We start from the raw sequence: 68,420 nt of genomic DNA, 5'->3' as shown, positions 1-68,420 counted from the left end.
CAGCGCTGGTCGCTGTCAGTGTGGACACACTGCAGCGCTGGCCCTACACAGCTGTACGACCACAGCTGTAACTACAAGCGCTACAAAAATGTAAGTGTAGCCATGCCCTGAGTGTGCTTTGGCTGGATTCCCTGTTCACTGTTGACTATAACTATGCACCCACAGGTAAGTGACTCAGTTGACACTGGAGAGGAGTATGTGACAAGCTGGTATCAAAGTGGAATCTGATTCAAGGCGAGGGGAAAAGCGAGTTTCTTTCCTTTACCCTGTCAACTCCTCACCGTTAATGTTTCTGCCTTTGCGTGTGTGGGTTTTGTTTCTTTACATAGACACAAACTGTCCCTATTTAGGAGGGACAGGTTATATTATTATAGGAGATATCCTATCTCCTAGAACTGGAAGGGACCTTGAAAGGTCATTGAGTCTAGCCCCCTGCCTTCACTAGCAGGACCAAGTACTGATTTTGCCCCAGATCCCTAGGTGGCCCCGTCAAGGATTGAACTCACAACCTTGGGTTTAGCAGGCTAATGCTCAAACCACTGAGCTTTATATATTAAGTAATTTGATTAATTCCTTTAATAAAATAAAACACAAAAAACTCCAACATCCGTATTAGAGCTTTTCAATGGTGACTGAACTAATATGCCTTAGATACAAGTATCTGCCTTGAGACCAAAACTAACGTTGCTTGTACTAAAAATAACTACTCCATACATATGTATATAGCTACAGCTATCTATCTATCTATAGAGAGCTGTTGTGCGCACATTGGGAATGTCTGTAACTAATAGTATTTTAAAGATATTCCCTGGTTTGACCCTTGTGACGCCATAAAAGCCTGGTTATTATCCATCTAGCTCAGATCTGTATGTGTGCGCACACATGCATAAAGGACCTTATTGTTTATATGTAGCTAAGTGAATTTTGGATAGTTATGATTCTGTTTTCTGTGTACTGCACCTTTAAATGTAAAAAAGTCCCCCTGCCTGTCTAGCAGGGAAGGTAGTGCTGCAGGTCAGATCAAGATGATTGTGACTGAGGCAGTGACAGTGCTCCTGCGCTCGCTCTCTCATTGAACGTTATTATTTGTTCTTTCTTTGGTGGTTTCCTTAATCTGAAATAAAAGTCATCTAGGACAGAGTTTGCTCTTTGTATGTAGAAAACATAACACATCACCAGGCCTACGTTCCTAATCTCAGATCTTGTTCAGACAAAACTCCCAGAAGGCCTGAGCAGGGGACTGCAGGTTTGAACCCCTGAAGTCCCAGTCCTAAAATCTCTACTCTAGAAAATTGCTGTTGACTTCATTAAGTGTTCCTAAAGACAGAGTGAAAACTGAGTAGAGATCTTGGTATTTAGCTGCTCTCAGGTCCTAAACTCTTGCTCATACATTGTTCAGACATACATCAGTGATCATAGCTGCACATCATTCCGCTCATCGTTGGCCACATGTATCTCTGGGCAGCCCAAAGCTGATTACATTTCTGCACAGCCCACGGCAGCAAGAACCCTTTGTGACGGGTTGGATCACAGAAACCCCCTTGGGAGCTGCGAACCGGTGTGCCAAGACTACTTCTATCCCTGTTTTCCCTGCCAGCTCAGGACTCCAGCACCCTGTCTTGCTGAGCCAGACACTCCAGTCTGCTCCAACAAAGACTCAGGGTCTGAATTACTCGCCCCAAAGCTGCAGATTTATCTGAAAACAGCTCACAGAAGTGTGTTTGTCTTTAGCACTAAGATGTCCAACTCCTAATGGGGTCTAAACCCAAATAAATCTGTTTTACCCTGTATAAAGCTTATGCAGAGTAAACTCAAACTGTTGGCCCTCTATAACACTGATAGAGAGATATGCACAGTTGTTTGCTCCCCCAGGTATTAATACATACTCTGAGTTAATTAATAAGTAAAAAGTGATTTTATTAAATACAGAAAGTAAGATTTAAGTGGTTCCAAGTAGTAACAGAGAGAACAAAGTAAGTCACCAAGCAAAATAAAATAAAACATGTAAATCTATGTCTAATCAAACTGAATACAGATAATCTCACCCTCAGAGATGCTTCAGTAAGTTTTTTCCTCAGATTGGACACCTTCTAGGCCTGGGTACAATTCTTTCCCCGTGGTACAGCTCTTGTTCCCGCTTAGGTGGTAGCTAGGAGATTCTTCATGATGGCTCTTCTCCCTCCTTTGTTCTCTTCCACCCCTTTATATATCTTTTGCATAAGGCAGGAATCCTTTTGTCCCTCTCTGAGGCCATCGCTACACTCACACTTTACAGTGCTGCAACTTTCGCACTCAGGGGTGTGAAAAAACACCCCCCTGAGCGCTGCAAGATACAGCGCTGTAAAGCGTCAATGTAATCAGGGCAGCAGCGCTGGGAGCGCAGCTTGCACACTACACCTGTAAAGGATGTGGTTTACATGCAGCGCTGGGAGAGCTCTCTCCCAGCGCTGCCGCTCCAACCACACTCACACTCATACCCTGAATTCCCACTCCCTCTTTCTCAATGGAAAGACACCAGGTTAAAGATGGATTCCAGTTCAGGTGACATGATCACATGTCACTGCAAGACTTCATTACCCACTTGCCAGCACACATGTGTACAGGAAGACTTACAGGTAAAACACACCCATCTGCAGACAGTGATCCTAGTTAATAGGAATCATCAAGATTCCAAACCACCATTAATGGCCCACACTTTACATAATTACAATAGGCCCTCAGAGTGATATTTCATATTTCTAGTCCCAGATACAAGAGTGGTATATTTATACAAATAGGACGATTACACTCAGTAGATTACAAGCTTTGTAATGATACCTTACACGAGACCTTTTGCATGAAGTATATCTCAGTTACATATATTCAGTTATTATTAATTTTTTATAAAACCATATAGACTGCACTATGTCACACCCTTCTTTAAGGGGGCTTCTTGGGACAGCCACTGTTTGCTGATGTGGGGAGGAGGACAGAAATTCAGAGACACTGATCAGAGGTGCATTTGTAAAAATTTTAAAACAAAAAATATTGAAAAAATGTTAATGAAATTTTTGAGATTTTTTTTTCTAAATGTTAAGTACAAAGGAAAAAAGTTTTGAGAAAATATTTGTAATTTTTTTTTCTATTCTTCCTAACCATCTCAAGTTGTTGCTCTAAAAACACAGAGCATTTAACTGACTCATGTGAAGGGCAACATTTGTTATAAGTTTACAACAAAAGCAGCTGCCACGGTTATAGCTTAGGGTATGGCTACACTTGTCTTCGTACAGCTGAGTAGGGAAAGCGCTGCAATCTAGCCACACTGACAGCTGCCAGTGCACTGTCATGGCCACATTTGCAGTATCTGCAGCAGCATTGAGAGCGGTGCATTATGGGCAGCTATCCCAGCGTTCAAGTGGCTGCAACGTGCTTTTCAAAAGGAGGGGTTGGGGTGGAGTGTGACAAGGAGTGTGAGGGGGAGAGAGAGTGGATTTTTGGAGCCGACACTTTGTCAGCAGCTGCAAGTTCCGACCCTCTTCCCCACCCCTCTCTCGCTCACTGAAAGCAAACAACAGCTGTTTGTCTTTTTTCTCACAGACTAGATAAGCAGCCTCCCCAAAACGGATCCCGCCCCCCCTCCCTCCTGCTTCTCTCCTCAAGCTGTGGGCATTCCAAAGAGAGCTCATTCACAGCAAACAGTAGCCGTGTTTGTTTTTTTGATAAGCAGCTTCGGGAACCCTGGGTTCACAACAAAACAAAAAGCGTAATCTTTACTTAAAAGCATTATGGGAACCTTCCGGAAGTCAGTCACAGCGTAGTAAGATTATTCCCTGTTTACGCTGGCACCCCAGCTCTGCAGCAGCAGCTATACTCTTTATTCTTCTCGTGGAGGTGGAGTACAAGCACCGCTGTAGCCAGAGAGATATAGCGCTGTATGTGCCTTGCCAGTGTGGACGGGGAGTGAGTTACAGCTCTGTAAAGCCACCACCAGTGCTGTAACTCTCAAGTGTAGCCAAGGCCTGAATCTCTGAGACATCCTCTGTTTGGAGGCCATATCCAGGTTCGATAGGATGATGAACCAGTCTTTTTTCAGCTCAGATCTCTGTGAAGCTCCTGTGCTGATGGGTTAAATGATTGCAAGAGAGACATTCCATATTTTTTCCTCTGTATTTTGCTGCCAAGTGAATGGCTGGGTTCTAAAACGGGTTTTGGTATAATTCTGCGGTTAGTTATGGAATCATGAAAGTTACAGACAACACAGGTTGTTGCTTTTCTACTAAAAATAAAATTATGCTCCTGCTTTGTATTTTTCTTTTGCTAGCATCTGTGTTTATTTTTCAAGTCTGTTTATTAGGAAAGAGCTGTAGTAGTGGATTTATAATGCTGTCTGGCTTATGTGGCTGCAGTTTATCCTCCTGAAAGGACAGATGCCCTTTGAGAGTTTCCTTTCCTGCCTTCCCCCCTTCCTTTTTTTTTTTAAGCTCTAGTTCTCCAGTACAGAAAACAAATGGATGCACTTTATCTTAATGTCCAAAATAGTGCGTGTGGCAGAGAGATGGAGAGAACTGGAGAAGAAGGAGGATGGGTGTGACAAGATAAGAAGCATCCCTACCACTGCTTAACATTCCTTTCCTCGGGCAGCAGGGAGGAGTCTCATAACCCATTCTTAGGGCCAGATTCTACACAGGTGTAAATCAGTGTAACCCCCAGACTTCAACAGAGCTGCTCTGCTTTACGCCAACCTATTAAACAACATGGGCCTTGGGATCCCATTTTTTAAATAAGTGCTAATACAGTACTCCCAGATTCTGCAGGTGAGGTGCAACTCAGAGCAAATCATACAGCTCTTCATAATATAATTGTCCCCCTTGTTTTGCGTGCTTTGATATTTAGGAAAATAGTTAACAATGGTTATCATTAAATCACCACTGTCTGACCTAACTCTGAGATGCACAGGAACACCCACTGTTTCTGTCTGGCAGCTGCAGGTACTAGCAGACATCACTGCCTTGGTTTACATTTGATTCACTCTTTGCATGTTATTGTCACAATCATGCAGGCTAGGCTGCTGCAGTTTATGCCAGGGACCAGGCTGATTATACAAGCTGACTCCAGAATCCAGGGCCATCCATGTTGCATTAAGCCCCCACAGCCATAATAGGATTAATACTTCTCTGGAGAAGGGTGATCAGAAGTGCTGGGTTACTATCATCACCAGACGATCACACAAATATATACAATCATGAAGCATTAAAGCCATTGTTCTATACTATGGATGAAGGTGACTGAAGCCACCAGATTCAGAGAGAGGCCTATAAAATTTGTACCTTGAATATCACAAACTGATTGATCTAGGTCAGGGGTTCTCAAACTGGGGGTCGGGACGCCTCCAGGGGTCGCAAGGTTATTACATGGGGGGTCACGAGCTGTCAGCTTCCACCCCAAACCCCGCATTGCCTCCAGCATTTATAATAGTCTGAAATATATTAAAAAGTGTTTTTAATTTATGGGGGGGGGGGGTTCACACTCAGAGGCTTGCTATGTGAAATGGGGCCACCAGTACAAAATGAGAACGACTGAGCTAGGTCATGCATGATGAATCAGCATTGTTTTCCTGCTAGTGCATCTTTGATCAAAATAATTCAACTGAGTACGCGTCCCCCAGACTCTGATTTTGTTCTCTTTGGCCTTGTATTTTGTGGGTTTGTTTTTAGAACACAATTCTTCTTTTTCAAGGCCTCTTCCTTTTCTTCAGCTCTATCCAAAAAAGCATGTAAGGTCTAAAATCTAATGCAAATGACCTTCCTGATCAGTAGGGCCAGCCCACAACATTTTGGCACCTGAGGCGGGGAGCTCAAATGACGCCCCCATGCTCCCTCGCTTGGGCCAAAACTTTGAAAGGTCTCAATTCTGCCTTCTTTCTGTTCTACTCCTCTCATGGTACTGCTCTGCTACCTACCCCAATAGAGGAGAACTAACAACTTAAAATGCCTTGTTCAAAAATTTTAAGTAACACTTAACTTTCAAATGCCTGAACAGCAAATGTAACTCATCTTGGCTGCATAGTAAACACTGGCATTTTTATCTGTATGAATAATCAAAGTGGTGCTTTCCATGCCTTCTTGGTTGCAAAGATTTGAACTGCTTCCTGAAGGTCCACAGTCTGGGCCAGCTCATGCTCTGTTGAGATGGTTGCAAGGCTGACCAGCCTCTCCTGTATCATTGTGGAGCATAGATGTGTTTTTATTAACTTCAGCTTGGAGGAGCCGTATTCTCCACTGGCAACTGTTACAGGAAGTGTTAGAAGTATGTGCAGAACAACGAAAGCAATTGGAAAGGGGGTGGTCATCTTATTTGTGCACATATATACCAGAACCACCTTTGGAGTTGATCCTGCTGAAATGTATCTTGAAAGGGCTTTCAGTTCATCACCTAAATAACTTGCATCAATATTGTGCAAGTCATCAGGTGTCAACACTGTCTCTAGTGCCCTGCATTGCTGGTGTATGTCTTCCTCAAGTATAGTGAGGAGTTTTGGAATATCATACAATCCAAATATACTGCTGTGTCCCTTGAGCTGCATGAAATATTCTTCAACTGACTGTATTGCACAATCTAGCACCTGGTTAAAGAATTCAACTTTGAATTGTTGTTTGGGGTCTCTTATGGGATTATCCTGCTGCCTCGTAATCAAAATGTCTTCGTCTCGGTGACTCTTGTATTCTTTAATGGGTGTGAAAATAGCTTCAGTGTGAAGTTCCTCTGCAACTTCTGTGCACTCTTCAGAACATTTTGAAAATCCCGCATCTGACTGGTAAAGACTGTAGGTATGACTCTGCTTGTCCAGTTGTTCCAGTCGCTCCAGATATCAAGGTCAACACCTTGAAGTCTCATGCTTACAACATTTATATTTCAAACAGTATAGTCAGCCACAACTCTAAGCCACACAGAAATTTGAAGTTAGTTATGTTTAATTATTCCATTTCCCTCTGCTACTGTTCTCCACGAACAGTTCCTGTATAGCATATCCATCCATAATGGCAGCTATGCATCATCTATCTTCCCAATTTGGCATTTAGCTTTATACCTCCACTCGACTTTCCATCATGTGGCACTCAGTGGTTTCAATGTCAGAGAGGATGTTCCCAGATGTTGCTTCAAAATTTTGCCATGGATGATTTGATGCGAGAAAATAAATATGATCTATTAATTACATAAAAATTCAGCAGCCTCACTAGAAGCTGATACTGCATCACTGACCGCCAAGTTTAATGAATGAGAACTGCATGGACAAAAAAGCTTGAGGGTTTAACTCTCGGATCCATGTCTGCACTCTCTGTTCTTTCCTCTATGTTGGCACCCATGTTCATAGCCCTGACCTCTCATGTCAGCCTATCGCAATTCCCATATCTTCCAGATTTTTAAGCACATTGTCACACCAGCTATTGTAGCATCATCAATGTCAATAAATTATAGAAAAGCTCTCTGACAGTCACCATTGCAGGGATATTTTCACTAGGTTCTGTTTATTGTTACAAACGCATCATTATGTATGACTGATCAGGTGTGCAGTCCAGAATATACAGTAGTAATAACTTTGCTGACTTCAAGATCTGCCCACAAGTCTTCTGTTTGACTTTCTGTTGCCAGTAAGGTAATGATCTCATTTGAATTGTTTTTCAAAGGGAAATGGTGTGTGTATCATTTCTGGGTGTGATTCTTCTTTAGATGCTTCTGCAGTACCAGCATCAAACTCAGCTCAGGCTCCACAATTTTAAAGAAGTTTCCATTGTTATGCATATACAGCTGATCTGAAGTGCCACACCAGTACAGGTTTGGATAGTGCAAGCACAATGGCAATGAGCCTTTCAGAACATTTTGCCAAGTAAGAGACTCTGAATCGCCAACTTTCTCTTGATGCTGATCATCTATGGTGGCCTTTAAACCTTAGACTCATCTCACAGCTCTTTCCACCTATGAAATGGTCTCTGGTGATTTGCTACCTTCTCATTGGCATGCCAGATTTCTTAGCCAGATTTTTCCAGTCCTTTCTTCCTGTAGAACCCAATGTGCTTCAACCATTAGACTGGAAGTTTGCAACAAAACAGTATGCAGCATTCTGAGGGTTGTTTTGAGTACATAAGTCAGTGCTTCTCTGCACTTTTCACCATTGGGTGATTCATGCCAGGTGAATTGTGTGGATTGAAAATCTAATTTTCATTGTTCTTTGGGGAACCTGAGTTTTTCACTTCCTGTGGCCCATGCAGTACAAGAAGTCCCTAGGCCTACTGCTCAAGTGGGTCACAGTCCTGGGGATCTCATCTAGACTTAGAGGAAACTAAAAATACAGCAGCAGCTGTTTTAGCCCCTCCAACCACACTCTTCTGTGATCTACACTTTCTTCAGGAATGGTGGCAGGTTACACCATTTGAGATGGATGATATGGATGGTTGCAGTAGCTGCCAGGCACCTGGACTTCTGACTAACTGGAAGATCAGGCATCTCCTCACTAGTCTGTCCTCATGGCCAGAAGGCCACCATGAAACATTTGTGTCTATGTATCTCAGGAGAGCTCCTTCCTGCTCAGATAAAAAAGCTTCCTTTGCTTTCTTTCTTTTTCTGAATGCTGCTCCAGAGGGGCGTTTTCTTCTTTCACTAATGGCTGCTGTTCTGTGCCAGCTATAGTGGCTCTCAACACTCAATTGAAGGGGACAAATAAGCAGGCTGGTAGCTGGGTCTGAGTGAGGGAAGATATCAGCGTGTTAAGGGCCTAACTGGCTCCTACTACTTCAGTTGACTGCCTGTTCTCCTCAAGTGGGTTCAGGGAAGCAGCAGGAACAGGAAGCTCCCTGAGAAGCTGGTGTTAATCAGTCCAGGCTCCTGGGGGTGATGAGATACGTAGGAGGCTCCTCCTCCTCTCTCCCTGCAGCTCCTGCTGCTTTCTGTTATTCCTTCTCGCCTTTTCTCCTGCCTGCCTGTTATGTCTCTTGTGCCCTCCTTCCTCCAGCACAGCACTCCACCAGCTCTGTGCATCTAGAGCAGAGAGAATACATATGCACCAGCAGCAGACACAATTTTCTACACTCTTGGTCCTAGTGGTGCCCTCCCATCCTCCCAGAGTCTGGCACCTGAGGCGACCGCCTCATTTTGCCTCACGGGAAGGCCAGCCCTGCTGACCAATACACATTGTCAAACTGGTGTTGCAAAAAAAAACAACAAAAAAACCTTGTGGCTTTGCCCATTCAAAAAAATTAAAATGTCACTTATTGACAAGCCTTTACTTGCAGATACCAATCCCATGTCTATTAACATTCACATAGATTAAAATCTGCCACTTCCCCCTGCTTTGATCCTTTTCATTTCACAAGTGTGTCAATCTCGTCCATACTGGTATGTACTGTATCACCTATTCCTGCTCTGTAACTACCAGATGCCCTCATAATGTCAATGTTGGCCCTGTCTGAATCTGTTTATTTGGGAATTTTAAAACACAACTCAAAAAGGAAGCAGTTAGCAATAACAAAAGGAAAACACTAAAACCAGACAGCCAAACTCTGTTTAATCACCAAGGCGATCAGGCAGCCTTTGGAGCAAGGGGTACACCATGTGGCCAGACAGGGGAAGTGCGATCTCTTCATTTATTCTCCTTTTCTTTAGCTCATTCTTGTCCTCTCCCTTCAGCTGAGGTGTTGAATGGTGAAAAACTGGAATTTTCCTGCCACTAATTTTTGGTTCTTTTTATTGGGCTTCTAGTTTCTGTGCTTTTAGGATGCACTTTGGATAAAAAGCTTGAAAACATGACCACCAGGAAGGCTAGAATTTTTTTTTTTAAAGGCCAAAAAACAACAAAGAAAGCTGAGATTCCTGCCAATCACTTGACTGTAGGAGCTGGGGGTTTAAGAAAGACACCAAATTGTCATGAGACTCATGATAACCACAAGAACTGGCAACTCTGTCAGTGGGACAATGCCCACCTGCTTGATGTTTACATCCAGCCCATGCAACGTATTGGGATTATGCAGAATTTAAGATTTCATTTGTAAATTCCATTTCTAGATCCTGTGGTTGCAAAGATAGACTTATGAATGTGAACTGATGTAGGGCTGTGTTTTTGACAGATGAACTAAAACAATGGCTCTGAGGGATGTGTGAACTGCTCTTTTTTGTCCACATGGGACTGTTAACTCTGAGGCCTATCAATGATAATTCCAATGGTAAATTATTTCCTGATCAGTTCAGCAGAAGTATCAGGCTGTTAGCTTTGGTGATGATATGGTGATGGAGAAGCTCTCTCTCTCTCTCTCTCTCTCAGATATTTCTTCTAGGGCTCCCATTACTGATGGATGGTGGTAGATCTTGGGGTCATGATGGTCACCCATCATATCCATTTATAAATGTAAGCCATTATAGGTGTTGGAAGCCTGAAGTTCTCTTTTCTCTGACCCCTCAGTGCCTAAGCCCACCTGCTGACTGAAACTGTCAGTGAGAGCCGCGATTGACCAGACCTGCGGACAGGGCAGGTAAACAAACCGGCCTGGCCCACCGGGGGCTTTCCCTACACAAGTGGCGACCCTAGTTTGAGAAACACTGAGGTAGAGGAAAAGACTGGCTAGTGGAGGAGAAGTAAGAGCTCAGGAACAAGTTTACTGAGTTGGAAAATGAAGAAGGATCACAGCAGGCAGTAACTGAATGTGGGAGGGCAAGGAAGAAGAGAAGAGCAGCTAGTCCTGTGAGAAGAGGATAAGAGCCAATGGAGATACCCAGAGTTCAGAAACCCAGGATGATACAGGATGACACTCAGAAGATTGCAAGAGAGAATAAAAGCCAAAAGGACTTGCAGCCAGAAAGAACAGGAGGAAGGCCAGGAAATCACACCATCATCAGGAAAAGGCAGGTCTATGTGCTTTGTGACTCCCTACTCAGAAGAACAGACAGGTCTGTCACCAGAGCTGATCCAGAAAACAGAGGGCATGCTGGGACAGGGACAGGTCGCCTCTTCCAGGGAGCTGCCCGAGGTGAGTGCCGCCCGGATGCGGCACCTCAAAACCAATCCCAACCCCCTGCCCGAGCCCCCTCCTGCACCCAAATTGCCTCCCAGACCCCGCACCCTGCACCCCCTGATGCACTCCAACCCCCCCCCCCTCACACACACACACACTCCAAACTCTTTACGGCCGTTCCTCTGCCTACGAGCAGCAGGGACATGTCGCCACTTCCAGGGAGCCACGTGGAACCAGGTAGGGAGCCTGCCGGCCTTGCACCAACTGGACTTTCTATGAAGATTAGAAATGCCGGTTTGTAGAGCTTTCTGGTTGGTACAGGGCTGGATAACACAACTTTTACTGTACAAGTAATGAGGAATAAAAGTCAGAAATGGTCACAAGAAAAATAAATATAAAGAGCAACTAATGCCTAACTTAACAAACTATGTTAGATTCAAAGCCAAGTTTCTCCCACCATATGCTCACAACAGTCCTATTGGCCAAACTTCTTAGGCCTGGATCCCATCTTCTGTTTAATGGCTGCTTCCTTTGCCCCTTCTCATGCAGTGAATCAATGGCGAGAGACAGGGAGGAGGAGGGGTGCCTTGGGGTGTGTGCCCCTTCTTTTTATAGTCCTGTGCCCCCTTTGAGAAGCATTTCCAGCTGGGAAGGGAATTCCATGCTGCTCCTTTGCTAAGATGTAGGTTGTTTTGCCCCTGCTCCTTTTCCTGCCAAAAAATGGCCCAGCAGCCTTGTTTACACCTGGCTGAGGCATCTGCTTGCCCTTTGTCTGCGAGGAACTGGCTTGGCCACTCCCCAGACTTCTCTGGAAAACATGCTTTTAGTCATGATCTCAGCTTATGTTTATAACTTCATGTATGTGCTTTTTGTCATGATATTATTAATCGGCAAATGATGAGTTTTGAAATGCTCTCTCACAAGGTGTACTTTACAATACAACAGTATGTAGGGTGAGGACATGGTACATTCTGTCACAATTACCCTTTGCCAATCCTTGGAGACCTTACATTCAGGCAGGGCTTGAAGGTGCACCTGTGCTCACTATATCAGAATCCTACGTGTTAGGGCAGTGATTCTCAACCAGGGGTATGGGTACCCTTGGGGGTACACAGAGGTCTTCAGGGGGGTACAGCAACTCATCTAGATATTTGTCTAGTTTTACAATAGGCTACCTAAGGAAGCACTAGCAAAGTCAGTACAAACTTTAAAATTTCAGAGAGACAATGCCTCGTTTATACCGCTCTATATACTATACACTGAAATGCAAGTACAATATTTATATTCCAATTGATTTATTTTATAAATCTATGGTAAAAATGAGAAAGGAAGAAATTTTTCAGTAATAGTCTGGCTGTAACACTTTGATATTTTTGTGTCTGATTCTGTAAGCAGGTAGTTTTTAAGTGAGGTGAAACTTGGGGGTACACAAGACAAGTCAGACTCCTGGAAGGGGTACAATAGTCTGGGAAGGTTGAGAAACTCTGTTTTAGGGCAACATATTGGGCAGCTGAACTCTCTGAAGAGGCACAACAATTTAAAATTTTCAGCAGCACTTTTGGCAAATAAAGAGGGTCAGGTCTAGCTGGTATAAGTCCACTGAAGTCAATATACCAGCTGAAGATCTGGCCCAGCTTATTTTGCCTACCATTGGGTTCCTCTCAGCACAAGATCAATTCCGATGCAAGGCTGATGAGATATGAAACAGTTAATAGAGTTAGAACAATCCTTGAGGAGATCCTAGCGTTTGGTTGAACAGAGGAGGATCAGGATGCAAATCTTCCTGATAGAGGTCACATGACAAAGGAACACAAGAACTCAGCTCAGAAAACTAGGACTGGCAATCCCACAAATAGCTTTCAACAGTTATAGATAAGTTTCGGTATGATTAATTACATGACCACATTTGCACCAACCTTTGAACTTGTCTGAAATCAACACAGTTGCCAAAGCAAGACAATGGATTTCCTGGAGGATAAGCAACAAACTACTGACTTCCAGAATTTCAAGGATTTGTTCACAATGGAAACAGCTCCAGGATTTGCCAGCTTTGATCCTGATATAAAGCTGATTCTAAAAGCAGGCATCGGAGATTAGACATGGTGCTGTGCAGCTCCAGTAAGACTAACCACTATATCATGCATCAAACGAACTCATAGCAACATAGGAATATTATAAAAAATAGAAAAGGAACAATGTGCAATTTTGTTTGACTGTAAATTCTTCCAAGAGCGTGTGTCTGGCTGCAGTGTAACAGTCGACCCACTTGAAGCACTCCTGAAGACCTGCTCACACTACGGAGGGTAATTGTCTAGTTACTGAGATGCAGTGTCAGATCTTCAATGGATGTAAACAGATCTGGCTCCATTGAGGTCAATGAAACAACACCAGTTTACACCAGCTGAGAATCTGGCAAACAATATCCCCATTAACATTATGCTAGAAGAGATGTAGTAGGTACTGATAACATTAGTGAAGAGATGGACACACATTGCATGCTAGTATCTTCCAGCAAGCAATCACAAAACAACAGAAATTAGAGACAACCAAAAAGGATGAACTAAAGAAAGTCTTAAATGAGTAACAGTGCCTGGATGGCCAGACATTAGAAAGACATATCATTGCAGGACATTGGAATCATACTAAGCAACTCTTGCTTTTGGAAACGGTTATTTCACAGGAAGACAGACATGCTATGGTACCAGACACATATAAACACACCGTGTTATCCACAAAGCAATGCTCCTGCTGAGAAGATACCTCAAAGGGGCTGCTAGATGAAGCTAAAGCTGTTGGCAAAGCCCTCTATTTCATTTGTTTGGCATATTGGAACATATTTGCTATTACACAATTTACTCTCCACAATGGACAGGGGGAGAGGTAACTTTAATTTTTCAGTATAATTCACTTCTATGTGTTGTAATCCGGAAGGCACTCACATACCACAGTATTAGGTGTGGGCTAAGAGTCTAGAAAAGAATCTCATCAGAAACTAGGCAGGTTGAGCATATGGATGGGTTAAGGAGGAGGTTGAAGACAGATGGAAGAATGTGGCAGCTAGGAAAAATAAATATGAAAAAGCAGAAAGAAAATACCTTAATGCTAGAACAAACTAAGGCAAGGAATACAATGCTACGTAATTGCTGATTCTCTGGACCTGTTCCTGTGGCTATCCAAAGGAGAGAAAGACAGTTTAGTGTCTGCTAATTACAAAGGAGGAGGAATTGTCACATCTTTAAGATATATGCATGTCAAAGGTTTGGTCTAATAAATTGCTCCCTGCTATGTTTGACTGAATTCTGGTTATTGTTATTTGTTAAACGTTCCTCAACCCAGAAAGCAAGCAGCCATGTGGCTAAAGGGCTACCCTGAGCCTAACCTTAGAGAGCTGTGGCGCTGCAAACTTTTTAGTACGAGCCCAAGGACTCTCAAGTGTCTCTTGCCTTACTCAGGGAAAGGATAGTAAGAGTGGCTGCTTGGGAGAATTCCTTTGGAAAGGTAGGGAGTGCCATGCCCACATGTTGTAAGGCTGGCATGATCCTCAGGGCTTGTCTACACTTTAAATGCTCCAGTGGCACAGTTGTAGCGCTTCAGTGTAGACACTACCCACACCGATGGGAGGGGAGAGACCTAGCGCTGTTTACACTGGGGATTAGATTGGTTTAACTATTTCACTCAGTGCAGTATGGATTTTTCACATGCCTGAGTGACATAGCTGAGTCAACCTAATTTTTTAGGGTAGACCAGGCCTCAGACTGAAGAGTTATGATGTTTATCTTATTCTACTTACTTGTAATAAACACAATGCCTTGAGAAGACGACTTTGCTGACTGTAAAAGATTTATTTTTCCTTGCTGGTTCATTCCTCTAGCTTCTAAAGTTTTGTGTAGAGGCTGGGCTTGGGGGTCAGGGGTATGTCAGAGGTGGGGTTAGTCCAACAAAATTTGTCAGATAAAATATAGGAGTCCCTATATACATTGGGTTTGCATTCTTGAAAAGGGTGATGGATACTGAAATGACATATACCAGGGAATTTTTCCCCATAAGAAATAATGGAATAAGGGGGCGGAGGGAGGAGGGGAATGCATTTACTATTTCACCACACTCACCTATGACAATGCTCTTTTCAGCTAAAACAGTGTACCTTTTTATAATGACAGGTCATACACTACACATTTTACACATGAATAAAATAATATAGACTGCTACTAACACCATTCCAACACATAGAACATTTTGATGCAGTAAATACTGTACAGTACTACAGTATAAAACAGTGTTACGCTAAACTTAGGTAAAGGTGGTGGCTGGATTTTCTTGGGCTGGCTTTTCCGTGGCTGGCTTTTTGGTTGCAGAAGTCTTTTAAAAAGGATTTTATCAACATCTGCTCTCCTGCATGAATCTTTGAATGACAGATCTCCCTGTAGCAAGCCACTACATCATTGAGAGTCCTGGAGACTTTGGCAGACCGTTCACAGAAAGGATCACCGCTCTGTATGATTTCGTCATCTCATCCAACAATTCAAAGAAAGGGGAGAGATTCTTTGTCATCAGACTCCTGGCTTCCTGCCCAACATCATCATCATCGTCCTTGATTTCTTCGGATATCTGTGGTTGGTCCAGCTCAATTAGTTCCTCTTTTGTCAGTAGCTCAAGGTGAGACTCCAACAACTTCTGTTCATCCTCCTCCTCCACCTCCTCAAAGCCGACATCCTTCGCCAACTTGACAATTTCTTGCTTGAGAGCAGGAACGGCATCAAATCCCACGAATCTGTGGAAAGCATCTGGCCATGCACGATGCCAAATGCCATTCATGCATTGCAAAGTGACTTCTTCCCACAACGCGTCAGTGTTTTCCACATCATTCAAGATGTGGTAGGACTCCTAAAACTCCTTTACACTGGGCTTTCCTTCACCTGCTGTCTGCTCAATCAGCATGGAGAATATCCTCCATAGGTAATAAGCCTTGAACATGGCCGACAGATGCAAGTATAGCACAATACTGTTCAATAGTGGAATGTGTTACAATTCACGTTGGTCCCGATCCATGCAAACAATGGCTATTCGGATTAGGACTAACATAAATTTGAACATGTTCCCCTAATGATGAGCGACAGATATCTGAAACAACGGATAAGGGGGAGATGAATACCGGGGACTCCCTCTAGCCAAATTGTAGGCAATTACAATGTGTCACCTTGTGGACTGGATGAATGGCCCAGTCCCATTACAGAGGAGGTTAAATATCACCCAGTCATGAAGATCTATTACAGGAAAACACGCTTTTAATTTTTGGACTTGGCAGTTGACTATTTCACTTGGTATGTGCTGCTCAAACTGAGATGTCTAAAAAAAATTCACTCCTCAGCTAAGTGACCTTGCAGTCCTCAGAGAAACATATGCCCACTGGCCAAGATATAAAAATCCATGCCAAAAATACAGCTGCTAGAATTTTAATTTCCTGGGAAGAAAATCTTATTTCTTCATCAGATATTAACACATGGCTAGTTGTCCATATTTAAGGGCAACCAGAATCTTCTAATCTGTCACGCAGTATCATTAGTGGTATCCCAGATTTAGTCATACAGTTATCATTTTCCCATGCACACAGTGAATCATCTGTATCAAAAGTACTGAACCATGAGGCTATAGAAAATATTTATGCTAAGCATAATTCTATGAGCTCTCAATGAAGTTGAATCAGTGAGATTTGTTAAGTCTGGACTTAATTGGGTTCACAGCTCTGCGGTCCATGTACATCTTTCCTCCCACACCCTAGAGCAGAGGTGGGAAAACTATGGCCTGTGGGCCGGATGTGGCCCACGGGCCCCTCCTGCCCGGCCCCTGAACTCCGGGCCCAGGAGGCTAGCCCCCGGTGCCCGCTGTTCCCCCTCCCCGCAGGCTCAGCTCATTGAGCCATCAGAGCAATGCTCTGTGAGGTGGGGCTGTGAGCTCTTGGGGCAGCACAGCTGCATAGCCACAGCCTGACCCGGTGCTCTGTGCTGCGTGGTGGCGTGGCTTGCTCTAACCGGGCAGTGCAGCTGCCTGTCCTGGTGCTCTGGGCAGCACTGCTGTAGTGCCGCCAGCCACTGATGCTCCAAGCAGTGCGGTAAGGGGGCAGGGAGCAGGGGAGGAGGGTTGGATAGAGGGCAGGGGATTTCGGGGTGGTGATCAGGGGGTGGGGGTGTGGATTGGGTCGGGATGGTCAGAGGGCAGGGAACATAGGGCACAGGTCCTGGGGGGCAGTCAGGGAGAAGAGGTGGTTGGATGGGGCAGGGTCAGGGAGCAGTCAGGAAGGAAAGGAGGGGTTGGATGGGGCAGCGGGGGGCAGTCAGGGGTGGGGGTTCTGGGAGCGGTCAGGGGACAGGGAGTGGAGGAAGGGGGTTGGATAGAGGGCAGGGGATTTCGGGATGGTGGTCAGGGGGTTGGGGTGTGGATGGGGTCAGGGCGGTCAGAGGACAGGGAACATGGGGGCAGGGACCTGGGGGGGGCAGTCAGGAAGGAGAGGAGGAGTTGGATGGGGCGGCAGGGGGCAGTCAGGGAGAAGGGGTGGTTGGATGGGGCAGAGGTCCTGGGGGTCAGTCAGGAATGAGAGGAGTGGCTGAATGGGGCAGCAGGGGGTAATCAGGGGTGGAGGGTCTGGAGATGGTCAGGGGACAGGGAGTGGGGGGTGGTGGATGGGGCAGGAGTCCTGAGGGGCCATCAGGGGGCAAGAAGCAAGGGGGAGAGGGGCAGATAAGGGGCGGGGGCAGGGCCTGGGCCATGCCTGGCTGTTTGGGGAGGCACAGCCTCCCCTAACCGACCCTCCATACAATTTTGGAAGCCTAATGTGGCCCTCAGGCCGAAAAGTTTGCCCTTGACATTTCACAAAAAAATCAATTAAAAAAGTTAATCAGCGAGGCACTTACATGTACAAGTAACTGCTCATTTGTGGTATGCAAACGTGTTTTTCATGTGCAATTAGTCATCTGCTTGCACGTGCACCTGCCCATTTTGCTGGCACAGCTGAAGAACAGCCCTTGGGAAACGTAAAACCTCTACAGCCTGGAGATTTCCAGGCACCCTGTAGTTTGGGAACGGATGGGTGTGGGAGGGAGGGGGTTAGATGAGCCACCTCATGCATGCCAATTTCAACAGTAATAAGAACGAGGAGTCCTTGCGGCACCTTAAAGACTAACAAATTTCTTTAAGCAGAAACTGTGGGTTTTAGCCCACAAAAGCTCATGCTCAAATAAATTTGTTAATCTCTAAGGTGCCGCAAGGCCTCCTGGTTCTTTTTGCAGCTCCAGACTAACAGGCTGCCCCTTTGAAATGTCAACAATGTAAATCCACCCTGGAAAGCGGAGGCCACAGTAACCCTGAGAAAAGGCCCCTGATCTGCCCCTTCCCGGAGTCCAGGCGCATTCGGCTCTGGGATGGGGCTAGGCCAGCACGTTACAGGGCTGCCCCGATCAGACCCAGCCCTGAACAGCTTCCGCGGCTTTCGCAGCTGCGGTTTGTGCTTCAGGCTCGTCTCTGGTTACAACTTCTCTGCGCGGCCGCTGCGAGCAAAGAACTCCCGGCCCAGCAACCCCACGCACCCGGCGGCGGCGCCGCTGCCATACGACGAACCCAAGGGGGGCGCTCCCGCCCCTCGGCCCTGGCGCAGCCAGTCACTCTGCCCGCTCCCATTGCGAGGGGCTGCGCGGCGCAGGGCGGCTCCCATTGGCCGGAGCGGGGCCGTCTCGGCGGGCGGGGGGCGGATTGGCAGCCGCGACGGGAGGTTTCTTTGTGGGAGCGGCTGATGGAGCGTGGGGGAGGCCGTGGCCGCTGTCCCTCCGCCTGGCAGGTAGGAGCCAGTCTCCCCGGTGTGGTGTGCAAGGGGAGCTCTCCCAGAGAGCCCTGGGTGTGGGCTGGATCCTGCTCTGCTTTCCAACAGGCGCCAATCCGGAGTGACTCCAGTGGAGTCACACCAGCCTGAAACTGGCCTGCTGCGGGGGAGCGCAGAATCAGTGCCCGCCTCTCTGGGTGTGGGTTGAGCTTCAGGCTCTGCTGAGGCTCGGGGGGATAAATCAGTGGTTTCAGTGGCGCAAAAATGGTATCCAGCCTTGGCGCTCTTGTTTTGTGGTACAAGTAAAGCACCAGAACTGTTGCCTTTGCTGGCTGAGCAGCGATCCATTCTCCTCCATTGCCAAATGGCAAAAGTATTTTGGGATTGACCAGATGTTTGGGGGGGGGGGGGGAGGATCATAATCTTTCTGTGGTTATTAAATCTGCTGCTGCCTGTTACTAATGTGGTGTTTAGCAGTACTGTTATTATGGACCTCACCAGTCACTCACCGCATACTAGGCACTTACAGAATATTAAGTGCAAATGTGCATTGGCTTCTCATTTTGGTTGGTTATTCTTAAGGCAGCCTTGTTGCTATATACGGTGCTCTGCAATAGATTCAGCTCAGCGACCGAGAAGTTAAATCCTTGCCTGGTGCAGCTGGCGGCCACATTTTTAATGTTCATTTTAAAGTTGTTTAGAGTCTGTATTGGGTGTCAGGAAGTGCCAGTGCCCAGTAAAGGTGTTTAAAGTCTACAGTGAGCCAATTGCACTTAGTTGGAGCTAGGACGCAGTTTGTTTAGATAAAGTCGTTTTTCTCTAATTCTATCCAGATGTAAATCAAAAAGAAACTACTTGTCAAATAGGGTTATTAGCACCATTCAGTGGCAAATGTTGAGTGTGGGGGCCACTTCCTGAGAGAGGCTGAGGTCCCACAACTTCCATTGGACCTGCCCCTGCTCCCAAGTGGTGGGGAAATTTCCATTGTTTCTGCTAGCCCTTTGCTAAATCCACTTCAGCTCTACCACTGGGAGCAATGTCAGGGATGCCCTTTCAGATTTTGGGGGGAGGGGGGGAGGACTTTAACCATCATTCCTGGGGCTACTTAGGCACTTGAAAACTCTTATTTTTTTTTTGGCAGATAATTTAGCAATTAGTTGACAGGAGCCCTATATTTAATTCTTTTGTAGAAGAAAGAAAATTAAATAAAATATTAGACCCACTCAGCTCTAATAACAACATGTTCTGACATCTTGTGGCAAGTCACTTAAGGGACACTGGTTAGGTTTATAATTTTAATGTATATTCTTACTCTATTACTAACTCTGTGGAAAGAGAGACCCTGTCAGGACTCCTGGCAGGACCGGCGCTAGGGGTTTTAGGACCCTAGGTGCACGGCAATTTCGCTGTCCCGCGCCCTGGTCCTGCGACTCCGGTGGAGCTGCCACAGTCGTGCCTGTGGAGGGTCCGCTGGTCTGCAGCTCTGGTGGAGCTGCCGCAGTGGTGCCTGCGGGAGGTCTACCAGAGCCGTGGGAGCAGCCGACCGTCCGCAGGCACAACTGTGGCAGCTCCACTGTAGCCGGGGACCCTCCGCAGGCACGACTGTGGAAGCTCCACCGGAGCCGCCTGCCGCCCCCTCCAGCAAAATGCCGCCCACCAATAATCCTGGTGCCCTAGGCGATTGCTTAGGCCGCTTAAATGGCAGCGCCGGCCCTGACTCCTGGGTTCTATTCCAGCTCTGGGAGGAGAGCGGGGTCTAGTGGGTTATAGCGGGGAGCAGATACATCTTGATTCTATATAAGAACATCAGAATGACCATACTGGGTCAGACCAATGGTCCATCTAGCCCAGTATCCTGTCTTCCAACAGTGCCCAATGCCAAGTGCTTCTGAGGGAATGAACAGAACAGGTAATTATCAGGTTGCCCTGTTGCCCACTCGCAGCTTCTGGCAAACAGAGGCAAGGGACATGCAGATCATGACGTTGGATCCCTGTCCACCTGGGCTTATAGCCTTTGCTGGTCCTATCCTCCATGAACTTATCTAGTTCTTATAGTTTTGGCCTTCACAACATCCCCTGGCAGAGTTCGACATGTTGACTGGGAAGAAATACTTTTTTTTTTTTGTTTGTTTTAAATCCGCTGCCTGTTAATTTCATTTGGTGACCCCGAGTTCTTGTGTTATATGAAGGAGTAAATAACATTTCCTTATTCAAGTTTTCCACACCATTTATGATTTTATAGACCTTTATCATATCGCCCCTTAGTCTTCTCTTTTCCAAGCTGAAGAGTCCCAGTCTTTTTAATGTTTCCTCATACATTTCTGTTGCCCTTCTCTGTACCTTTTCCAAATCCAGTATATCTTTTTTGAGATGGGGTGACCAAATCTGCATGCACTAGTCAATATGTTGATTTACCATGGATTATATAGAGGCAATATGATATTTTTCTCTTATTATCTATCCCTTTCCTAATGATTCCCGGTATTCTGTTAGCTTTTTTAATTGCCAGTGCATATTGAGCAGATGTTTTCAGAGAACTATCCACAAATGACTCCGAGATCTCTTTGGGTTCAGCTAATTTAGACCCCATCATTTTGTATGTATAGTTGGGATTATATTTTGCCAAGTGTGTTACTTTGCATTTATCAACACTGATTTTTTTCTGCCATTGTATTGCCCAGTCACCCAGTTTTGTAGCTTCTCGCAGTCTGTTTTGGGCTTAACAATCTTGAGTAATTTTGTATCATCTGCAAATGTTACCACCTCACTGTGTACCCCTTTTTCCAGATCAGTTATGAATGTGTTGAATAGGACTGGTCCCAGTACAGACCCCTAGGGGACACCACTATTTACCTCTCTCATTGTCACCTTTTATTCCTACCCTTTGTTTCCTATCTTTTAACTGAAGTGCCTGGCAGTGCTTTCAGGATCATCTAACGATCCTTAATTTACTTTAATGATAAGCCTTTTGTTATCTTAATCACCCTGCCTCTGTTTATAAACAAACTCACTGCTGCAAAGGCTGTGCTGCTCCCAGCTTCGCAACGCTGTTAATAGCTCCGGCTTGGGCTGGGTAAGTAGAAACACGGGGAGAGGGGACTAAAGCCCTGCCCTGCCCCGCACTAATGGCACCCCATGCAATATTAAGAACACTAGTGTAGACAAGACTCCTGAGCCCACTGACTTTTTATGGAATTATCCAGTGCTAATAGAAGATCTAGACAACAGTGGCTGAAGTGCCAGTTGATACCAGTGTTCCTGCTGTAGGTACCTCTGGTGGATGCAACAGTGGGAAATTTTGGAGAACAAAAATTGTATGTAAACAAGGCTAAATGGCTTAAATTGTTGATTTTAATCATGAGTTAAATCAGCAAGCAGGAAACCTGGATTTAAATAATTGATTTTAATCTTAAAAACAAGGAGTCTGGTGCTAACAGATTTATTTGGGCATAAGCTTTCATGGGTAAAAAACCTCACTTCATCAAATGCATGGAGTGAAAGTTACAGAAAGTTGCCTGCATCTGTAACTTTCACTAAATGCATCTGAAGAAGTGAGGGTTTTTTTACCCATGAAAGCGTATGCCCAAATAAATCTGTTAGGCCTTGGCTACACTGGCGCTTTATAGCGCTGCAACTTTCTCGCTCAGGGGTGTGAAAAAACACCCCCCTGAGTGCAGCAAGTTACAGCGCTATAAAGCGCCAGTGTAAACAGTGTCCCAGCGCTGGGAGCGTGGCTCCTAGTGCTGTAAGCTAATCTCCACAGGGAGGTGGAGTACCTGCAGCGCTGGGAGAGTTCTCTCCCAGCGCTGGCGCCGCGACCAAACTCGCGCTTCAAAGTGCTGGCGCAGGAGCGCTCTCACGGCAGCTCTGTACAGCTGGAAGTGTAGTCATACCCTTCGTCTTTAAGGTGTCACCGGACTCCTTGTTGTTTTTGTGGATACAGACTAACACAGCTACCCCCGATACTTGATTTTAATCTTGTTTTGCATTTGTACTTTAGTTGTTTCCCTAAAGAAACATTCTCTCTGGCTGGTATAGGCATTAAAACATGCTGATTATCAATATGTAAAGACTATATTTGGTTGTAACTTTTTGCTACCAGGAGAATACGCTGTATCTATACACACTTATTTACACAGTTATACAGCTAAACATACATTTAATCAGATTCTTCATTTTTCTGTTTTTTATGTTAAGAAATACAACACACAATTTTTGGCTTAGATTATTTCTACATGTGATTTCTGTCAAGCTGCATTTGGATGGAAATTGGAATTCAATTAAAAATGTATCAAAACAGCCTTTGAAAGTTGTTTATCCCTTAACTAAAATGACCTTAAAATGTGTTGGATACAAAAGAAAAGTTTATCAAACACGTTTTAATTTAAAACTAACTGATTTATTAAACAAAGGAAGTATTAAATATAGTTAGTGAACTGACGATCTGGTCATCATGGATCAGGTTTTTAGCGGTATTTAGACTTCTGAAAGTCTCCCTAGGCACCTACCTGCATCTTGAGGTGCCTTGGAAAATCTGGCCCTGTGACCTTCCAAGTTTTCAGAAACTGATCTCATCAGGAAAACAAGCTTTCCTGTTTTTTCAGCTTCCAATTGTTTTCTCAGCTTTGAATGAAGTGGTCCAAAGAATATTCTCTTCATTTCCCTCTTTGCCTCGTAGATAAACTGAAACTATATATGTTAAGACCAAATCTTCTCTGAACAGCAGAAACTGAGAAGTACTTACATTAGAAGTGCAAATACTAGCAGTCACTCCATTGTAAAGACTGAAACTAATATAGATATTTCCCAGTGCAATACTTGCTTGTAACATGTTTGTAAGTATGAGTCAACCTCAGAAGTTAAAGATGTTTCCCCTGCAATACCGTATATAATTAAAAAGCAGCACCCTTTAACTTGCTAATATGGAGAGGGATCACTGATGCACTATATTTTTATTTATTGGTTTTTAAAAGATAAGTTAGTTTGGGCCTTTATAGGGGTCATCGTAATTTTAAAGTTAATTATAAGCAGGTTTATCTTTTAAAAAGAAGTGAATTCAAAAATTCTCATTTAAATTTAAAAATGTTTAAAAATAATTGATTTTTCTTCGTCCTGATGGGACCTGGATCAGGCCCATTGAGTTCAGTGGGAGTTGTGGAGGGGACCATCATCTCTTAGGATTTGCACAGAGACAGCCCACCCGCCCCCCCGCGCAAAAGAAGCTTATATTGAAGTTAGTGGTGATAATGTTTTAAATTGAAGAGTTTAAAGCCTGTGGTTAAAGAAATGCAAGAACTGTCCAACAGCAAAAATAGTCATAGACAGTTATTCTGTATCCTAAACTACAGCTTCCAGAAGTCTCAGTGCTAGTGGAATAGACAGGAATAGTAACTTGTTCATGCACTAGAATGAAAGGATAAAGTGTGTGTGTTTCAGACATGCTAAGACTCAAGGAAGGAGCTGGCTTAAATTTCAAACACTGGAGATTCAAGCTGTTCCTTGCATAGATTACAGCTAAATGGCTACCTTCCCTTTTTCTGTTTAGCTTTGACATGGGGCTGCCTATGCAAGGCGATCATGTTATGGACCAGGGAGATAACACACAGCTGGAATAATGCACATTCAATGTTAGGGCATCTTAGTATCAGAAAGATGTTGACAAATCAGAAGGAATTCAAGAAAGCATGATAAAAATTATTAAGGAGGCTAGACAGATACTAGCAGGTGCAACTAGTGGAGTTGCATTGTTCACAGCAGGTCTGAATCAGACCTTCTGTATACACCTTTATATAAGCAACAGTCAAGGGAGGGGGCTATAGTACTGGAAGTGTGAAAACAACAAGGAGAGAATGGAATTATCTAGTAGATCCCAGTTTAGTATCTTTGTTATATTTTGGGATCCATAGTTAAATCCTGAAGGATTTTATCGCTGAAGGAGTTAACAAAATATATGAATGAACTACACAATTCAGGGAGAGGTGTGTGCGCAGAGATGGCTTAAAGCTACATTTGACACCCTGATCCTGCTGCATCTGCGTGCAGCACTGCTCCCCCTTGCACTGAATTAAAGCCGCCTGAAGGTTGCTGTAACTTACAATGGTGCCAACCAGCAACTGGCATGGAATAGGGATATCCCAGTCATTCTGCTTGTGGCTTCACCTCTTTTCTTTTGTTAGTCAGTAGCTGGGAAGAAGAGTTACAGGAGAGCCTCCCTGTTAGCTCTCTTCTTGGATGGGGTGATCCTCCTGATGCAACAATAGTATTTATTTTGGTCAGAGTTAAGGTTATGAATTAAAGGAAAAATAAAGCAATCAGGTCTGACCTTAAGCAAAAACATCTTGATTGGGTAGGGTGAAGAGAATATGTGGGATATAGAATTGCTTTGCCCATGATCTCACTTACATGTATTCACTAACATGGGATCTTTGTCTGGAAAAGGCTAAGAATTGCTGCTGTGACATCACTGCAACCATAGTATGGCCAAGGCCCTAGGATGTCTTGTATTTAGGGTGCACAGGTGCCGGGATTCTGTATGCAGCACTGTGGAGTGTGTGTTTGGGGAAGGACTCTGCACTTTTGCCCACTACACACTTGCCATTAGAACAGGGGCAGACCCAGACCCAGAATCCGACTCTTAAAAAACACACACACAAGCATGCACTCTGGCAGGAGCTGCATAGTTAGAAGATAAATAGTTAAAACTTGGATGTCCAGCAGAGGGAAGGTGACCACAGCTGGTAAGGAGTTTTCCAATGAAAAATTGTTCCTGGGGAAAGTCAGTGGCAACAAATCCTCCCAATTTTGGGGGTGAAGTTTGAAATTTGTTAGTTTATACTAAAACTTAAAAAGTTCAAAATTTAAAATAAAATGTTTTGATTTACCAGATCTTACTTTTAAAAAAATATTATTTATTATTATTAGTTTGTGAAAAATTTCAAGATTGATGATTCATCCCATCCCTGCAATTCCTTGTAGAACTTACAGAGCAAAGTGATCTGATACCACTTGGCTTCTTTAAGGATGTTTGGTAAATTTATGAAATGTTGCAAAGAATTTCTCTCATCTGATGAATGTTCCATGGCTGAATGTTGGTTTGGTCATGCCCGATTTGTCCCACAGGGACAGGTCATAATTGTGGTTGCTGCAGGCAGAACCAGCTAGCACTGGGTTTCTCGAGACTCCCTTCTGACAACAACTGTTACTACATGGCCCCGGGCAGGGGAACTGAAGCCTGAGCCCTGCCACCCCAGGCAGGGGGGCCAAACCCAAAGTCTGAGACCCGCCGCCCAGGGCTGAAGCCTTCGGGTTTCGGCTTCAGATGTGGGTGGTGGGGCTCTGACTTTGGCTTTAGCCCCGGGCCCCACCAAGTCTAACGCTAGCCCTGGTGACCCTATTAAAACAGGGTTGCGACTCACTTTGGGATCCCGACCCACAGTTTGAGAACCTCTTAGCTAGGAGGTTGTTAATTAAAAAGTTTTAAAAGGCTCTTAATTTTGTTCCACCTTTTGAATTTGCAATTGATTTGCCTCGGATGGACTCCTTTCATGCATTACTATTTTAGCTTGAGCTAACTGACTAGCAAAAAAGCCATTCCACTAATATATAGCTAATGCTGAGGCATCAGATCAATTTGACCTAGCTGAAGTGGTTTCATGTTCGTGAAGCTTTGAGACTGGTGAGTACTTGTATTTGTCACAGTAAGATGTGCACTATTCACCAGAATACTGGCAACATCAGTTTGTTAGCTCAAATACCAACATTCGGTATTTCAAAAACTCCAAAAACAAAATGCCATTTGTAATATTCTATAAATATTTTTAACTACCTAATAAATTAGAAAATAACAGCACTGGTTTGTGAATGGTTGGTAAAGCCAACATTAGCCAGATTTTAATTTAGTGTATATTATTTGACCCATTCTAATTATAGCGGGCTTCTCTCGGAAGCCAGGTGCAATAACCTGAGCACAACATTGTTGATTTCCTGATCTCGTGTATATAAAAACAATTATTTCCATGTGTTCTTTAAAAAAAAGTAAAAAAATCCTTCAGTTATTGGTTGAAAAATTCTACGAGTGTTTGTTCCCCACAGTGGTGATCTTCCTGGATCAGCTCAGATCCAGCTAAACTAATTAGTAGCTGTTTAAAACCTTCCACATACTCGTTAACTTAAATTAGCCGTGTCATCTGCAAGCCTTTGTTATGACATTCTGTCTGGGGGATTATAGAGAATTGCTGCCATGGATGCCCGAGGATCTATTTAGTAACATACTTGTGAACAAGATAGATAATGTGATCTTTTTATTGGATTTTCAAGTACCCAGGATCTTGAGCAAAAATGTTTGTCATCAGGTGTGTTCTTTGACATGTTAAATGAAACTGAATGACAGTAATGGCTAACATTATTTTACCACGCTGGTTGTTACTGGATTAGTGTTTGCGCAGTTGGGGTGCATCTATACTGACTATGGGTTCAAAGTGCATAGTGTTGTCATTGAACAGTGTTTTTCTGAGAGATCAGAAGTTCGGTTTAAAGCTCTATGTAAACCTTTTTGCTAACAGAGATCTGTAATTTGTTTACAAGACTTTGGGCTATCGCAAAGTGACGTTTTCTATAACTGTCTGAAACGTATCCAAATCACGTAGTTGCTTTTGGGTCCGAACCCTCAAGTGGGATAGTATAAAACAGGGATCAGCAACCTTTGACACGTGGCCTGCTAGGGTAAGCACCCTAGCACGCCGGGCCAGTTTGTTTACCTGCTACATCTGCAGGTTTGGCCAATCGCAACTCCCACTGGCTGTGGTTCGCTGCTCCAGGCCAATGGGGGCTGCGGGAAGCGGCGACCCGCATCCCTCGGCCCACACCGCTTCCGGCAGCCCCCATTGGCCTGGAGCGGTGAACCGTGGCCAGTGGGATCCGCAACTGGCCAAACCTACAGATGCAGCAGGTAAACAAACCGTCTCGGCCTGCCAGGGGCCATGTGCCAAAGGTTGCCGATCCCTGGTGTAAAAATAACTGGCATTGCGAATTGTACTGTCAGGTTGTATTGGTACAGTCTTTACTTTCTAAGAATGATTGAATTTAATGGTGCATGCATAGGATTTTGTGGCAAGACCCTATAGATGTATAAAAGGCAACTTGGGTAGAGCAGGGAAGATCCTTAACTGTGTCCCACTGGTGTAAAGGAGGAGCACCTCCTCCAGAGTGAGTGGAATCTTACTCAGGGACTGTGGAAACTTATTCCCTTTGGGCTCAATCATGGAGTTTCCACAAGCCCTGAGTAACAGGCAGCATATAGCTGCAATGCCTCAGGAGCAAATCAGGGAGTGAATTGTGACTCAGGCTGTGTCTACACTACAGACGCTACAGTGGCACAGATACAGCGCTGCAGCTGTTCCACTGTAGCGCTATAGCGTAGATGCTTCCTGGAGCGACGAAAGGGTTTTTTCCATCACTGTAATGAACAGATTTCTCAGAGGTGGTAACTGGGTCAACTGAAGAACGCTTCCATCAACCTAGCGGCATCTGCACTGGAGGTTGGGCTGGCTTAACTAAATTGTTCAGGGGTGGTGGATTTTCCACATCTGTGAGTGGTGTATCTAGGTTGACCTAAAATGTTAAGTTAGATCAGTCTTCAATCGCAATTCACTCATTGCCCAGGGTGGAAGTAATCTATGCCACCCTGTCACTGCAACTGATCTTTGTTTCTATACTAGCAAAGCTGTGATGACTGGTGCACCCACTCCCTGACCCTCCTATCAATGAGCAATTAGTCATGAGTAATCAATCACTCATCAAGGTAGAAGTTGCAGAATCAGGCCTTGAGATGATTGTTTTATATCTGTTTCTTAACATCTCCATTTCAGAGAAGTCGACCTGCAGAGAAACCCTCATGTATCCCTGTAAAGAAATTACCTGTCCCAGAAGTTCTTTAGGGTTTGATTCTCTAGCCACTCTAGATACACAGCTGCTATTGAAACAAGTGGCTGTTCATTTGGGCCCAGTAACTTTATTCATGTGCAAAAGTGCTCTCAGGATCATGGTCCTTAGTTAGCAACCATAGAGCTGTCAGAGCAGGTACAAAACCTGCATTTGGTCCCAATGTACCACTAGAGTAAAAGTGACTCTCCAAAGAGCAAAACTATGATTTTAGCATAATAACTTGTAATGTGACGTCAGAAAAGTGCTGGCAAAGAATGAAAGCAAACATGCCATTATTTTGTGTGGTTGAAGATGCACAAAGATGATGGGATCTAATAATTTTTGCTCAGGACAGGCTAAAGTGTTTTTCCTTACTTAGACGCAGGGTAAAGCAAATCCATGTTGTTTTAGTTGTGTGGAAATGGGGAAAGAGGGTCACTTTGTTGTTTCTTTCAGAGATTCAAGACTACGAGCACATGGTCTGTGAAGGGAAGGAGTTCTGCATGAATGGTCCTGGATGTGGGAAAATCAGGTTCTGAAGCCTCACTGAATGTGAAGTCCTATGGTAGGTGGAACTACACAGAACTAGAGACCGACAGCCCTGAGCTAGTTAGCAGTGTGCACCAGCTTTTAGAAGCAAAGCAAGTGAAGTCATCCCCAAAAGGAACTGAGGATGTGGCAATGGATGGAACAGGCCACAGAGTAACTGGTGTCTCCCAGAGAAAGCCCAGCTGTTGTAAAGTATCTTTAACACCTTCTTCCAGGTTTTCCAGAGCAAAAGCAAAAACAACATACGTGGAGAGGCAGCCATTAACTGATTGCTACCATGAATGGTTCTATTTACCCCATCGCTTTAGTAGAACTCTTTCCCACCCCGGAGGGCAGCAGGTGAGAAGATTTCACTTATTATTTTATTTATTACATTTTCAGGAAAAGACCCCCCAGATGAGGTTGGAGACCTGTTATGCTAGGCTTGATTTTTCACTTGTGCCAAGCCCCCATTTCACTTATTTAGAAGCCTGACTTTGGGCCCCCGAGTTTGTAAATGTTGGCCTTTGAGGTAGACTTGTTGGTTATGAAGTTCAGTGCAGACATCCTCCTCCGTCAGCCCTCAGCCTGGCTATTGGAAAGATTTTAATAAAGCATTTCAGATTAATTCATTTTTTGGTAAATCCTTCTGTGCCTGGTAAGCGTCTCGGAGCATGAATCTGGAGCCTTCCTCCAGATCATTGCAAGTAGTCTCTTTCACTTGACCTGGCCAGTGATGTGCATCTAAACGCTGTATTAGATCAGTGTTCGAATGGACTCATCACTTGCCCTCTTGAGGCTGGGCAGGGGATAGCAGGTTCTTCTCCTGTAGCACCCCCTGTGGGTAGCTCCTCCAGCCTTGTGATGGTTTGCATCTTCTCACGGATCAGCCCTGCAGCCAGATCACATTTAGTCCTACCTCTGCTGGAGTAAACGGAGTCCAATAAATTAAACTCAGATAAACGTAACTCATTGCCTCTACCCAGGCTCACTCCTCCACGGATTCTTCATCCCTTCCCAGGTTTTGTGAGGTTGGCCTCTCACTCTTGGACAGGTGGATGCCTCCCCAGGGCTTTCTCCCTAGAGGCCCATTTCCAAACTCCATTGTCCTTTTTCCCTTTGTGTTAAGGTGTGTCTGCATCATCTTTTCCAGTGGCTAGTCAAGAAACCCAGGTCCTCCCTCTCCTTGCATTCCAGTCCTGGCACCCCGTGGCAAGCAGCTAGAGTCTTCTCTGTCAGACTTCTCTCTGCCTGCCTGGACTCTTCTTCCTTCCTTCATGTCCTTTTCCACAGCCACTTCCAGGACTTACCGTATGTTTGCTTCTCTCAAGTCTTTTCCTCTACTTTCTAGCAGCCACGAGGGACTGCAGTGTCCTTCCCTGCTCTCTCTGCACCCATCTTCTCAAGGGCTTCCTCCCTCTATGCTCTCCACCTGTCACCTCCCCCAGCTGGGTTTCATCATCAGTTAGGTCTGGCCCAGCCTCCAGGTGCAACCCTGTGTACTCATTGTTCTCTGTTTCCAGTTAACTCCTTTGTCAACTGTGTGGGGCACATACTCTATCACAAGCCGATGCAGCCTAGTGTGCTGCATGTTGGGAGCACATCTGACCAGTGCTTGGTGATCTGTGCTGGCTTCCCATAAGCTTCTGGGTGGAATTCAAAATGTTGGCTTTAACCTGTGAAAGCCACAAACAGTGAGAGACTTGGTTACCTGCGAGATTACCTCTTCCTGCCACACACTGCCGCTGTTCAGATCGGCAGAGATGCTTGAGCTCCCTCAATAGAAACGAGAGGGAGCAGCTGGTGGTATGTTCTGAGGGACCTTCAGTTGTGGACTCTTTTTGTCCACAAAAACCCAGACTTGGTAACACTGTGGGCATGCTGCAAAGCCCATCTTTTCTCCTCCTTGTTAAAGCGGGTGAGGATTGGCTACTCTCTGCGCGGGCCTTTGTTTTTATTGTGATGATGGTTAGTTTATGGGAAAGAGGCTCAGAGCACTGGATGGGCGTGTGTTGTATTTAAACACTCTAAATAAATAAATGTAGTGTGATGACACTTCACATCCCTTTTCCCCATAACACATCCTTTATAATGATATCTCTGGCTGACTTTATAATGGTGTCTCGTGTCATACAGCCTTCAAGTACCTGGCCTGCCACGCCGCAGATACGGCAACATTACCAGCTCATTTCAGACCTGGTGTAAATGGGTACAAATCCCCTGAAGGCAGTGGAGTCAACATGTGAGCACTTGCTTACCCTAGGCCTGGATTAGGCCCTGAATCTCATATTCCTGCCCTGCTGACAACACAATGGGGCTTTTATTTGCACTTCTGCTACTTGTATTGCTCAAAGAATTCCTTACGAGTTAGACCTCTATTTTCTTGTTTCTGTTTGCAGGGATTCTCCCCATTGGCGATACGCATTTTTAACGTTGTCAAAGCCATACATGAACTACGCAGGCCTTTAATGTGTGAACTACGATTGCTTCATTCTCTGTTTTTTTTCCCCTCCTCCCCTCCAGTGTTTTGAGCAGATGAAAATGGTGGAATGTCCTGGCTGTAAGGAGCACCTTCCGAATGCTCCTGAGCATCAGCCAACGCTTCAAAGCTCAGCAATGGACGCCAATGTTTACATCTCCAGTTCTGAGTCTCTTTCTGCCCTAAATGCTGACCGTGGGAGCCAGGCCTCACTTTCCCTTTCTTCAACCACTTCGAAGGCTTTGCCTAACAGAACACTCCCCAGTTTTGATACAGTAATCCCAACGTTTTCCAGATCGAGCCTTTCCACGCCACCTTCAGAAGATGACGAGTTTGAACAGCAGGAGATAAGATCAAGAAGCTTACCAGCTCGAAGGGTTTTTCCTTCATCTGAAGTCTTCCCCTCTCGGTATCTGCACAGTCGCTCTACTCCAGTAGGAGATCCCGTGCTCAGCACGTGCAGGCCGTTAAATCCTCTCTTTGATGACTGCGTAGCTGTGGAACAAGGAAAAAAGGGGTCGTCCTTTCAGGCTGATTACTGGGCATGCGCAATACCTGATTCTTTACCCCCATCTCCGGACCGGCAGTCTCCACACTGGAACCCTAACAAAGAATACGAGGACTTGCTTGATTATACTTACCCTTTGAAGCCAAAATACAAGCTTGCGAAGAACATCAAGTTTGTGATGCCTGATCCCTTCTTCCATGACTCTGGTATAGACCTTGACAGCTTTTCTGTTTCACCTGAGAGCACTTTGAAGGGTATCAGTGCACCTGGTCAAAATCAACATGTTTCAGGGAACAACGTAAGCCAGAGTAAGGAGTGTGGGATCTCGGCAGAAAGATTTTCAACTCCCTTGTCTAAGAAGCCAGGGTATTTAGGAGCAGTTCCTTACTGTGGACCTTCACCTATAACAAAAGTGTCCTTTGCAGAATGTGTTGCTACTGCCACCAAAGCAGATCCCGTTAGAGGGTTTGCAAACAGTTTCCTTACTTCTAAGTATGCTGGACTAAGTTCATGTGATCCAACTCATGTAGATGGGAGAGGCTGGGGGAGCAGAGGAGATGAAGACTTTTCAAAGTGTCAGGTAAAGAAAAACGGTGCCAGTCATTTTGTACCCACTACACAAATACTGCCACTGAAGAAAGCATGGGAGAATGATGAAGAATTTCTTTCCCTGCCTCCCAGAATCAAGGAGTTAGAAGGTTTGGCTCGATATTTGTCTGATCTTTCGCTGACTAAAGGGAGACTTGGGCATGACCAGGTGCAGCAAGACCTTCCATGCTACAGTGGCAGCAGAAGTCACCTTTTATCTGAGTTGGTTGAAGATCAAGGCAGCATAAAGAACAAATACGGAATTCAGGGCAGTGAGGATTGTGTTCTGTGCCATGCATGCAGCTCTCAAAAGCCCTCTACAGAAAATATTAACCTGAGTAGCCAGGACCACAGGGAATCTGTCAGCAGATTGGGAATGCCCTCCATCAGGGACATGCTAGATGGGAGATACCTAGGTGCACTGGAGAGTGAAGGGCAGGATCTAACAAAAGGGAAGGACCAACAGAAAGAGTCACTTGTGCAATGTATTAAGGTGGGTTGAAACCAGAAATTAATGGAAGATGTCTGTGTATTTTTGTTTTCTTCCCAATTCCTTTTGCATGACATCTAAATTTCCTTCAGCTGCTACTAATTTATACGTTCGGTTTCACTGGAGCAGACTGGTTCTGATTGCTAGAGGGCATCTCTGCCAGCTTGAGATTCCAGAACGCCACACAACTCTTGCTGTCTGTGGCACCCGGGCTAAAGTGCAGAGCCTAGCCTGCAACAGGAGTTTTTTCCTGCAGTTTCGTGAAGCAATATGGTTTCGTGTCTGCTGAGTTCACATTGAATTTCAGGTTTGAACATAGTGAAAAGCTCAAAAGCTGTGTCTGCACTGGACTTTCACCTACAAAATTTCCCACTAGTGCAGCTCCATCAGTAAGAGCTCTAGTATAGACAAGGCACTGGCGTTTTTAACACCATTTGTCATAGGCCTTCTCTGAGCAGGGTTAGATATGGATGGTGGAAACACTGGTGGTTCTGGTGACTTGTCTACACAAGCGCTCTTGCCTGTGTTGCCACTAAAGTGAAACTGCCCTGGGAAATCTTAAAGGAAATAGTCTGGGGTAGACACAGCAAGAGTGACACTGTGAAATTGTCGGCTTTTCTTCCCCCAAACTACAGTGGGGCTTGAAGCTCAACCCCAGTTTGCTGGAAAGTTAGTGAGCCTGTCAGTGAGTTGGCTCCTGTTTAAGTGCATATTGAAATCAGGTAGATATTTGTCAGAAAAGTGTAGGGAGTCTCTTTTTCTTAATATGCTATGAATCAGAATTTTCATTGTAACTCTGAGGACTGATCAACATTTTGTCCAGCTTTGAAATGTGATGGTGGGAAGGGGAAAGGAAAAACACTTTTGGTACTTTCCCACCCCTCACACACTTTTTTTGACTCGCCGTTGAGCTGGTTGCATTTCTCTGCATTTTGATGACATTTCAGAAAGAGGAGGGCAGGGGTTGGTTTTTTTTTTTTTTTTTTCTGTTTGACTTTTGCTCCCTTTATTTTCAGCTGGGTCTAGACCTTCCTAAGTAGTGCCTTTGTCCCCAGCGTCACACTGCGTCGGTTTGGTCATACGGTTGTCAGTATTCCAAATAAGTGACCGTGTTGCTAATGACTAATGCCAGTTACAGAGACAGTAGGGAGGAATTGCTGTGCTTAGGCACAGGACTAACTCACTGCTGTACGGGAGATCAGAGTTAGGCCCACAGATCCCAGCCTCAGCATTTCGAACAGGGAGTTTCATCTCTGTGTGTGTTTGGTTGTACGTTGCACCACATAAGTTCTTATTAGGCCTGGTCTAAACTTGAAAGTGGTGACAGTATAAGTGTTTCAGGCAGGGGAGTGGGTTTGGTTTTTTTATTGACATAGTTATACCAGTACAAGCCATAGTGTGGAAGCAGGTATTGGTATAAAGGTGCCTTTTACCAGAATAGCTTATTCCCCTTCCTGTACAAGGCTAGTTATACCAGTATAAAGCTCCTTTATACCAATATAACTGCATCCTTTTGGTGGGGAGGAGGGGGTGGTTGTACTGCTTTAACATTACTGGTATGGTTAAAGTGCTACAACTTTCTAATGTAGACAAGGGTTAGGTGAGTTAGGGCCAGATCTTTGTCTTCAAAGCAGTGGAAGATGCTTAGCTTGTACTGAGGGTCCTCAGCACCCTGCAGAAATACGGCCTTATTGTGGCTTTGAAAATGCCCCGTCCCACCCTCCCCGCCCCCACACTAAGGCCTTGGCTACACTAACTTGGCCATCCTCATGGCGGGGAGTTGACTGCTACGGCTCCCCCATCGACTCCGCTTACTCCTCCTGCTGAGGTGGAATGCAGGTGTTGATTAGCGGATCGATTTATCGCGTCCAGACGAGATGCGATAAGTTGATTCCCGATACATCGAACACTACCCGCCGATCCGGCGGGTAGTATAGATGTACCCTTAATTTAAAAATAGACCTTTAGGAAGATTCATGGCAAAGCCATTCAATAACTCTGGTGCTCTAAAAAGTGGGGCCCCGCTCCTGCAGAGAGACATGAGCAAGCAAACCCTCATGCCTGTGCAGAACTCTGTGTTGACTAAAAGGCCTTGTGTAGTAGCCATTTGAAAGTCAAGTCAATAACACTAGTAACGTGTTAGCCATGTTGAATACATTTTGGGGTATGCTGGTAATTTTTCATCTTTCTCTGCCTTCCCTCCTCATTTGTGCCCTGAGATGCATCCTATGCTCTTGCAAGCTAACTCGCAATATTAATTTTGTTCAGTGGGCTTTTAGATACTAATTTTCATTTCAGGAGTGTTAAAACCAAATAAATTAATAGCTTTCTTGGGTTTTTTTGTGTGGCGGAAGGGAGCAGGAGAGAAGAGAAGGAAGAGATCAGCATTCAAACAAGGATCTTCAAGAGCAGTGATTCTAAGCCAGCATGGAATAAACGTTCTATGAAGCATCCTTTGGCCACGTATTAATGTCATTATATCTTTGTTATGGAAAAATAAATAAGTAATGCCTTTTATTATGATTCATCTAAGTAGATATTTTGCTGTCAGCTAGAAGAGCTAATTCATTGGCTGTATAAAGTAGCAGAAGTTATAGACAACTGGATTCCACCCGAACCAGATGTTGAAAGTGTGAAGACCTCCTTACATCGTTACCTGGTAACTATATTTGCTGATCTTTTTCTTTTCACCGCAGACATGTATATTTAGTAGGAAATATTGCATAAAACTTTTTTTTTTTTTTTTTTTAATACTTAAGGAGGGTGTTTTTTTTTTTGTTTTTTTTTCCCTCAGAAAGACTCAGTGTTGGCCTTGGGTCAGTTGTTGGGTGTTGGTCTGGGAGACCTGTATCCAATTTGTGCTCTGTCACAGACTTCCTGGGTGACGTTGAGCAAGTCACTCAGCCTTTCTGTACCTCAGTTCCTCATCTATCAGATAAGGATACTACCACTGCCCCACCTCACAGGGCCGTTCTGAGGATAAATAGATTAAAGTTTGTGAGAGGTACTACAATAATGGAGGCCATGTAAGTACCTAAGAGAGATGGCTGCTCCTGTTGAGTTCAGTTGGAGAAGAGTCGGGCCAGTGCTGAGAGCATTTTTGAAAATCTCTCTCCGCGTACTTCAGTAGAGCATGTTCTGAAACAAGGGCGGGAGGTTATCTTGGCCAGCGTGACAGTGTCACATAGCTCTAACTGTTTTTATTTAGACTTTCTCTATGTGGTTGGGGGAAGGAACCTTATTTTCCGTTGTATTTTATTAACATTCTCTAGTACTTCTCCTTGATATGTTCTTTAGTTACTTGCTGTATCTTCCTGCACAAAGGGGTGGGCCCTGCCCATTTGGGGACAGTATCTGCACTGCGATTCTGTTCTCCTCTCAGAGATGTGCCAGACTCAGAGCCCTAGAATATCCACCCCGGGCGTGGGGCAGCCCCACAGCTCACCTAGAGTCCTTGTGAAGGTGTTAAGTGATGCGTAGGCCATTTTATCCCTTCTGAATAAGACAAATGTCAGATTAGACTCGCCTCTGGCGAGCTCCCCCATGGCTGGGTGTGGCATCTCAGGCTCGTCTCTTCTAGCACCTCCTGATGACAGCTGAGCCCCTCCAGCGCTCAAGTGCTCTACCTCTCCTCAGGACGTGCCCCTCCAGCCAGGTCACGTTTAGTTCCCTCCCTGCCCCTTCCAGGGTAAACAAAGCCTCCAATAAACTCGGCTCAAATAAACATGACTCTCCTTATTCCGCTGCAGGCTCTTCACCCCTTTCTGGGCTCTGCAGGATTGTCGTCCTCCTAACATGCAGAGCGATGCCTCCCAGGGCTTTCTCCCTGTTCCACACTCAGTAGTCCTCTTCCCCCTTGTGTGAGGGTGTTTCAATCCCACCCATCCCTGTGGCTGGTCAGGGAACAAGGCATCTCTCTTGGTTCCACTGCTGCCTCAGACTGTTCACTGCCTTCCTGGACTTCTGCCTTCCTGCAGCCCCACCCTGGGCTTATTGTACCTCTGCTTCTCAAGGCTTTTCCTCCACTCTCTAACAACCAGACAGGCACTGCGGCGTTCTCTCCCTGCAGCCACCTTCTCAGCAGGGGCTTCCTCCCTTTGTGCTCTCCGCTCAGCTCTTCCCCAGCTGGGCTTCATCTTCTGCTTGGCCTGGCCCACTAATTGCCCTTTGTCTCCAGGTGTCTCTTTCCTTACCTGTGTGGGGCACAGGTGATCAAGGTATTCGAGTTAGACATTAGTATAACTTTTCTTTGTATCTTTTTAGGGCAGTGAACCCATGCTACACGCAATATTCCACTTGTGTTGGCATGTGATGAGAAATCAGAGCGGTAGAATGAATGGACTGTTACTTTTCGTAATCCTTTTTAGTTACCTTTGGTTACCTGTGGAGGGACTTGTTCATTTTCTCCTCCCCAGGGGAGGTGCCCAGGACTCTGGGAGGCTGGGTGCTCCCAAGTTTAGCACGTAGCTCTCAGGGTGGTGGCAGAACTCGAGTCTAGTTCTGTTCTGCCAGAGTCGCTGCATGGCCTTGGGGCACATCACCTGAGCTCTGTCTATTCTTCCCTCTGTAAAGTGGGGAGGATAATACTTACCCATCTACCTCCCAAGGGTGACTGTGAAGATTACGGTGGGGCCTAAAGTGCTTGGAACGTGTAAGGTACCCCATAGCTCAGCAAGAGTGATGCACGTGTACCCTTTGCAATGGAAACTGTGTGAGCAGATTTCCTGGGATGAGTAGGTCCAAGTCAGAGCCTTCTGTCAGGCTACTCTATCTGATCCGGAGTCAGACCACAGGATCCAAGCACCCCCAAAACTAAGGGAAAATTCATATCCAGGGGACACCTTTGGGCTCACCCCTACCCAACATACCAAGCATATCACACCTCCAAAATGGCTGCTTCCCATAGGCCAGGGGATCAGGAATGTTGAGGTCCTTTCAATCGTAGGTCTCCCTCTAGGCAGCATGATGCAAACAGCTAGTGGTACATTTCTATCCTGGTATAAGGTCCCCAAAACACTTGTAAAATCAAAACCTGTTTTCTTCACAGCAATTCAAGAAAGATGTAACTGATCACCAGACGCTGACAGAGAGCGTGTTACGAAGGGGTGAAACCCTCCTGAAATGCATGGCATCGAATTCACCAGGTAAAGGGACTTTCTTTTGGACAGGATGTGGAGAACGTCTCTTTCTGTGAGACAACAAAACCTGCAAGAGGTCAACATCCAGCTGCAGCCAGACTCTGAGATTCATGTTCTGAGCTGCGCTTTGTGTGAGGGAGAGATTCGGCAACCTTGTCAAAATTAGTGGGAGCTTTAAAGAGAAGTGGCTGATGATAACTTGAAACAGGGCTGTTTATCAGCAAGCTCTAGGGGGAGGGTAATAGCTTTTTACTTATAGTCTGGGGACTAAAGTCTGCCCTTGAAGATGCGGGTGTAAGGTGAAGGTGTGAGTCTTGGTGAATTCCATGTCTAGTCAATCTGAGAGCTGTGTTTGGCCCCTCAACTGAAGTTCAGCTCCAATTGATGGAAGATTATTCTAGTTATTTGTCTCCATTTAAGCCATCACTTACAGGCTAGCTTAGAGCTGACTGTTTTTTAAACTAGTGTCAAAACCTCCCCAAGCCACCTGTGCTCCACCTCAAGTCAGAAGGCATTTGTCAGATACTTCTCAGATATTTAATGGGAGAGCCACATATTTATGCTTCTCTCCTGTACCTCTGTATAGTTGTCTCTCAAACACGCTACTTGCCAACTTTGCCTCCAGCCGTTACTCAGCTGGAGATGTTACCGCACAGCAACACCCCTTCCTGTCGTGAAGTTTGCTGATAACAGACCGTAGCAAAGCTTGATTTTTTCTGTAATGATAAGGTCACAGGGTTGGCCGCTCTCTGTTCCCTTTTCTAGACTGCTCCTGCTCCTTCTTCTCCTCTAACAGCATTGGCAAGTAGTGCAGCTGAGCTGCTCCAGGCATGGAGCGCTCTTTGCCCTTCCCTAATACATGGTATCAGCAGCAGGAGACATCATCGTTTTGGTTCTGCCTCCGTTTCCATGTCAATGCTTCGGTTTTTGTATTAAGGATTTGATAACCCTGACGTGACAAACTCCCCGTGGACTGGAGTGTAAATCTTGTGCTGGGAAGGGACCATTTAACATGAGCAGGAGAAGCAGAGATGGCTTTAAGCCTCCATTGCACCCTTCGAATTCTAGACGTGGCCCCTGGTGCACCTAAGAGCTGCAGCATCCGAGTTTGTGCTGCATAAGGACTTGTTTAAATAGACACCTGTGGGCCACTCCAGCAGCTCAGAATAGCTGGAGCGTGCCCCTAGGGGCTGCGCACGAGGGCAGCCTAGTGCCTGTGGGGGTAGGAGAACACCCCTGTGTCAGGTGGATTTCCCTAGTGGAGCTGTCAGGGGCCAGATCAGGACCCTGGTTTTTTGATCGCACATTGATTAGATATGCAGAGAGAGAGACTAGTTGGTTTTTAAGGTCAGCTTGTGTTGGAGCTATCTTGGCTCCAGACAAAGGCTTGGGGTGGGCTGGGGGGAGAAGGGGGCTACTTGGTTGCTATAAGGAGGATCTAGTAGCTGCTGCATCACCCACTTTCCTGTTGAATAGAAGTCAGGGCATGTAAGCCTTCAGGAGCTTTGGTTTTGGATTCTATTTTCTATTGGTTTGTTTTTGTAAAACTTTGCACTTTTAAAATTTTAATATGTTTGGGGAGTGAACTGAGTAGAGAGCTAACAGCTGTGCCCACAGACGTGTATGTGAATAGATCTTTGAAAAATCCTCCACTGCCAGGGGGAATGAAATCTAGCTGGAACTTTTGTTTAAAGAGATTTAAGTTTTTAAAATGATCTGACTGCATGCAGTTACCGTGTGTGTGTGTGTGTGTGAGAGAGAGAGAGAGTGTCAACTTGGGGGTCCCCAAACTTTTTTATATTATAACATTGCATTGTGGCATTGAAAAGGCGGCAAACCACTGTACCTGGAGGCAGCATTTCTAGAAATGCATGCTTAGATTTGCATTACAAATAACTCTGATAAAATGTAGGTGGAACACTCCCATCTGCTTTCTGTGCTGGCTTCACTATGTAGAAGTTCCATGGTAATAAAAATGATACTCTTGTTAGTTTTAAAGGACACCCTTGGATTGATTGCAAAACAATCAGAAGAACTTGAAAGCCATGCAGAACGTTTGTATGAATCGGTTTTGGCAGCTACACATACCATTGGGGGTGACAGCCTGATAAAGGACAATGACACACAACAAACGATTGCGCAGGCAAAAGAAGCCAAGTGGGTAAGCAAAGGACTAAAATGTGAAAGAATATCCCTTCTTGCATTGGTTCTTGTGACATGGTAATACTCAGGATAAACATTTGAACTTGCCCATTCTGGAAATTAGACTTATCAGTGTGATTAAAGACCACATTATTTTGGAAATTCCAAAACCTTAGCTCCAGCCCCAAAGGGGATTCTGAAGTGTGAAATCACAAAGGGTCCTGCACTCTTTTGCTGAAGGGAATGCAGCAAATGAGAGGGGAGAGGTGGAAAAACTTGCCAATGACACAAGATCGAGATTTAACAAATAGGTGAGTGGGCAGCAGAATGCCGCAGATGAAGTTCACTGCTGACAAATGAAAGGTGATGCATGCTAGAAGGAGTAATGTCAGCTATCTGTATGCTGGAGGCTAAGCTAATGAAACCACTTAGGAAAAAGACTTGGACATCATCTCAATGAAACCTCTGCTTGATGTGTAATGACAGTTAAAAAAGTAAACAGTGGCTGTCTGCGTAACTTATGGTATAGAAAATATTGTCATGCCATTCAATAAATTAGTGGTCCGCACTAAACCAGAATACTGTGTTTCTCAAACAACGTATTGGCAGCAGACATAGAAGTAGCTCAGAGGCAAATGACAATATTGATTACAAGCATCGAGAGACTTCTATGGGAGAAGAGATGGAAAAGATTTGGGATTATTTTTGTTTAGAGAAGGGACTAGTAAAAGTGGATGTGTTAGAGAGGCACAAAAATGATGATTGGCTTAGAGAAATAAATCAGACGCTCGTGTGTACCCTTCCTCATAAGACAATTAAATGTTCTCTTGTTCTTAACTTGAAAAACGACAGGTTTCAAAGTGATAAAAGCAAATAGTGTTCCACATAACACATTACCAACCTGCGGAACCCATTGCCACAAGAATATCATAGAGGCCAATTATAGTCTTCAGAAAATAATTAGACATTTGTGTGGGTAAAGAGAATATCCACAGTTACATTAGATCAGATACCCAATGTTTTAAGGCATAATTCAAAAACTAACAGATTGGAGCTAGGAACCTGTGGGTAGGTTGCTCCATTATTATTGGCTGCAAGGTTTCTTGCACCTTTCTCTAAAGCACCAGATAGTGGTCATTGCCAGAGGCATGACATAGGACAGAATGGATTGCTGGTCTGAGCAGGAAGGGCAATTTCTATGTTTCTATATGTGGCCTTCATGAGTGGGGGCCACATGGCATCCTCCCTGGGGCTACCATGTGTTTAGTTTTGGGTGGTGAGGGAAAGCCACTGCTAGGTACAGCATGCTCCTTCCCAAGCCTGGCCAAAAATCTGCTGGGAAAGGCAGCAGAAGTTAATGCTATTCACAGGATCATTACCTCTCCCTTCCCATCTACACCCCTTGGAGTTTGGGGAGGGAAGGCTCAGACACAACAGGGGTAGACATTTGGGGCACAGCCCATAGTAAGTTGTGTTCCTTGTGGGGAAGTTGCAGAGGGGCCTGTGAGCTGCTTTGTCCTTGCGAATTACCCAACTTCTACAGGCTTAAAGTCTGACTTCACCATGGGTTTTGGACTGTGCTGAGTTAGAGCAGCTGCTACAGGCCTCATCAGTGGAGAGGAGAATGTGTTGGATTCTCAAGGGATTTCAAACTACTGTTTCGTGTTGGGATGGCAAAGTAAAGCTTCACCAGCAGCAAGCAGCTTATGCTCTGAAACATTGAGGGCTTTCGCTGTGGGCGGTATTGCCAAAAGATCAGCTCTGGACAATCAAGAAGTATTTTGTTCAGTTTACAGGGATTTGGATTCATTCATATATATACTTTTCTCTATGTAAGACTTGTGAGCTATCCTTGTTCTGTAGGACTTGGTGTTTAAACACTGAACGCTGAAATTTAAACTCATGAGACTTTTACCTCACAAACATTAAAAACATGTGAGACGACTTATAGGCATTGACCTTCAGAGTCTCTGCAAAGGCTTTAGTGTGCAGATACGCTCTGGAACAGCTAGAGAACGTGGTCTCTTCTCCCAGGCATCTCCCTGGTGGTTATGAAATTCTTTGCCTCTTCCAATATAGAGTCCAACAGATCGTTATCTTTATAGAATTAACCCTGTCAAGGGTGCAGGGAGGTTGAGGTCTTAGCAGCGTGCGAGAAATGCTGGTCAGTGGCTCTTTCTCCTGGGAAGTATCATGTTTTTCCCTCTGGAAGATGCATTTTTTTCATGAGTCAGGCAGGATGGGTCAGTTTATAGGCTGCTGGCCCAGGACTCAGGAAAGCTTGGTTCCATTCCCAGCTCTGACAACGACTTGCTGTGTGACCTTGGGCAAATCACTGTGCCTGAGTTAGCTCTTTGGAATAAGGACTGGGTTCACGAGGTGTTCGTACGTTGCCTAGCGCAACATGCCCTGATCTTGACTTTTACAATGTGTTACTGTAATACAGCATGACAAGAGTGCCCAAGATTTCAGAGAACTATTTATTAAGCTGGTCCAATCTTGCAGCCAAGAGTCGCACAGAGCTGTGCCTGAGTCAGGCTGCAGGATTTGATCCAGAGTGAATGAGAGGATTAAGCCACTTCAGTGTTTCAATAACATGGGCTGCCAAAGGTGTGAACCACAGGGAGCTGCCCATCTCTTCTGCCTAGGAGGCTGTAACCCAAAGCCAGCATAAGTGACATGCCTTTTAAAAATGAAGCATTAGCGGCTAGCATAGGGGGATTTGAACAATAGATAATAGGCTCTCCAGCTTGGCAGCAGTACACAACTTTCTCTAGGGGACTCTTCCTTTGCCTCCATCCTTTGTGTTTTCTTCTCCATCACCACTTTATGCTAACAGAATGGGATAAACATTCACAGCAGCATATGGGATGTAGCTTTGTGACTCCTGATGTTGTGTGGCCAGAACTGTGTTAAAACACCCCATCCCAAGAGCCATTCAGTTCATTTGTTTAACAACATCCACGCAGCCTGGTGGGATTGTCTCCTCATTATTGGTCCTGGTTGTTAACAGGGCTAGTGGGTCTAAGCAGAATTCCTGCTATTTTTTGTGGCCTTCTACTGTTCCTGTGTGAGGATGTGCCATCTCCTCAGGAATAAGAAGGGAGAAGCATAAAAGGAGTGGAGAATATTTACCGGCTGGGAGAAAGGGAGATGCAGCAGCCCCTGGTAAAGAGACTATGTTAGGGCTACACTTGTGTGGCTCTGCCCAATTTAAAGGGTCTCACTAGGAGAAAAGTTATGGTGGCCTTAATTCAGGAGACCATTCCTCTTGACTTCATTGGCACTTAAATGCTGTCCTGAATCAGCCTGTAAGAGGGTAACCCTGCAATGGGTGGAGCTGGTAGTAACCAAGCATTCCCCAAAACAGTGTGGTGTCTCCCGCCACTACATCACACCATGCTTATTTCTGCTTTAGTTCATGTGATATTTCCACAAACTAAGTTCTATGGCTACGAGAGAGTTTAACCTATTTTGCCCCCTCTGTGATGTTTGGGAAAATGTATGTGTGTGAGAATGGTAATTATTGTATCCTTCCCTAAAACTTGACACGTGTCCTTTTTAACAGCCTTGAAACATTAGAAGAGAGGCTTGTTGCATGTTGCATAACAAACACTTTGTGTGCAGGGGGAGTTATTGCCTGCAGTGCTCACACTAGAAGTCCTAAAATTATATATTATTCAATCGACTAAGGATTTAATATTAAATCCTTCCCTGGTGACTTTCAGTAATGCTTGGAATCCAGCATTTCAGTGTCTGTCGGTGCTAGGACTCTGAGGTAAAAGGTGATGACAGCAAACACAGCTCTTCTCCGAGGGTACATGGACAATTGAATTTTCAGTTGGGTTTTAAGAGGTGTTCACGAACACAGTTGTCCATTCTAGAGCTGGAAGGACACACACACATTTGTTGCTAATCCAGTTTAACCATGCTGCAGCCTAGGGGAACAAACCTTTGTATCTTATCTAATCTAGAATTTACATTGTTTAAGTATGACTGACAATTGAGATGCGGGTTTTTCCCTTGGGGCAGTGTTTACTTTGTGAGGTGAACAGCAACACTGTGCTGGAAGCAAAGGGTTGGCAGAAGTGGGGTGTTGGGAAGAAACTTTCCTCCACTTGTTTTTCTGATCCTGAGCACGCTTCCTTGTTCAGTGTTTTGCAGCAGCCTGCTCCCTCCTGCCCTGGGAGGATGACAGCAGTCCTGGGTCAGAGGGCTGGGGTGAGGAGGGCTTGCTCTCCAGTAATCATTCTTCCCCAGGTGTGTGGACTGCCTTGGTGCATCCCACGTGGAACAGGCCTCCTAGCTGGGCTGAGAGGAGCCTGTCATCGGGGTGCATAAGGGAGCAGAAGACAAGCTGAGTGAAGGCGGCTTGGAAAGAGCTCTGGTGGATGCCAGAAGCCTAGCTCAGCCAGCCGTATGCACCAGTGTGGATAACTGGACTCTGTTTTGGGATATACCCTGATGTTCTGGAAACTCTCTAGCTCCTGGAAAACTTGGTTCTTTAGATAGTTCTTGTAGCCAGACAGCTGATATTGCTTAGGCCATGTCTGCACTAAGAGCACTTTGCCAATATAACTGCATTTACACTTCGGGTCCTTTGCCAGCACAGTTATCAGTCAGGGATCCCCCTTCTTCACACCCCTGACTGACACATCTATACCAGCAGATGTTTGTAGGGTAGACATGGATGTAGGTGGAAGAACAGGTTGCCTCTAGAAGCATGATGCATGGACTTGGCTGATCTAGCAGCTAAAGAGTGAGTAATGTTTTGGTGAAGAGGGACCTCAGACCAACATGAAAAGATTTGGTCTAACTTTTCTAGAAATCTTTGATAACTCTATCGTGGGCAGAAACTGAGATGTTGCTCTCCTTTCCCCTCGCTGCTCCCTTTTCTCTCCTTTGTTTTCGCATCCTCCTGCCACGCTCCCTCTTTTTCTTTACCTTTACTTCATTAGCTCTTTTGGTGCTTTTATGTCTATCGAAACATTTGACCTGTGGATATGCCACTGACCTAAAATTATGATCAGCTTTTATGTCTATCGAAACATTTGACCTGTGGATATGCCACTGACCTAAAATTATGATCAGTTTTTTGAGCAGGAAGATTGAATCTACACAGTGAACTGAAGGACATAAGTTTCATAGACCTACTGAGCGACTCTGTGACGCAGAAGTGGCGATGCTGAAATACACTGTAGGTGTATATGCTTATAATGCAAATTGGTTACTGGACTGGCCATCTGTCAATACTGTTCTCTTTTTCCTCTTTGCTGTTCTCCCCTTAATAGGGAGCAGCATCTCAGAGTCCTGAGCAGGGGAGTCAGGAGGTCTTCTTGCAAAAGGCACAGAAATGAGACTGAGATGAATGGATGTTGAGGCTGCCCTTATTGGCAGAACGCTGTTGTTCCAAATGACTCTCAGAATAAATTTGGCTCCAATTCTGAGGCTCCAAACGTGGTAGGTTCTTTTTGTGGGTGTAGGTGGTACCTGTCTAAAACAATCTCAGCCTCTTCAGTACATCGACATCTCAGCCTTAAACTGTAGAGGATAGAGTCAGCATGATCTTGGGGTTAAGGCACTAGCCTGAGACTTCTTGTAGGATCTTGGGCAAGTCACACTTGCCCTGTGCCACAGTTCCCCATCTGTAAAGGAGGGTTCTCTATCTTGCCTACTCTTTAGGGCAGAGACTGTTCCATGCCATGTGTTTGTGCAGTGCCTAGCACAGCGGAGCCTCAGTTTCAGTTGGAACTACTTGGGGTATGTCTATGCTGCACACTAAGCCTGGTCTCCAACTCCAGTTTGAGACCAAGCCCCCTTCCATCTACACACAAATCAATCTGACTCGGGTCAGCAAGAACTCAGGAGCTGGGTCCTAGGACCCTACAAGGGAGGGTATGTCATGGCCTGAGTCCCACTGAGATTTGGGTCCAAGCCCTTTCACTTCACAGTGTTTCGCACAGCTCAAGCTGCAGATCCGAGTGAGAAGGTTGGTGTGGACAGTATGGACTTGTTAGCACAACTGTAAGATCTGGGTCCAGCAATTGTAAAACCCAGGTTTACAATGGAGTGTGGATGCTCAAGTGCTGGCTTGGGAACCACAAGCCCAGGTCCCGGATCTGGGTTGACAATGTATTTTAGACCTACGCTCGGTGCTGCTCTGATGCACATATTACTACTGTAGTATTCAGTTGATGCCTGAATTTCACACACATGGCTCTGAATCATTTGCCTTCAGTGACATGCTTCAGGCTGTTTTCTTTGCAGCACAGTATGGTGACATTCATGCTAAGAGATGCATTTCTTTAGCTAGTGACAACTCAGCTTTTAATCTATAAGAAGATAGTTAACCTAACCTACTTTGGCTGTTTCCTTTTCAACTTTAGTTGCAAACAGGAACTTGCTTCCTTGAAAGCTGTTAGAGAATGAGAACCACACCCGTGACTTAGCAAGGAAGAAGTGATAAAAGTTATAACATTTTACTCTTCAAAGATGTACTCCGAGATTATTAAGCAATACAAACATGGCTTTTCTTTACCTGGACTGCAGCCAGCTAGTGGTAACTAGCTCTCTTTATATTTCAGGTAATACCTCTAGCAGAGATGGAATTTGTCAGCCAATCTTTGGAGGCATGAAGGATGAGATGCAGCAAGGCATTCTAAGCAATAACATTTTCAACTTTTCTAGAAATGTCCAAGTGAAACTGATTACTGAGTACACTGCGACTGGGCAATATTGGGATGCCTTTCATCGGTTTGTGAAGAAAGAGCTGTTGCTGTGTTTTTATTTAAACTAGTCCTGCAGTTCAAGTTGTTGTTGTTGTAGCAGGTATACAGATCAGCGCTGTGTTGAAGAGCATATTTTCAGTTGCTTTTCCCTTTTAGAAGTTGCTTGTTCCATGTAACCGTGTGTAATTGTCAGGAACCACCACCTTTTAAAATGAGTATTCCAAACACGGAACCCACATAACTTGTGATACTTCAAGTAAAGCTGTGTGGTTTATTTTATTGTTGCATTTATTTTTTTTACTTTAAAATTTGGCACTGGGATTTAGTGGTCGTAGGACCCTCTTCAACTCTCCTGTTTCTCATGATCATACTAAAACACTCTAGTTCCTATTTCTCTCATCAACCACTGAAGCAAATGTAGTCTAAGTGCGTTATGTCTGATGCTAAAAAGTCAAAAGCCCTTTGCTAAGTGACACACAGTTAAATATGCCAAAAGCTTTGAGTAGTTTGTCTGGATCTGCTAATCTTAATGCAAATTGATGTTTATAAAACACCATGACAGTGAGGGCTAGTGTCACAGCTGTTAATTAATTAAGCAACCATTGCACTGATTTCCCTTCAGCAATTTGATACTTCTCTCTGAACATGGCAATGGTTGATGGTAGTTAATTGAAGTAAATAAAGTTGACTCATTGCACCTCATCTAGTAAGGGGGAGAACCTAGGCCCTACTGGACACTTACTGACTTTTTTAGTGCATATGGAGATGCCTTTCCCCTCCTTCCACTGCAACTGGCTGCTGAGAACCAACTACCTGCGAATGTATATTCAAAAACAATGTTTCTCTAAGGCTGCTTAGGTGCCCTGTACCATGAAATAGTCTCCTGTTTATCAACTTTACTGAGCTAACATGGAATTGACAAGAAGCAGGTGCAGATATCAAGACTGAGTAATCCTTATGCTACTCTTGGCAGTGGCATGAAGTAAAGAGGATGGCATGTAGTGACCACCTTGAATGATATTACAGATCTTTTCAGTTACCCTATAAGAGGAGAATGGTTTTCTTTCCTTTCATATTTTTAAAGTAATGTAATGAAGAGATCACTAAACACCAAAGGGTAGATTTTGTACTATGCCCCCTAAGCAGCAAGGAGGGTGGATAGTGGTGAATTTAAGATGCTTTTGCTTTACCTGGATTCTAGGCTAGGGTACCTCAGCACCAGTTAAAGGATCCTTAGGGTCTGTTCAAACTGTCTCCCTATAGCTGCCCCTGATAAACAGCTGGTACAGTATGTAGGGATAGGTATAGAAGTACCCCACAAGAATGCATTGATTTTGTGAAGGTTTTGTAATCTGTTGGAAAACTTCATGCTATGAATGGTAAAAAGGGCAAGGTAAAGTTAGTCCCACAAGCTGAAGGTCTGTAACTCCAGCTCAGAACGAAAAGGCTTTTATAGCCTGAAGCCCAAAAAAGACACATGTAATCTTGTATTTAACAAATCTTCAGTGCCTTAATGATCTACAAAATTAGCAAAGGTACCCAAAGAGCTTCATCACAAAGCATCTTGGACCTTTTGTGAAGTGCACACAAATTCCCTTAGCCTGATCAAATACTTTGAGCTCTATTTTGAGACAAAGGTGACCAGCACAAGAACAAAATGTTATGAAAAAGGGTGTAAAACTAACAAGTAAATTAGTCCTGAAAAGGACTCCCTTCTTTCCCCACAAAGGTGGTGGCTTTTTTCCTTCTTGTAGTCTTGGAAATATCAAGTCTTATTTTTCTTTTGCACAGACCTTCTGTTAACAAGTGCAGCAAGGTGTCCAGAAGGATTTCAACTATCGATACTGTTCCAAAACAGGTTTTTTAAGTCAGTGGTTCTAAGCAGGCTGCAACCACTTAACCACTGACATTGTTATTCAACTGCCTTTAAAACAAATTGACTGCTGTTATATAACCATCTTCAGAATTAATCTGCTTCAGTTCCCCATCCTCCATTCTTGTGAAGATACTGTGCAGAATGGAAGTTCATTTTTATGTGGCTCATACAATGTGGTAGGGAAACTACACTATGTGTACTTGAAAACATCTAAGAATTCCCTGTTTCCTAAACAGTAGCACTGTGTTTAAATAGTGAAAATGTTAAGGCAGAGGATGTTTGTACAATCTGTGCTTACCCTGGGCCAGGCAAATACAGCATTTAGTGAATATTAAATAAATGGGTTCATATATATTTATGCTCCAGAGGTTACAGTAAGCTCTTCCAAACCAAGAACTGGGGCAGAGCTCCTGATTGGAGCACCCTCAGGAAAAGGAACTTATTTTTAGTAAAAAGTTGGCTGGTAACTGCTCTGGCTTTGAAGGAAGAAGAAAAGTCACATGCTGTTCAGTTTAATGTTAATTAAGCCATGAATATGTTCCTCATCAAGCAAACATCTAGAGAGTAAGAATTTCATAAATAGAAAGATGAAATTGAGGCAGTGCAATGGACAAGAGGAGTGTGTTGACTAACAGCTATATTGCTTATGGTCTCTGGAGCAGCCTGAGGAGGTGGCTACTACACAACTGGAATAGTTTAATCACTAGAGTTGCTTTTTCCTCAATTTATACTGAGAAAGGAGTGTGGCTACTGAGATGTAGGGGTAACCACTCAGAGGATGATAGAGAAACAAGCTATACCCAAGTAGCACCAAAGGTCAGAATGGAAATGGAACAAGAAAAGGATACTTACAACTGCTGAACATTTTTTAAACTTAGTTAATTGTACAAATGGGCCTGCAAGTGAAGTGCAGAAGGTGAGGCATCATGATGCAGACCAGCTTCTAATAGGAAGAGGGAAACTTCTCTGCCCCCTGGTGCCTGTCTCTTTTGCAAATCCTCTACCTACAAATATAGACACCACCAAGTTGTCTCACCATGGGCCTCTAATGTATGATTTGGAAAGACTTTTTGAATTACTTCCTGTTTAACAAAATTATCTACAGCCATAAAAAAAAAATCTGCCTGCCCTTTGAAAAGCAGTTGGTTGCTGACAAGGCCAGTCAAATTTTATTTTCAGATTTGCTGTGACAGTAGCTACAGGCCTGAAGAGAGTCCCAGTGTATGGGACAGCTTAACTCTCCAAGGAGTAAGGAAGAACCTGTGTCAGATGTCTGCCAGGCAGCCCTTCTTTTCTGCTCCTGTCTATGACACATTAAGGGTGGGGAAACTAGAAGGAATTTGATCTCAAATCATGTCCCAGAAAGCCAGTGGAACAATTGTTGCAATGTTTGATAAGACTTGGGCCTAATCATTTCCTCCCACAATGTGGAGGGTGGTCAAACTCATTTGAAATGTTCCATCTCCCTCCATCCCTGACACCTCACAAAAGCAGTGTGAGCATCAGGAGGGCCTTAGCCAGCATGGTGTGGAGTCACTTAGCCGGTGTCCCTCATTTCCTGTCAATCCTCCATGGTACAGGAGTTTTCCTGTTCCTTGTGGATCATTGCAGTGAGACTAGCTGCCTCCAAAACCTCAATTTAGGAGTCAGGTGGTCAGAGGACACATCATATTAACATTATACCTCCTGCCCATAATCAAATTCAACAGCTAGGAATGTCTGTTTATCCTTAGGCAGCTTCTCCCACCAAAACTATATCCCATATTAATAAGGACTTTCAAGTTTCTTGTGCTATTTGTCTAGCTAGGAAACCAATTCAGCTGGATCTGGTAGTGGTGGGATTAGAATTCCATCCCTTCCAGCATTTGAAGAGGGAAGCAGTACAAGATTGTAAAGTTTACATGGTGTTAAAATCATGTTAACCACACGTTTCAGAAAACAGACCAGTGGGGCAGGCCTGGGATGTGCTGGTAGTTTTAACTCTGCTTTTGAGGAAGCTTGCTGTCAAGCAATGGCTGACTCCTACAATTTGAACTGATAGGACTGAACAGTAGACTCACTGTTCTCCCTGCCCCAGATAGCTTCATAGTCAGACCTTTCCTTAAACTGTAGCATGCACAGATGCACCACCCCATGAAGACAAAGTTCACTGCAGCATGATTTAGCAAAACACCGAAGACAACTTAATGGTGTAGCCCAAGTTGGTTTTGCAAGACTTTTATTACTATATATGAACAGTTGGGTTTTGGATTGCATTTAGCAGGCAGCTTGACATTTAGAAATAAATGAATTCACTTGTGTGGCAAAGTCCCCCCTCCCCCAGTGAGCACCCTCTTTCAGAATATACTGCCCATTTCCTGATTTCATTAGCAGTTACCAATAGCCAAATACCACCACTCCTGCTTATAAAAGAGCAGGTCACCTTACATTAGTCTAAATTGAGCCAACAAGCATGTATCTATAATACAAAGTATACCACTGACAGTTTCTCAGATGGAAAGTTCAACTCATTTCAGTGATACGACAGTACTGTTAACACTTGTTTTAGTACCATGTATTATGATTGCCTGTTAAATGGACACAAATAAAGTTTGTAATAAGGTTTTTGTAAAGAGCTGTTGCCCCAGTATTTGTTTCCCATATTCAAAAAGCAGATTTGCACCAATTTGTTTTATAGTTTGCATCTCACAACATACCCAAGTTATATTTTGCAATCACACGTGTATTTTTTACCCAGGAGGGAATGAATGTCTGGATGGTCATTTTAAACGAGATATTTACAAAGTAAACTGAAAATTGCAGTTCTAGATAAAGCTGAACAATTTTACCTTTATAGGAAGCGCTACAGGCTAGCTTCCAGCCTCAGGCACTAATGATTTGATTAGTTCTTCTGTACAAAGATCAGATCACATGGGCATGTGGTTTTAATTGACTCCGCTATTTTGCTGCTACTGCATTCTGAAGTCTTTTTAATCAGTTCCTTTAATTTTAAGGTACAATTTTTTTGGTGGATTCTTACTGACCTTTCAGCTGTTTTAGTATCACTTCACAGTTTCATCCTACTGATGCCTTGTGCAGAATTGAATAATAACTAAGTTGTTGCACTAAGTTTATTAAATAAGTCAAAACAGTATTTGATTAAAATATGGAAGTAACAGTATATAGAAAGACATGACATACTGGCAGAGTTACATCATCTTGAGTTGTTAGTTTTAAGTCCTTCACATGTTAGGAAAAATGTTTTCCACCTCTAATACAGAGCAAAGTAGACAAGAATTTCTAAAGGAAGTCCTTCAGAAATAAATTAAAGTTCATAGACTGATAGGGAAAAAGATACTGTACATTCAGAATGCATTATGCTTCCATGAACATTTGTCTCAAATTGTCTTTCAAGTATAGTATATGCGCCTGAAGGACTATGACAACTTAGTCTTCTAGGCCATACTTCCTAGTTCCATGTTTTGGGAAGGGTGTTTGGTCTACTAGAGGGTCTAGATGCCATTACTGCACATGATACATTTTGGGCACAATGCAAGCCTAACTTCCCCCTTAGCCATAAGAATTAAGACAATATTTATCACCATACAGTTTGATATTACTTCCAATAAGTACAATATTTATTAAACATTTTTTCGGTTGTTAGTTACATATTGTGCAACAAATTACAATATTCTGCAGCCACAAATTATATGCAGAGTATGAAGAAACTATTAATCAGATAGTGTAATCTTTCCATTTATAACTACAAGAAAGAACTAGCAAATCAGATCTTACATATAACATCTTACTAAACTTTATGCATGGAAAGTGACAGACACTGTTGTGCTGTTTGATACAAAATGGCTGAACTTCATCTTCAGAAGACTAAACCCAACATCAACACATGCCAATATAAACATCAAAACAAAAAATATATTCTAACCAACCACGGGAAACAGTCTGGTATCAGGGAAAGCAACAAGGGTTACACACATTTATAAACCAGCGCACACAGGTTTAAAACAGTTCTGAAAATGAAGTCAGCTGTCTTGAGTCAAGGGAATAAAAAAAAGTCAGTATTGACCATTTACAATCTCTGACCTTTGTGGAGACGGTAAGAATCTGTTGTAGTGCAGCTACATACAGTACAATTCAGGCAATTTTTTTCACTTGGGTTCAGATTGCAAAATTCATTGTTGTGAGACAAAAGGGGGAGGCAAATTTTAGCAGCAACCTCCACTAGACTGCTTGACTGGAGTGCTCTGAATTTTAACATTGGACTTTTCTGCACCACCAGCTGTGGCTCCAGGGCCCATTCGTTTTTTAATCTCTGCGGCCATGGTCATGAAAGACTGTTCTACATTTGTTGCATTCTTTGCACTGGTTTCCAAAAACGGAATTCCGAGGGAATCTGCAAATTCCTGTGAATTGAGAAATAGCAAAGAGTAAGTCTTAATACTCGCTACCAGAAAGTTCAGGATTCACTTGAGTTACTTTAAAATTAAAAAAAATCTATTTATGAATGTTCAGGAAAACTACTACTGGCTCAATCCACCATCCCTCCCTCCCCAGCACAACCCCTCAATTTGATCATGTGCACTTCATAACACATGAGGGGACACACCAGGATTTGCATTTTCTAGCACCAGCACATTTGAGGACTAATAAAGTGAGTTATTTACTTAAGTAGGATGTATTCAAGTGGGTTCAGTTTTAGTAACACATTTATGTGATTGGACCATCAATCAGCCAGTTGACATACCTTTGCTGTTGTATAGTCTACTACTTTCTTTGTGGTCAGGTCACATTTGTTCCCTACCAACAACTTGTTAACATTTTCACTGGCATAGCGGTCTATTTCTTGCAGCCACTGTTTTACATTATTGAAGGACTCCTGGAAGAGAAGAGATTACTTTAAGTATTCCTTTCCAAGACACCAGTGCCATTCATTGTTTTCAGAAACTGAGACAGCCTTAGCAAGTCCACTATTATAAAATGCATCATCTGCACATCCAGTGATAGTTTGTATTTCAGATGCTTTTTCATGTATTTATCTCCTTGATGTTAAGCAAAAATGAGGGTGTTTCTGGGGCAGGTCTGGCCTTTGCACTGCCAGGGTTGGGTGCAGCCTCACTGCTGAATCAGTGTCCTTGGGGTGGGGGGAGACTGCAGGGTGATCTCCCATCTGTGCAGCCAGTGGCCTGTGTTCCCCACTGCCATGCTGGAGCCTCCACATTTATTGAAAAATAAAGTTTACAGAATTTAATTTTTTGGTGCAAAATCTCCTCACGAGTATCCTACGTTCTCAATCCTGCACTAGTGTATGCTTGTTCCTCTGGCCTGGCCCTAGTGCTTCCCTCAGCCCTAAAAAGACCTGGGGATTCCAACCTTCTATCCCAAGCATTACAGAAGCCTCTAGTACACCCATCCACAAATGTTTCCTCCAGGTTATGTATTGGACCAATGAGAGCCTCCTGCCCCAGGTCCTCCCACTGGCTCTGCAGGAGGAGCCTGGACTCCAAGTAGCATGTCTGAGCTGTCAAAGCAGTACAAGAGTGAAACTGGCCATATGCCAAGTACCATCTGATACAAGTGGAAGCTAAAGGAAAGGATGCTTTTTCACCTTCGTAAGACAGGCAGACACTGGACTACTAAAAAGTCAAAACACATTGACAAGTGAGTTTTGAGTTGTTCCTTTAGGGCAAGCTTCAGAGAATGCTGTTTTGTACTTGGTACTGAGGAGTGGTCAACCAATCATACACTGTTCAGTTAACTGGCCTCAGGGGCCCTACCATCTTCAGCTGCCTTCCCAGCAAAAAGCCATGCCACTGGAACCACCCATTCTGCAAAAGCCATCTGTGGCCAGTAACTTGAATTCAAAGGAGAGTTAAGTGAATAGGAGGGCAACAAGCATATTACAGAAGTTCGTTTTCATAGTGTTAGATGCCCTCATTAAATCTACAAGACAAGCAGCCTACAGGAAAGCCTATTATAACAGTTTGCCAAGATAATGCATGCATGTGTGATGGAAGTAAAGTTGCTGATGTTAAGATGTTTCCTATTCATTTAGGAGATGGAAATAAATCCCATGTCACTGACGATTCTCAGCTAGCTTTTATTTCTGAAGGAACATAAAACAGTATGACAGCTCTCACCTGGGAGTATCGGATAGTAAATCCTACTACAGCAATTCTGACTCTAGACCACACAAAGCTCGAGTACATATGGAAGAAAGCAGAAGCATTTGCCCTTGGAAAGTAGGAGGAGTTTTCCTTCAGTTAACTTAAAGTATAAGTAGTTTTAATCCTTTCATGCTGGTGTTTGTTCCTGCTGCCAATACCAGTACATTTTGATGCATCCGTGTCTCAGCTGCCTGTCAAGTTTTGTTGAAAGTTTTTCCCATTTCCACCTGATGCCATTCCCTCAACTTGAAGCCCAGAGGAATCAGCCATAAGACTAAGTCTGGCAGAACTAAGACGTTTGAAGCTGTGTCTAACTTCAGTTTTCTTCAGACTTGCACCCATATTACACAAAAACTTATCAGTTAAAGATATTCAGCAAGTGTGACCAGATTTTTAGCATTTAGAAATACCAATTCATAGCTTAAGGTGTCTGAGCATAATTCAAGAGCCAAATAAATCTACAACATCTGAAAGAACTGACTTGGTATGTATATTGGCCTAAGTTGTTTCTCAAGGTGTAAAATACTACACGAGTGTCTAATTTAGACCTTACCTGGTCTGTAACATCATACACAACTATGATGCCATGGGCTCCTCTGTAGTAACTGGAGGTGATCGTTCGAAATCTCTCTTGGCCTGCTGTGTCCCACTGCAAAGTGTGAGAATTAAGATTGTTAGAGGTCTAAACAAAAAGGTGCAACTGTAGCAGAGAGACTAAATTTGGATTTACACAATCCGGTTAAGACTATCTAATGGCCATACATCTGACGCTCCCCAATTATACACAATCAATTGGAGTATAAACATCCCTTAACACCCTCAGATTAGACAAGTCAGTCATCTGACCACTGCTTTACAATAAGTGTTCACTGAACACTAATCTGGTCACACGTTTTAGAACTTCAGTGCAATGAAGCAGCCTCCCCAATACAAGAAAGATTACTGCAGCGGAACAAGACTCTAAAATGATCCTTGCAAGTCCATGAGAAGTATTACTGCAAGTAGATAGAAAACTTTCATCTTCCTACAGTTTGATGATGCTAACTAGGCATCCTCTTTCCTCCTAAGAAACTGAATGAAAGTAGGATAACCAAAAGAAACTCACCACCCAGAGCCAACACAATGCTGTTAAGACTACTGAGGCAATCACCTTCAACTGACATCCAATGTTTAGGTCACAGAACAGTTGCAGCAGTAACACCATCTATCCCAGCCCACTCAAAAATGGCTGTCAAGCCTGTTTCCCAGATGTAAGATACACAAGTGTTAAAACTGATGGCCTTTGAGGCACAGGCAAGGCTGGAAAGCAGGTGGAAACTAGTTTAAAGCCAATTTCTATCATAATAGGTCAAGGGCATACTACTGAAGGCAGCTGAAGTCATGTTAAGCTACTTCACTAAATCCTTGTCTACATTAGAAAAAAAAGAATCATTGTCAACTGTTTCAGCAGAAGTGCAGCTGAACTGCAGATGTACCCAAAAAATAAGCTATGTTTAGCATCATTTTGGAAGCAGTTGTCAAAATGTATGATTCAATCTCAACTGTTACTGACACCCCTTGGGCTAGATTTATCGTTCTGCTACAATGCTCAAGTGTCAGCTATGCTGGTGAAGAGCAGCCCCCTCTAGACAGCCATAACCTCCCTGGTAATAGCCTTGATTCAAGAGGCTCACCCACCTAGGGCAGCCCCAGCGCCACAACCACTCCTGGGAAGGGGGGGGGGAGGAGAATCAGGCCAGGAGAAGTAGGGACAGGACCAAGACAATCCTGCATCCCAATAAGGCAAGACCTGACCTAAACTGCACAGAAGGATGCATCAGCCTGCAAGAAAGGGAAGCGTAAGCCCTCACACCCCTCAGTGCAGGGATAAGAGCAGTTCCTTTTCAGCAAGGGTTTTACTAGTATAGATGAGGCCTTAACAATTGTACCTTTTGGTTTTCTCAAGGGTTTTCATAGAAGCAAATCCATTTGTCTAAGTGTATTAGTCATTAACTTTAGCAAACCATCTACAAATACCTTTGTACATTTAGCATGGGAAAATTATGAAAACACCACCTACAATAGTTCTATTTTCAACTATGCCTGAAGTGTTCTAGACAACTTGACCTTAAGTGGCTAAAGCGAGTTTCCAAAAGGCTCCTGCTCTCACTGGAAGAGCTGCTTCCAGACTTGAGCCTTTTCCTAAGTTTTTCAGTACTAATGCAATACTTCAGTTCAAAAGTTTAAGATCAATATTAGGAGTGCCCATGTCATGGTAGTACTATCTTCTTTATTGCAGAGTAGCATAGCTCAATGCACTTACATTAATTCAGATTGGAAAGTCACTGTCTCCTGTCTACTGGCACTCTAAGAGCAGAGACTGTAGTGCAAGGAAGGTATGCTGTAGATAGTCCAGAGCTTGAAATGCATGGACTATTGCTAATGCTTGATTTAGGCCTATTCCAAACTCAACTATTTTAGTTTAACTATTTTTGGCTCCTATCCTCACAGAATCTGGGCACTTTACATTACACAGAATACTTAAGTTATCCCAAATAAATTAAATTAGTTACCACCATTTATTAGCCCTACCCATGCATGCCATGTTATGGTAACCATTAAATACCTTGCTAGACAGGTCATCCTTGACCTGTCCTAAACTGGTCAAGAGAACAAGTTTTGTAGGTAAGAGCTTCCTATTGAAAACTGGGTCTATTCCAGAAGCCAAAAAACCAAAGGAGCTTGTAAGTGTTGCAAAAAAGCACAGGAGAAAGTCATGTTTCTTGGTAGGCAGCTGAAGGCCATTCAGAGATTTAAAGATAAAGTTCTTCACGTTTTACTCAAATAAGTGAGTAGTACAATACATGTTCTATATGCCAATGGGGCAAAATTCAATTGAGACAGGCTGCTGCATCTGCACCCAGATGTCCCTGAGGAACATCCAGAACCTTCAGTTCTAAGCAGAGTGTAATATGGTTTCACCTTAGCTAGATTACTGTAACTATGGCAAAGTCTAAGTCAGAGTGGAGAAGCTGCAGTTTGGTAGAAACAAGTGTAATTTACACACATTGCTTGATATAAGGCAGGGTTTTAAGAGTGTTTAATACCTCCTCACACAGACTAAGCCTATGAGTCCAGGAAAAAAAAAAAAAAAAAAAAAAAAAAAGATACCTGTACCCCCTTGTATAGACAATTCACACTGTCACACCTTCTCTTCTACACCCTGCCAAAACTTCTGTTCCCACCCTTTCTTTATGCAGCTCATATCCAGAGGATACCTTCAGGCACCCAGCAAATGCTGGTCCTTGAGCTGCCAACTCCTCCCTCTGTCTTTCTACAGAGCTACAGCTCACAGGCCACTTCGCTTTCCTTCCCTTCTTCTCCTGCAGGATCAGTAATATCTGAGCCATTCTTCTCCTTGCCTTTCCCACTCCGGAGGGGTGGATAGCAGTTCCCTTAATCTACTCTGCACAGTTTCTACTCTTCTTAAACAAGCTGTTTTTTCAAAGCCCTAACACACACTTCAAGAGAGGCCATTTTTGCTCTTAGTGCCAAGTAAAGAATGTTTGTTTGTTTTTTTTTTAAACCACACAAAGTGTGTTTAGTCTGCTGCTGCTATATGCAAACTTGTGATCATTGTATTTTGGTAGACATCCATTGGCAACAGAAGGTACTGAGGTCTACCTACTTATTACTTGACTTTGGCAAATTAAACATTAACTCCACTATGCCAATGTGGGTAACTTATGTCAGTTTTCCAGTGCTTTGAGATCGAAAGATAAAGCCTGTAAAGGCTAAGTGTTAATACTACATCCCCAAGTCTGTTTCAGCAAACCCAAGGTGTAAGGTTAATCTGAACATTCTTGCTAGCAGAAAGAATTTAGTATGAAGAATTTTAGCAATGCAGGTTAAGAGTGTTTACCTTCAAGTGTTCAGGCTGAACCTTCCAGTTCACATCTTGCAGTATGAGGCCTAGTCGTACACTAGAGACCAATGATCAGTTTCCCAAACACTAACCAAGTTGAGAGGTTGCTGCATTTAAGAGTACCAGCAAAGAATGTATGGATGGGGCAATTTATATTCAATAATTTCAAGTTACTGCCATTTGCACAGACAGCAAAGATATTTACTATAAAGCAGTCCCTTACAACGTAAGGTAGATTTTCAGGCTATTTGTGTCTTAAGAGATCTGTACCTGAACCTGCGTTTGTTAAATGACATGTCCTCCACTATTCTTTAACCATCCTGGTATTAGATTTAGCCCAAGTGTTTTCCTTATGCTTCATTTTTGTTCAAAATCTAAGCAATTTGCAACTCTGAGATGCTGTTTAACCTTTCAACTTAGAGAAAGGCATCTCTGCGCATCCTATAAAATTGTCTACAAGCTATTGTAATAAGTGCAGGTGTACAATCCTATCAAGAGCTAAGCGAGATATTCACGTGAGAAATCTTAAGATTTAGAGTCAAAAGCATATGCTTGCTTACAACGTGCCAATAACTATGCAACTTGGTTTTATAAAAAGTTCATACTTGCTTATTGAAACATTTGTCAAATCTTCCCAATATTTTACTGAACATACAGAAATGTGTAACTTTATTGATCTGGCACAGTACACATCAATCAGAATTTGCATGATTACTATTAATAGCCTCTGAATATTATCTGAGAGTTAAGACATACTTACTATTTGAAGTTTGATTGTTTTCCCATCTAACTCTATAGTCCTGATTTTAAAATCCACACCAATTGTGCTGATGTAACTTTCTGTGTATGTGTCATCCTAGAACCAGAGAAGAGAATTAATTTAATAAGCCAACGAAATCTTAACTCTCCCCTGTAGGAATCTCAGATACCTATGGTGAAGAAACAATCAAGCCCTGTATTTTGCTTCATAAAAACACCCACATTCTACTACTCCATTATGTTAATAGAGTCTTTGTACAATGGGGCCCCATGAACAAGGCCCCTTCCACTCTACCAGCATATAAATAGGAGCTTTTGAAAAATTTTCCCTACAGGTATTCCATTCCATTTTTGGAACTGACTTAAGTCCCACTGACAGATTTGGGGGCCTAAATTTCATTAGAAGTCAATAGGACTTGGGTACCCAAGTCACTTTTGAAAGTTTTCCCTGGTCTCATTAAGAAATGGGGAATTCTAAAAACAAACAGTTTAACACCATTCTATTAGGATCCCTGTCTGAATAGTGAAGTTTGTTTTTAACATCTCTTGTTCAGGAGTCACTTCAGGTTACTCAGAAGTAAGACTCATTTTCTAAACACGTTTAGATGAAGGGCCAGGATAGGATCTCTCTGGCCTGGCTGGAGTTGCTCTGGCAGGCTGGGCAGCGCAGCCGCCGCCTGCTTTGGTGGGCCAGACTGGGCGGCAAGGCTGCAGCCTGTTCCAGCGGGCTGGGCCGCACAGCACAGCCATAGCATGCTCCAGCAAGCCGGGCTGGGCAGCACAGCTGCAGCATGCCAGCCCGAGCTGCAGTTGCTTTGGAGGCTAGGGGAAGAGCACCATGGCCAGATGCAGAGAGACTCTGGCCCTGCCTTTTCCCTTCTGGTGTGTTCTCTCTGTTGTGGGGAGGGGCTGTCCCCCATCTCTCCCTCTCTATACCCGTTCATAAGCCGCCCCCCCTTCTCTGGTGCTTCCTTTTCTTAAAACTAAAAAGATTCAGCTTATGAACAAGTATATGGTATAGTATTCCATATTGAAGTTAATATACATTGAGTAGAAGTTAAGAATCCAGGATATAAATATCACATGGAAACTTACAGTGAGAGAAGCTAGACAGATTACTCCAAGAGGAATTTGTTGCACCTTAGCTTCATTTGCTGCTGTGGCTCAGTATTTTATTATGTATTTTGCCTGAGTAGGCCTCCTTACCCTGAACTCTAGCTTTATGCTCATAAGTTGACTTAAGCTATGCAACTCTGGAGAATTACTAATTTGTCAGTGACATGGAACCCTTACAGATAGGTTTTTGCACACTTGAATTAGACAGTGACAGGCTCTAAATGTCAAATGTTTTGGCATGAACACTAGGGCTTAAGCCAAGAATATGGTGAAGAAACACTGCCCGTCTTTAGTGGTCTGTGACTATTCTATTTCTTGGACACTGTGGCAGTTGCCACATTCTTCCAGAGAGCAAAGACGACTTCTTGCATCAGGAAGTCCCTCAGCTTTCCCAATGCTAACCAAATACATCTCATACTGTGACTTCTGAGCTATCATCCCAAGCCAGAGCTTCTGTGTGGTGGTTCTAACCTTGTGTGTACTGAAACACCAAAAACAGATTTCAGGTTTCACTAACAGTGTGGAGGAGCAATGCAATTAGTGTCCTTTCCTTAAGGAAATGGAGTTCTGTAGAGTGAGCACCAGAAGATCACAATTATGTGTTTTAGGTTCAATGAATACTGAACCTCGTTCAATATTCAATGATATTGGCTAAATGGCTAAACCAACTCTTACAAAGCACCAAGTTAGTCAACACCCAGAAGATTTACCCAACTGTGGTAGTGCTTGAAGTCACCTGCTACAGTTTGTAGCTAGAATGACAGACAAGACAAACTATTGTAAACCAGATTCCCAGCAGGTTCAAGGCCACCTTTTGCCAAGGGTGTGTACAAGCCCAGTTACACAGTGACTACAAAGATGGGTATCCAGTCTTTTTTGGCCTGTGGATAGTTCAATATTCCACAGCTCTGCTATATATCCAACAGGTTCTAAAGCAGTAGTTCTCAAACTTTTGTACTGGTGACCCCTTTCACAAAGCAAGCCTAAGTGCAACCTGCTTTACAAATTAAAAGCACTTTAATATAGTTAACATTATAAATGCTGGAGGCAAAACAGGTCTTGGGGTGGAGGCTGACAGCTTGCAAACCCCCCCCCCCCCCCCCCAACCCCCCCCCCCCCCCGTAATAACCTCATGACCTCATAAGAGGTCCCCAACCCTCAGTTTGAGAACCCCTGTTCTAAAGTCTGTTAACACTTTCTTCTGGGGACAAAGATACAACTATGCTGAGTTTTAAGGTATTAGTAACAGACTTGAAAAAACATTTTGCAGCACTTCGTCTTCCCAAAGCATACAGTTTAGATTAATTGGATGTGTTTGTAGGCGGCCGTACGTTGGACATGAAAAGTAATCTAACGGGTAAGTGTTCAGATGTATTTGTACTACCACACAAATACTAAGATGTGACCTTAGATTGCTGTGATACTATTTTGCCTTTACTGGCATGTTCCTCGGTTTCTAATAGTTGTTCATTATTTCCTTTGTGAATGCAACCTTAACATAAGAACTGTGTCCGCAGACCAAATACCTTGTTTTCTAAAGTGAAAACTAGAATAGATCAAGCAGTTATTTCCTTGATTAACTTATAGTTGCAATTTTGATTTATTCAGTTCTTACCCGTTCATATGTCATTGTGACAGAACAATCCAGTTAGCTGTTATCAATAAAATATGGGAAGAAGAGAATAAGCCAAGTACCCTCTTGGACCCACCCATCTTCCCTTGGCATATCAACTCCCAGAAAGTCAAGTATCAGTCTCCTCAAATGGAAACATCTCCTCACTTATAAGCTGCATTCAAGCAATTGTATCATTGACAAAATAGCTTTGAAAGCATAACTGAACTTACTGCAAACCTAAGTAGAAGGCAAGACTTCCCAACACCAGAGTCTCCAATCAGAAGTAGCTTGAATAAATAGTCACTGCAAAGAGAAAGATATGTTAGTATTTCTACACCACTGAAAGTTAATCTGATATTTCAAGAACTTGAATTACACCAAAGTACATGGTTTGAGTAATACAGTTTCAAAGAAATAGCCATTTGCTACTGTGACTGTCAGGAAATTTATGCCCTTTTTCCTCCCTCACGAGGATTACTATTCTTTACAGTTTTGTACAGTATACTTTATTTAAATAGAAATAAAAACTGACATGTTAGAATGAAGATTCAGTGTCTGAAGTATGTTCTTCATATGTGCAGTACTCATGTAAAGTTTCATCATGTACCAGAAACATGATTTGTTTTAACTAGACCTTATTCTCCTTTGTGCCCTCAAGTCAAATACATTAGTCACAATTGTCAGTCAGTATACTCATGTTTCTAAATAGCGCAAGTTCTCAGATGGAAGGATTTATTATCCTACTACCAACTATACTAAGGATGAGTCAACTAGCAAAAAGATTAACACTTGCTGCTAAGATCTAAGAGCCAACTCAAGCCTGTACACCAAAATACCTGGTCACACAAGAATGAAAAGCTGGGAACTGACAGTTTGTTTTTTTTTCCCCTTCAAATTTAGACCGGGTAAAGTTTGATTCCACCTCCTTTTCTGGAATCAGTAAAATGTACCTACTCAGTACCAAAACAGAATTTGGGCCTTCTAAATTACACCCTTGTTGGTAAAAAATTGAACATTGTCAGATATCTTAATGGATTTTTTTTAAACTGGCTGAAGTTTGTCTTTAAGCCTCAGAAGGAAGGCTAACAGTGTCAGGTGCAACTCAAAAATTTGCTATAGCCATCACTGAAATGTAAGTGATCGTATTATCAGTGTCTTAATGAATACAACAGTATTTGATAGCCTTGACTGAGTAAGAGCTAGAGAGGACAGAAAATTATCCATCCCATTCCACTCATGTTGCCTTCTAGTTTAGACAGAGAATGTTTGCTACTGGCAAACCAGAACAGAGATTTTCATGCTTCAAAAAGATGTCCTATGTGACATTAGTTCTAGGCAGCTCCACAGAGTAATCAACTATTAACTCTTTACTTTGCCCCTTGTTAGCAAAGTGTATAAGGTCAGAACTGACTATAAGCTAAAGACCCCAGCCACCAAAATGACAAATATGGAATTAATACTGCTTATGGTATTTGTACTTTTGAAACCAGCAATATTAAGGCTTCAAACCTGAGAAATGAAGTTAACTACAACTTGCACATTTTTTAAAAAGAGTATTGATTTAATACTTCAGTATTGATGCCAATATTACTATACTGAAGATTGGTTGTAAGTGGCAGCTGTCTGGTATTCAACTAAAAGTTAAAGCCTTGAGTTCTGAGATTCCTCCCTTTGGCAAAGAATCTAAGATACCATTCTATTTCTTTAAATAAGCTTCAACTTAAAGAGAAATGAAGATTCTATTTCATTAATACTATCAGCCTAAGTCTGTTGAACCAAATATAAGTCAGTCATAACTCAAGACAAAAATAGAACAGTGTAATGCTAAGATTAAAGCTTCTTTAGGAGACATGCATTGTACTGAAGAGTAGCATTTTGTTCTCTTCTGAACAGTATAGACCAGAGGTCAGCAACCTTTCAGAAGTGATGTGCCAAGTCTTCATTTATTCAGTCTGATTTAAGGTTTCATGTGTCAGTAATACATTTTAACCTTTTTAGAAGGTCTCTTTCTAGAAGTCTATAATATATAACTAAACTATTGTTGTATGTAAAGTAAATAAGGTTTTTAAAAAGTGTTTAAGAAGCTGCATTTAAAATTAAACTAAAATGCAGGGACCCCTGGACTGGTGGCCAGGACCCAGGCAGTGTGAATGCCACTGAAAAATCAGCTCGTGTGCCACAGGGTTGCCTACCCCTGGTCTACACTGATAATGCCCTATTTTAAACCTACAATCATGAAGATTATAGGGCAGTGGCATTAAGCCACCCCTGAAGTACAGAACTATATTTTGGGACACATGTGTCAGTGATTTTCAAATATCTATTTATGTGATGAAATGTTTGATAGCATAGGAGGACATCCTGCTCATCTCTGGTACATCTGGAGCTGTACATCGGTCATTCCTATACTCTGGCAGGGAGAAACTTTAAAATACTCTTTTTAAAGTATGGAGGTGCCATTTGAGACTTTTTGCAAGTCATTTGATTACTTTTAAATGAGAACAAGTGTAGGGAAATATAATTGTGAGAGACCTTATGACAATTATACTCAAACATTTTTATCAACTGCTAAAAACATTAACATTTCTCAGCTATACAGATCTGATGCTGGTGTAAGGAAATCTGTACTAAAGTTAATCACTACAGCAAACAGAATTTGAAGTTAAAATCTGGAACACCTACTTATGAGAATTGTTAACATCAAGATATTAAACTTAAGTGATACATGGTTTGCTTGATATTGCCATAATGTATTATAGCAGCCTAAACTAATGGCTCTCAACCTTTCCAGACTACTGTACCTCTTTCAGGAGACTGATTTCTCTTGTGGATGGTCAAGTTATGACTCATTTAAAAATGACTTGCTTTACAAAGTCAGACATAAAAATACAGAAAAGCGTCACAGCACACTATTACTGAAAAATTGCTTACTTTCATTTACCATATAATTATAAAATCATTTAGAATATTGTATCTGCATTTCAGTGTGTAGTATACAAAGCAGTTAACATCATTGTGTGTATGAAATGTTAATTTGTAAGGACTTCACTAACGCTTTTTATGTAGCTTGTTGTAAAAGTAGACAAGTCTTCCTGAGTTGATGTACTCCATGGAAGACCTCTGTACTGCCAGAGATACCCTGGTTGAGAACCACTGGCCTAGAACCACTGGCTTAAACTACAGTTAACTGGCAAAGAACCAGACAATATTTATACTGCAATATTTTAAGCTGAACGGACATTTAGCTTAGTCACACTCTTCACACCACTGTTTGAACAATCCGCTTGCCCAGAAGATATTCCTGACCACTGAGGGTGAAATGACATCAACTTCAGTAGAATCCATTCATTTAAAAGGTTACAGCCTTCCAAATATCAATCGTGCTTAAACAGATGCACCACTTTCTGCCTGCTTTTCTCATCTGTCTACCTTCCCTCTGCATTTCTTTCCTTGCAGTATCCCCAGCTCCCCCGTCTTTATGGGCTGTATTGCCACCTCACCTCCATTTCATCTGCTGAATGGATAAGCAGGAAGAAAATGCTTAACATTTAAAATGTCATTATGCTTTGAAGTTAGTATTCCAGCCTGATCAGTGGGAGACAAAATAAAATCAGACCCCCTTGCGAAACACAAAAGGTATTCTCTTACCATCTCCACCACTCCAACATGGTTTAGTGGATAGGGCATGGATGGATACTCAGAAGACCTGGGTTCTATTCCAAGACCAGACACGACCTCCCACCGATTGATTACTATCTAATCATCTTTTCCCAAAAAGCTTACAAGTCTGTAAAGCCTTGAACACAATGGGACCCTAATCTCAGGGCTGAGCAACAAGCAAAGAATCACATGAGATGAATTCCTTCAGTATTTACAAGTGAATCAAATAGCCCTTTAACTGAAACTGCCTATTAGATGATTAGTATACAGTTATTTGTAGGTAACTACTCCAGAATGATTCTGCAGTATAGAGTAAGCCTGTTCTAGACAAAAAAGGTGAGTACTGAGTTATGCTCACCACACCCTAGTAAGGTTAGACAGAGCTCTTAGCTTTAGAGCCATCAACTTGAGATGACATTACTCTAGCATAGCCTCTTGTACATAGCTAAGTTGTAAGTTAAGCTGCTGGAGACAGGAAGACAGACTTGAAGCTGACCACTCATTTACTTAGCCACAGGAGTTTCACAATATAGAAATGACATCTGGAATCTTCTCAAGTGGACAAGTCAAGGACAGTCTTAACTTCATTAGCTTGACTGCTATTACCTATATGAATTTTTATTACTGCTGATCAGCTGGACACCAACTAGCTGGAGGAAGTTTAAACATTCCCTCCATCTCCACAACATCTGGAAAAAGCTGTAGGCAAAATCCAGATACTAAGATCCCCAGCACTTTGCTGTCCCCCTGTGTGTTGCTTAGGACAGTGGTCTCCAAACTTTTTTGATCGCATACCCCCATCAGTAAATTTTTGGAGTACACACCTCCTGCCACGCCAGCTCTACCATTTTTGCCAAAGCAAAGCCACTTGGACTCCCACCTGAACAGCTGATGTGAAAAAACCCCTTCCTCTTGTGCACCCTACTTTGGAGACCACTGGCTTAGGAAACTCCACTTTGGCCCTAGCAGGGATTAGCAAGTGTATGATAGCTAGGTGAAGGCTTCATCTCTCTTTTTTAGGAACTAAATATAAAAAGGCTAGTCATTCCAAAGCCAAGTTAGAAGTACAAGGTGGTGTAGTTTTCCCTTTTAAGGTTTAGCACATATATAAATTTGAGAGAATCTAGGGATTTGTTTTTATATCAAGATTACAAATATGGAAATTTAAGATTATTAATAAAAAAGTTTCTAGGTCAGGAAAGAGAAGCAGGAGTTTACAGTTCAAGGGTTCTCAGCATTTTCTATGTCATCCACCAAGTCACGTATTCATAAGAGCTAGAGATAAGTACCTGCTTACAGAAGTGTTGCCCAAAATTTTTTTTAATAAAAATCCCTACCAATTTGGAAGTGGAGACAAGTAAACCAAGCAGACTCCATAATTAAGGTTTTACAGACTGAAACTTGTAACTTCTAAATCTGACTTTTCTAAAGACTGGATATGTGACTATTAGCTACAGTATCCAGCATGCTTAGGGCTAGCATGCTGACCATAAAATGGTCACAGTAGCTTTAAATTCTTTTCCTTGACCAGGACTTAGATCAAAAGGTTCTCAAACTGGGGCTTGGGATCCCTTAAGGGGTTACAAGTTTATTACATGGGGGGGGGGGGGTCATGAGCTGTCAGCCTCTGCCCCAAAGCCTGCTTCGCATCCAGCATTTATAATGGTGTTATCAATTAAAAACACTTAATATATTTAAGGGGGAGAGGGTCGCACTCAGAGGCTTGCTATGTGAAAGGGATTACTAGTATAAAAGTTTGAGAACTACTGACTTAGACATTTTAAAGAGAAAGTCACACTTGTTTCAATGTTTACTTATATCAATCCTGTTGTTCTGAGCCTCTGCCTCTCCCTCCAGCCTTCCCAACAGTTCTTCTTCGAGTGCTTGCTCATATCCATTCCAGTTAGGTGTGCGCGTGTGCCGCGTGCACATTCGTCGGAGAAACTTTTACCCTAGCAACACTCGGTGGGCCGGCAGGTCGCCCCCTGGAGTGGCACCACTATGGTGCCTGATATATA

General features: G+C 43.4%; 2 protein-coding genes across 5 annotated transcripts; one reads left to right on the top strand and one right to left on the bottom strand.

Moving 5' to 3' along the window:
* Positions 1–18,749: 18,749 nt before the first annotated feature.
* CEP68 (centrosomal protein 68) lies at positions 18,750–47,590 on the top strand. Of its 4 annotated transcripts, none has more exons than XM_075064444.1 (7): positions 18,750–18,817; positions 29,176–29,598; positions 31,762–33,306; positions 35,855–35,962; positions 38,351–38,447; positions 40,433–40,602; positions 47,168–47,590. In XM_075064444.1, exons 2-7 carry the CDS (start codon positions 29,218–29,220, stop codon positions 47,216–47,218), a joined length of 2,352 nt encoding a protein of 783 aa, XP_074920545.1. In that variant the 5' UTR covers positions 18,750–18,817; positions 29,176–29,217; the 3' UTR covers positions 47,219–47,590. The 4 variants fall into 4 exon arrangements, with proteins under 4 accessions (XP_074920545.1, XP_074920544.1, XP_032662426.1 ...); XM_075064443.1 differs by having other exon boundaries at positions 35,840–35,962; XM_032806535.2 differs by lacking the exon at positions 18,750–18,817 and having other exon boundaries at positions 29,176–29,275; positions 29,475–29,598; positions 35,840–35,962.
* A 4,693-nt stretch (positions 47,591–52,283) lies between these two features.
* On the bottom strand, positions 52,284–66,410 carry RAB1A (RAB1A, member RAS oncogene family). Its single transcript, XM_075063490.1, has 6 exons — positions 66,391–66,410; positions 62,973–63,045; positions 60,013–60,108; positions 55,902–55,997; positions 53,929–54,060; positions 52,284–53,587 (listed from the first exon to the last, which is right to left on the bottom strand). The coding sequence occupies exons 1-6, from the start codon at positions 66,408–66,410 to the stop codon at positions 53,390–53,392; spliced, it is 615 nt and encodes a 204-aa protein (XP_074919591.1). The 3' UTR covers positions 52,284–53,389.
* Between the last annotated feature and the right edge of the window lie 2,010 nt (positions 66,411–68,420).

Source organism: Chelonoidis abingdonii, chromosome 3 (assembly GCF_003597395.2).
Source record: "Chelonoidis abingdonii isolate Lonesome George chromosome 3, CheloAbing_2.0, whole genome shotgun sequence".
Taxonomy (NCBI): domain Eukaryota; kingdom Metazoa; phylum Chordata; order Testudines; family Testudinidae; genus Chelonoidis; species Chelonoidis abingdonii.
The sequence above is the reverse complement of the archived record's forward strand: the minus strand, read 5'-3'. Positions and strand labels throughout refer to the sequence as shown.

Bases quoted from the DNA above. Each gene is read 5' to 3' on its own strand.
- CEP68 (XM_075064443.1), top strand. From the start codon at position 29,218: ATGGTCCTGGATGTGGGAAAATCAGGTTCTGAAGCCTCACTGAATGTG. The intron at 29,599-31,761 runs GTGAGAAGATTT...CCTCCCCTCCAG, and splicing joins CCCACCCCGGAGGGCAGCAG to TGTTTTGAGCAGATGAAAAT. The intron at 38,448-40,432 runs GTAAAGGGACTT...TACTCTTGTTAG, and splicing joins CATGGCATCGAATTCACCAG to TTTTAAAGGACACCCTTGGA.
- RAB1A (XM_075063490.1), bottom strand. From the start codon at position 66,410: ATGTTGGAGTGGTGGAGATG. The intron at 55,998-60,012 runs GTAAGTATGTCT...CACACTTTGCAG, and splicing joins AAACAATCAAACTTCAAATA to TGGGACACAGCAGGCCAAGA. The intron at 53,588-53,928 runs GTATGTCAACTG...CTCAATTCACAG, and splicing joins TAGACTATACAACAGCAAAG to GAATTTGCAGATTCCCTCGG.